General features: G+C 49.1%; 4 protein-coding genes and 1 pseudogene across 8 annotated transcripts in view; 4 read left to right on the forward strand and 1 right to left on the reverse strand.

The window, feature by feature from the left end:
- The window catches only part of NFATC4 (nuclear factor of activated T cells 4), a 15,015-nt gene extending 10,917 nt beyond the window's left edge, over nucleotides 1-4,098 (forward strand). The window contains exon 10 of the mRNA XM_045841237.1: nucleotides 1-4,098. This exon is cut by the window's left edge and continues 2,014 nt beyond it. The gene's annotated coding sequence lies outside the window, so the exon portion shown is untranslated.
- Nucleotides 4,099-12,041: 7,943 nt separating this feature from the next.
- Nucleotides 12,042-12,932, forward strand: LOC123820419 (annotated as a pseudogene).
- Nucleotides 12,933-20,600: 7,668 nt separating this feature from the next.
- NYNRIN (NYN domain and retroviral integrase containing) lies at nucleotides 20,601-40,938 on the forward strand. Of its 2 annotated transcripts, none has more exons than XM_045841281.1 (8): nucleotides 20,601-20,935; nucleotides 29,360-30,006; nucleotides 30,126-31,676; nucleotides 32,587-32,717; nucleotides 32,848-32,944; nucleotides 34,471-34,572; nucleotides 34,781-34,882; nucleotides 36,306-40,938. In XM_045841281.1, exons 1-8 carry the CDS (start codon nucleotides 20,738-20,740, stop codon nucleotides 39,181-39,183), a joined length of 5,706 nt encoding a protein of 1,901 aa, XP_045697237.1. In that variant the 5' UTR covers nucleotides 20,601-20,737; the 3' UTR covers nucleotides 39,184-40,938. The 2 variants fall into 2 exon arrangements, with proteins under 2 accessions (XP_045697237.1, XP_045697239.1); XM_045841283.1 differs by having other exon boundaries at nucleotides 29,843-30,006.
- Nucleotides 40,939-55,052: 14,114 nt separating this feature from the next.
- On the reverse strand, nucleotides 55,053-59,235 carry CBLN3 (cerebellin 3 precursor). The gene is made up of 3 exons (XM_045841178.1): nucleotides 58,550-59,235; nucleotides 58,157-58,276; nucleotides 55,053-57,829 (listed from the first exon to the last, which is right to left on the reverse strand). The coding sequence occupies exons 1-3, from the start codon at nucleotides 58,862-58,864 to the stop codon at nucleotides 57,632-57,634; spliced, it is 633 nt and encodes a 210-aa protein (XP_045697134.1). The 5' UTR covers nucleotides 58,865-59,235; the 3' UTR covers nucleotides 55,053-57,631.
- A 442-nt stretch (nucleotides 59,236-59,677) lies between these two features.
- The window catches only part of KHNYN (KH and NYN domain containing), a 9,042-nt gene continuing 232 nt past the window's right edge, over nucleotides 59,678-68,487 (forward strand). Inside the window, exons 1-8 of one of the 4 annotated variants that reach the window (XM_045841099.1) lie at nucleotides 59,678-59,908; nucleotides 60,535-60,755; nucleotides 61,517-62,628; nucleotides 62,780-62,910; nucleotides 62,997-63,093; nucleotides 65,716-65,823; nucleotides 66,030-66,131; nucleotides 66,721-68,487. The exon at nucleotides 66,721-68,487 is cut by the window's right edge and continues 232 nt beyond it. In XM_045841099.1, the coding sequence (XP_045697055.1) occupies nucleotides 60,555-60,755; nucleotides 61,517-62,628; nucleotides 62,780-62,910; nucleotides 62,997-63,093; nucleotides 65,716-65,823; nucleotides 66,030-66,131; nucleotides 66,721-66,931 (1,962 nt within the window). In that variant the 5' untranslated portion in view covers nucleotides 59,678-59,908; nucleotides 60,535-60,554 and the 3' untranslated portion in view covers nucleotides 66,932-68,487. Of the gene's footprint in view, nucleotides 59,943-60,534; nucleotides 60,756-61,516; nucleotides 62,629-62,779; nucleotides 62,911-62,996; nucleotides 63,094-65,715; nucleotides 65,824-66,029; nucleotides 66,132-66,684 lie in introns of all 4 variants that reach the window. The other 3 variants (XM_045841098.1, XM_045841097.1, XM_045841096.1) reach the window with 3 other exon arrangements.

Raw genomic sequence — 68,487 nt, forward strand, 5'->3', positions numbered from 1 at the left:
GGGGTAATCTGTCCAGCTGTGGGGGCTAGAGGGAACTTCTGAGGTGACTTCTAGATTGAGACCTGCAGCAAGATGAAACTGACCAGCCCAAGAGCAGGGGAAGGCAGGCCAGGCAGAGCTGCCAGAAGGGGCCAGGTCCTGGAGGAGGGGCAAACAGGGAAGGTTGACAGATGGAGGGCTTGCCGCACTTGAAGGCTCAAGAGAGGTTCTGTGCCATGTGGGTAGAAAAGGTTAAGTTCTGGAAGTGGGGGTCCCTGAGGAGGGACTACAAAGGAAAGCATGGGCTGGATTCTGAGGGGTCTTGTAGGCGTGCCAGGGAACTTAGAGTTATCCAGTGATGATGGGAGCTTTCCCACTAGACGGTAGGCTTTAAGCTGGGAGTGATGCAATCGATTTGCCCTGAAGTTCCCCCTGGGGGTGAGCTGACATCTGCTTGCCTGGGAAGGCTCTGTGAGGCGCTTGTGCTGCCCTTGCTTCATAGGGCTCACCCCTCTCCTCGTTAGAATCCTGACGGGGGTCAGCCTTCCAGGATACCCACAGATGTCTAGCTCCCTGAGGCTGGGGTTGGAAGAGGGGAAGGGTGCTGGATCTTCAGGTGGTGCCAGAAAAGACTTTCTTGGCCAGGGTTTTTCAAAGTGTGGTCTGAGGATTACTTGCCTTTGAATCACTAGGTGTTGGTGGTGGAGTGGGGTGGTGGTTTGCTTTGTTTTGCTTTGTTTTTTAATGTAGATTCCTAGGCAACCCCCAACCTTCTCAATTATATTCTGGTGGGGGTGAGGCAGAGGCCTAGGTAACTGCTTTTTAAAGAGTACTCTGGGTGATTCTATGGCACAGGAAAGTTTTAGAACTAGTGTCATTTGTCAAACAAGTGTAGGTCTTTCTCATCCAAACTCAGCAATAACCCCCTGCCCCTCACAGATCTTGTCTGGGCTGCTGTGGGCGGAGGGTCACCAGGAAAGTATTTGGGGAAGTGAAGGGAGCAAACATTCCTGATATTGCAACTTATCTCTTCCCTCATCTGGCTCTGTCTTGCTGCTTAGATGTATAAGACGGTGCCAGGGACAGCCTGGAAGCCTTGTGTGGGCGCTGCTTCCCCCAGAGCTGAGTCTCCTCCTCTGGTTGCAACTCTGGGTCTCCAAGATGTCTGAGGAGGGCTCGGTGGGGAGCCTTCCACTTGGATTTTGGGCTGTGCTTGGAGAGAGCTCTGAGGTGCCTTGGAGCCTGCTGCCAGACCTTCTCAGTTGCCATGAACTGCAGAGAAGCAGTATCTTTCACGCTTCCTGGAAATCCCAGATGTGGGAAGTGCATAGGGGTTTGGCTGCTTTTTTTAGGAGCTGGTTTTAGTATCCTCAGTGTCAGATTGCTCAATTAGCCAACTCTCCACAATGTCCTCCAGGGCCCTTGGTCTGTGCCAAACCCTGTGCTAGGCGTGAAGGACATGAGCATCACACTGGGGCCTTGCCCTGGAGAAACGGACAACCCACTCGCTAGTGGGAGAGACCTTTCTGCCTGGAGCTGCTGGAGTGTGTGTGTGGGAGTGGGGTTGGTCTGAGCTCTCTGAGAGGCAGAAATGATACGTTGCTATGGAAACACTGGGACAGAACACAACAGGGAGGGTCTAAGAACATTTTACAAAGGCAGGTGATTTTGAATTGAGTTTTTGAGGAGGAGAGGGAGTTTTCTGGGTAAATGAGACAGGGATGAGAGAAGGGTGGTCATGCCTGTGGGTTAAAGTGTATGAGGTCAAGACCAAACAGGTAGGAAGGAATCAGAGTTGGGATGCTTCAGCAGGCCATGCTAAGGAGTGTGAATAACAGGGAGTCACTCACTCGTTTTGTCAAAGGTCTACAGGTGTGTTTGTGCATGTGCATGCATGTGTGTGATTGAAGCTTAGAAGCTGTGTGGAGAGAAAGTGGCAGGGAGACCATAGGGAAGGGTTTTGCAGTAGTTCAGGCAACAGAAGTCTGGGCTTGACCTACTACTTAGCTCAGCTAAGTGGGACGAGCTATTCCTCACAGGGAACGGGAAGGGGCCTGGGCTGGAGTCATGGCTCAGCCAACCATCTGTGCGATCTCCAGCCCATCCGACACGCAACAGGGCCCTGGCTGCCAGCTGTAAATGTTTACTGAGCGCCTGCGATGTGCCAGCCTCTATGCTAGCTACGGGGGATGCAGCAGCGAATGAGACAAACAGGGTTTGTTCCCTCATGGAACTCAGGAATTAACGGGCAGTTACACAACAGCGTCACGGGGGAAATGCTGGAGGCTTTGGGACCTCACGGAAAGGTCACTGAACTTGTTCTCTTGCACGCTGCCTATGCATCTCTTGTAGCAACAGTGGATGTCCATATTTTGAGAAAATCTTTTGGATCCACTTCTTTTTCTGGGGGTGCAGGGTCAAGGCATTCTCTGGAAGACGGGATTATTTCCAATGTCAGTGTTATTCTAGATGAAGAGCATCCAAAGTCAGGAAATGTGGGTTTGTCACTCAGGGGCATCTCCTATGCTTTTTTCTCTTAGGCCTGAACCGTGAGGAATCTAGTTAGGCCTGAGTGTGTGCAAGTAGCCTCCAATGCCTTCCAGTGAGGCAGGGGCCTGGGAGGGCGGAATGCCAGGGGCCCAGGTGGGGAATGGGGGCAGCTCTATGACTAGGTGGCACTCTACTTTAATGTTCTTCTGATTCCTTTAGCCCTTTTCAAATGTCTTAGTTTCCTAGGGCTATCATAACAAAGTGCCACAAGCTGGGTGGCTTCAAACAATAGAAACCTACTTTCTCATGGTTTGAGAGGCCAGAAGTCTGAAATCAAGTTGTTGGCAGAGTCTGTTCCTTCTGGAGGTTTGGAGGGAAAGTCTGTTCCAGTCCCCTCTCCTAGCTTCTGATGGTTGCTGGCAACCTTTGGTGTTTTTTGGCATATAGAAGCATCACTTCAATCTCTGCCTCTGTCATTACATGGAATTCTTCCCTGTGTCTCTGTGACCAGATTTCCCTTATTAAGACACCAGTCACTGGATTTAGGGCCCTCTGTAAATCCTAAAGAATAGAGGCCGCTTCCTTTCCAGTGAGACCTGGCCGAGCTTCAAGTCTGGCTTGGCTGTGCCTTGGGGTGGGTGGTGGCCGCTCCCCCCATACTGCCCTGGGATGAACAGTGCTGAGGTTATCACCCAGGAGTGCTAGGAAGGCGACTGACACCAGAGGGCAGCAGTAACAAGGTGGAGGGTGGGGTTGGAGTGTGGGAGAAGAAAGGTTAGAAAGCGATCAGTGCCCTGCCCCGATTCCTCTGTGAACTTCACATCCAGATCCTCTCCCGCATTTCTCAGACCACCTCTGGAAGACTGGTTCTGCTTCCCAGAACCATCTGCCATTCGGCCCTTAATACTCGTAGATCTGTCATGTTAACTGCGTTTTAGGGAGACTTCTCTGTCTCCCCTACTAGATTTAAAGGTCCTAAAGAGCAGAGACAGTGTTTTTATTAGTAACTCTTTGCAGATACAATGAGAGTTAGAGTGAATAATAGAAGCTGCCATGTTTTGTGATGTGTACCTGAGGGGAATGCTTTGAGGGCCTCCACGCCCTTTGCCGCAATCCCCAACCCAAGCTCCGAGATACTTTTTAAGAACCACAGCAATGGAAGTACATAGCACTTAGGGAGAGCTCACCTCCTGGCGCTTCACCATGCCTCTTACACAGCTCGCCTCATTTGAGCTTCTCCCAACAATCCTGAGAAGTTGCTCCTGTTACTCTCCCCATTTATAGCTGAGAAAACTGAGGCACAGAGGGCTTAAGAAGTGACTAGAGTCACACAGCTTCCTGAGGACAGAGCTGCAATTCGGAGGCTATCTCCTGACACCAGGTCCAGCAATCTTCTCCGCTATACTGCAGCCAGTTCCTTACCTCATGGGTGAAATCAGAGTAAAAGTAAACATCTAGTAAAGTACAGCATGGGGAGTATAGTCAATAATATTATAATTATGTATGTTGTCAGATGGGTACTAGACTTATCTTGGTGATCACTTGGTAAGGTATATAAAATGTGTAATTGTTATGTACACCTGAAACTAATATAATATTGTATGTCAACTATGACTGAAAAATAAATTTTAGCCCTGGCTGGTGTGGCTCAGTGCATTGAGTGTTGGCCTTTGAACCAAGGGGTCACAGGCTCGATTCCCTGTCAGGGCACATGCCTGGGTTTCAGGCTGGGTCCCCAGTTGTGGGCGCATGAGAGGCAACCACACACTGGTGTTTCTCTCCCTCTCTCTTTCCCTTCCCTTCCCTTCTCTCTGAAAGTAAATACAAAAAATCTTTTTTAAAAAGTAAAGGAAAAATAAATTTTAGCACTGGCTGGTGTGGCTCAGTGGATTGAGTGCACGCCTGTGAACCAAAAAGTGTGGTTTGATTCCCAGTCTGGGCACTTGTTTCCCCAGGTGGAGGTACACAAGAGGCAACCACACATTGATGTTTCTCTCCCACTCTTTCTTCCTCCTTTCTCCTTTCTCAGGAAATGAATAAATAAAATCTTACAAGAAAAATAATTTTAAAAAAAGGAAAAAAGTAAACATCCAGGGCTGCCTTCAAATGAAGCAGCCAGACAACTCAGAGATTGAACTTCAGACTTTTTTTTTAACCCTCTCCTGAGGACATCTTTTTTCATTGTTGTTTTTAGAGAGGAAGGGAGAGAGAGAAATATCTATGCACTGGGACGGAAGATAGTACAGGTCTGGACATCAACCTTTCGGTTATTGGAAATGCTCCAACCAACAGAGCCACACTGGCCAGGGCTGAACCTCAGAGTTTTAATCAAAGGCCTTGGGCATGCTTCCATTTGGAAATGTCTTACTTCTTAAGTAGTAAAATGCTTGGTTGGGCAGGTCCAAACAGTGCCTGAGATGCTTTCCAGGTCTAACACTCCAGGAGTTTATGTCACAAATAGCAGTGTGCAGAGGAGCCTGTAGAAGGTGACCCTCCCACTCAGGGGTACTGGATAAAACACAGGATGGCCAAGTCCCACCTCTCCAGTCCCTGGCTGAACAGGTGGAGTGGGGAAGGGGTATATGGGCTGGATGTATGTGCACACGAGGAGTGGAACTGAACCCCTTTCCCCTCCCTTGTTTAGGTTCTTTAAGGAGATTGCTCAGCCTCAGAGAGAAGTCTTCTTCATTCCTTGTCCCCCTGGTGGCAGAGGACAGAGGAATAGAGTAGGCCAAGTCCTCGACCTGCCTGGTCCTGGCTGGCCCCACACGCTGGCCGTGCAGACAAAGCTATAGTACATGGATACAACCAGGTGCTGAAACGCTTTATTTCCCCTAATGTGAGTGACTATGAAGAGCACAAAAGATTTTTCCAAGGCAGGGGAGATTGTTTCAATTCCATTTCAGGTTGTTTTTGTATTATTTTCTCTATCCTGAAAATTCTAACACGTTCCTAACTTAGCACCCCACTAGCTACTGACCATAGCCTCTCCTGGTTTTGGAGTTTCCCAGTTTCAGGTGGATCTGGCTGCACTCTGCTTCCCGCCTCCATCAAGACTCCCTACTGTTGTCTTTTTTTGAGGTTGTAGTTGGACAGGGTGACCTTTTCTTGCTTTCCCAAGATGTAACACACCATCACCAAAATTCTTGTTGGCTTCATTGTTCATCAGCCATCCAAAATTCTATTCTGTTATGCAATTCACACTACTAATTCATCATTTATCAAACTTAAAAAAAAGAAATATGTAACTGCAGGGAGAACTGTTGGTCTCTGCTGGGAGGAAAAAGGCATGTAGGACAAAGACCCTCCCTCAGAGAGGCTGCAGCTGTGCAGGAGGAGTTTCTCATCCAGCCACATTCATTTGTTCACAAAGGAATTGTTGAGTAGTAAGCACCAGGCAATGGTAGGCACTGCGGATACCAAGAACAATAAGATACAATTCCTGTCCTCCAGGAGTTCACCGTGAAGAGATCACTAGCTAGTAATTTGAGGTGTTTGGTAGGCATGGTGCTTTAATAATTTCTGCCTGTTATCTATTGCTGTGTAACAAACCATCCCAATTTAGTGGCTTAAAACAACAATGATTTACTTTTCCTTACAGTTCTGTGGTTTACCCTGGTGGTTCTTTTGCTAGCCTCACCTGGGCACACACACATTGTTGCATTCAGTGGTCAGTTCACCTAGCTGGTCCTAGATGGGCTCACTCCCATCTGAGCCCTCAGCTGGGACTGCGAGAAAGGCTGGGATAATCTGGCTTCTCTCTGACCACATGGCTTCTTTCTAGGTGGGTTCTCACCCTCCTTCAGATGATACCGGGCTCTGTTACATGATGGCAGAGAATTCCAAGAGGGTGAAAAACCAAAGTCCCAAGGTCTCTTGAAGTCTTGGCTCAATGTTGCAAATGCTACCTACAGTGCATCCTATTGGTCAACCCAAGACACAAGGCCGGGCCAGACTCCACCTTCTGATGGGAGGAGTGGCAAGGTCACGTTGCAAAGGGTGTGTGTATAGACAGAGAGGAATTTGAGGTTATGTTTTGCAATCAACCGCAGTTGCCAACATAAACACAAAATTCTATTTCATGTAAAAGTTTAGGTTTACTTTTTTTTTTCTTGAAAAATGGGGAGATTTGGCAACAAGTTGCTAGAACTGAGTTACTACTGGCCTACTGAGACTGGACATTGCTTCTCCAGCTCACCAGAGTCTCCCCATCACTATCTATTGCTTATCTCAGGCTCTGCTCAGCCAGCAAACCTCCTCCTGACCACTGTCTGTGACTGCTGATTGTGACTGCTGTCTGTAGCATTTCTGGCGATAACCATGGAGGACAGTGTGTGATGAGATCAAATGTGTCCTAGAGGTTACTCAACCATTTGCTCCTGTGCGGTGACATGAGGCATTATAAAGTGGCACAGAAGTAATTTTCTATTAAAAATAGTTTAAATGCTGAAGCTAATTAGTTCTCTTGAATTGCTATCAAAATTACCACAAACTGGGTGGCTTAAAACAACAGAAATTGGTACTTTCAGAGTCTGGAGGCCAGAAGTCCAATATCAAGGTGTCAGCAGGGCCATGCTCTCTCTACAGGTTGCAGGGAAGAACACTTCCTTGCCTCTTCCAGCTTCTGATGGCTCCTGGCCATCCTTGGCTTGTCCTTCTCCTGCATCCCTGAAGTCTCTGTCTCCATCTTCACATGGTCTTCTGCTCTGTGTCTCTCTGTCTTCTCCTCTTCTAATAAGGACACTGGTCATTATTGGATTCAGAGCCCCCTCTAATACGGTATGACCTCATCTTAGTTAATTACATCCACAAAAACTCAATTTCAAAATAAGGTCACAATATGAGACTCTAGGTGGACGCGGATGTTGGGAGGACACTATTCAACCCACTGCACTAGTGAATGGTTCTTCTAGATGAAACAGGGCATCTTGAAATGTGTGCCTCTATGCCACCACACTCACTACAATCTAATATATTTTGTTGAGTGAGAGCCGAGCAGCATTATAACTAGGAATTTTGCACAACTGTGGTCATACTCAGAGAGTGTATCTGCCACGTGAATTCTCCAGGTTGGGAGGAGGAGGAACAAGAAGGGAAAGGTTGAGGACAGCTGGTAAAGATAGTGAGTACTACTTGATTGGAGAAGAGGTCAGAGCAGCCAAGAGAGGCTTCAACAGGAGGTGGGAAGTAGTGTTTGACTGAGACCTCCGACTATAGTAGGGTTTAGATGGGCAAGAGAAAGTGAAAGAACAGCCTGGACAAAAATTCAGAGATTTCGTGACACGCTGGTGCAAAGTAAGTGATCAGCATGGTCGGACGATGGCAAAGGTGAACGGTGATTTTTGGGGTGGGCAGTGTCAGTCAGGACTGCGAGGTCAGACATATATACCTGTGAGCTGGTAGAACCAGGTGTTCAAATCATATCAACTGATTTTATATCTCATATCTTGGACTCCCTTTAATATTTCCTTTGGCCCTGGCTGGTATGGCTCAGTGGATTGAGCACCACACTGTGAACCAAGGGGTTGCCGGTTTGATTCCCCATTGGGGCACATGCCTGGGTTGTGGGCAGGGTGCCCTGTGTGGGATGCATGGGGACAGCCACACACTGATGTTTCTCTCCTCTCTCTCCCTCCCCATCTCTCCAAAAATAAATGAATAAAATCTTTAAAAAATATATTTCCTTTGAACAGCAACAATAACACTAAGAACTAATGATTATAAATGTTTACTAGACATATAGTAAGCACTTTATATACTTTATCTCATTTAAGGCCCCCAATTTCCCACCTCATTGACTAGGTAGTATTATTATCCTCTTTACATGTGAGAGAGCTGGGATTCTTAGACCTGGGATATAGTCTCTGGGCTCCAGATATCAGAGCCTACCTTTTTGATCACTATGCTCAACTGCTGTCACCAAGTGGGTTCCATGGAGAATAATGTTGGAAAGCTACTGGCAGGAAGTGACTGAGGGCGTCTGAGCAAGCTTGTGCCATCAAGACAGTGGGATTCTTCAATTAACTGGGCATCTGGCTTCCAAAGCCGGGGTGGTGTCTGTGGCTTCTGAGCCAAATACATCTCAGGAGATAAGGACACATTCATGGGTAAAATAAGGAGAAGCAGTGAGTGAACTGCTTGTGTAAAACACTAATCTAAGTGGTCAGTTCCCTCTTAGATACTATAGGCTCACTACTGCTGAGAGCTGTGAGTTTTAGTGTTAATACAGTGTTATAGTAAAAAACAAAAATCAAACAACCTCCCCAAACAACAACAACAACAACAACAAAACAAGAAAGAAGAACGCTAATGTAGACTGTTGTAACAAAAGCACCACATTGGTGCTGGATGTTGATTGTGAACGAGGCTGTGCATGTGTGGAGGGGAGGGGCAGATGGGAGCCCTGTACTTTCCACACAAATTTGCTAAGAACGTGAAACTGCTCTAAAAATAAAGTCTAAGTGTACAGGAAAAAAAGAGGAAGGTAGTGGCTTCTGAGGCAAATATAGAAAACACAGGTAAATAGTTAATTTTTTTAACTGCAAGACCTACAGCATTCCTTTTCCTTCATAACACTCAATAGCATTGCATTGCTATGATTATGCCATTATGTGTTCAGCTCCAGGCATAGGCTCCATGAAAGCAAGCACCAGAATCACTGATGTATCTCCAGCACCTAGAACAGCGTTTGGCACATGGTAGGCACTCAATACTTACCCATGGAAGGAAAGAGAAATCAACCCTGTAGGTCTTGTAAGACTGGATGATTGATTAGAAGAGAGAGGTGAGGGAGCAGGAGGTGGGCCAGAGCTTTGGAGTGGCTCTAATCACTCATACACCACACTTGTTAGAGATGATCCTTCCTGAAGTTCCCCACTGCCTACCCTGTTTCGCTTGACTTGTGATGGCCTCTGACCTCTGGAGCCCCTACTGACCAGCTTTGCCCTGCTCCTCTCGGTGGCTTCCAGGCAAATCTCTGAATATGCCCCAGCACACACTGTGCTCATTGCCCCCCACCAGGCCTCTTGCCTTCCACAGCCACTGAATCGAAATGCCCTCACAGCCAGCCTCAAAGCCCCAGCTCAACACCCCTACAGCTTTGAAACATTGTCCTTGGTTTTGTGCAATAATTTCCCAAAGTGCATCAGTGTCTCAAGGCAGTAAATATGGGGTGATTAAGGGAGCCAGCAGTGTTCTTTGCTGTCCCTGGGAAGCCAGGGAGTAGATCCCCATGAGCCATACCTCAGGCTTTTTGTAGGAAGGACTAGAAATATTGACAGGACAGAGGCAAGGTAGGAACCACCGTATCTGCTGTGATGTCAGGGACAGAGGCTCTCTTTGCTAGCTCAAGCCAAGATAAAGAGTAACCCTGAAGTCCTAGGAACGACCCTTCAGAAATGAGCTCGGGAGAGGTGTGGATAGTGCCCTTCACACCAATTGGAACATTCTTAATAACCGAAGAAAGAATTTCCTCCTTAGATATTGGTATATTTGTATAAGAATAAGTCTATCTTCCTCCTGTTAATATTAAAAAGGTACAGAGGTAGTACCTGCTTATTAAAAACATTTTAAAATATAAAAAAAAAAGTAAAGCACTAAGAGGCAGAAAGGGGAAGTGGAAGTCTCGTCCTGCATTCCCTACCCACCTCTGCCTACCCTTACTTTAAATTCATGCTATGTGTCTTGTTTTGCAGCCTGTGCCCTGCAAAGTGTGTCCCCCCACTTTAAGGAATTGAGAAATCATCTACCTCATTATTTTTACTTGCCACATAATTTTTAGCAGCGTGAGTGCACCATAACTCTGGAGAACAATCTAAGCATGCACAGCCTTTAAAGCAGCAATTCTGTTTCTAGGAATTTATCCCACAGAAGCGCCAGAACAGCATGAGAGACTGACCCCCGAATGTTTGCCAACAGTGAAACAATGGAGTCAGCCTGTTAATCTGTAATATAATTGAGGAGAGACAGAGAGCAAACCACTTAGGTATGAAAAACTCTGGCTTCGGGGACTCTGTAGGGGGAACAAAGGGCCCTTATGGAATAGAGGACATGTGTTTCCCACTAACAAAAGCTTCTCCTTCGGGGGTTCAAACAGGGCAGCCAGTGTCAGGCTACCTGGACTCCCGAGGGCTAAGCCAGTTGGAGGGCCACTCCTTTTTTATTTTTCCCCTAAAGATGGAGGTTAGCAAGGTATTCTGCATTTTGCTTTTAATTTTTGGTACAAAACAGAAGAATCAAACTAAATTACACATTTTAAAGACCATAAATACCACAAACACTTTAAAATTCAGAAAAAATAGCATGGTGTTTTAACGTCCAGTTGGTGTGAGCGTCTCAGGTGAGGTGGTACAGCGCACGGTCAGTGGGAATAGTTCTGGAAGATGTGTTGGCTCAGGCATGGCAAACAATTACTTAGATCTGTATGGAAGTTATTGTGAGTCACGTAAATCTATCCCACGAAACCTGTAAGTCATGTGTCTGCAACCCACATTCCCCTTAACCAGATCCCCAAAATGCCCGTGGCGGCTCCAGTGTCACTTGAGACACGGGGAAGTGTGACAGGGAGGTCTAAAGGGAATGGCACCGTGACCTTAACCAATAGGGTTAAAATCTCTCTTGCAAATTTGATAGAAACACAGGAGCGTGCAAACAGCCGGCTTTGGCAGGGCCTCTGTCAGGGCAGCAGTGAAGGGACATGGTGAACACACCTCTGGGTGGGGGTGTGGCCAGCACACCGGGACAGCAACAGTCAGATGGTGCCCCCAGCACCCCTTCCCTTGCACTTGGCTTTATAAAGTTCACCTTGGTATGCCTGGGTATAGTTTCATTTTTGGACACATAGAGGAGCCCAGTTTTACCCCCATTTTTTAAAAATGCTGGTATTCCATTGTATGAACACCCACACTGATTATTTCAAGCTGCCATAACAAACAGTGCTGCAAAGCATAGGCTTGCTCATATTTTTCAAGCATCTGTGCGAATATATTTGTAAAATACCTTCTTATAGTGCCATTGCTGGGTCTCAGAGTATACCCAGTTGAGATTTTGATGGATATTGCCATGTGCTGTTCCTGAGGGCCAGCCAGCCCTCAGGGACATGAGAGAGTGGACAGGGTGTGAGAGTGGCCAACCCTGTGTGTTAGCAAACACCGCTGATTCTTCTTACTGTACAGGCAAAAAATGCCATCTTGCTGTAGTTTTAATTCACATTTTTCTTAGTAATGGTGAAGAGCAGCATCTTTTCATATGCTTAAGAACTGCTTATATTTCCTTTTCTATGGACTATTTATATACTTTTCCCATTTTTCTATTGAGTTAAACTTTTTCTTATTGATTTGTAAGAACTGTTTCAATATTAAGGAAATTGGCCCTTGGTTTGTGTTATAATTGGCAAATATATTTTGCTAACTTTTCATTTGTTGACTGACTGTTTATGGTGTTAATTTTCCCATAGGGAAAAATTCTTTATTTATGTGACTGAATGTTCTAAGCATTTTTTCCCATAAATAAGAAATTTACCTGTTTTTTAAAAAATCCAGCTTCTTTTCCAAGGAAACACCAAATGGTGGATGATGCCAGTGTCGGGGGGAGGCCCTGGGGACCCAGGCTGTGGCGGCTTCCATGGAGGATTTGGCAGTGGCATCTGGCACTGAGGTCTCAGCTGGGGTGGGGGTCAGGGTCAAGGTAGGGCTGAGGCAATGAAGCTTGCGAGGGCAAGGCCAAGGACAAGAAGTGGATCCCTGTCACCACATTGGGCCACCTAAGCAAGGACATGAAGATCAAGTCCTTGCCTTTCCTGGAGGAAATCTATCTCTTTTCTCTGCCCATCAGGAATCTGAAATCCTTGACTTTTCCCTGGGGGCATCCCTCAAGGATGAGGTTCTGAAGATTATGCCCATGCAAAAGCAGACACGTGCAGGCCAGAGGACCTGGTTCAAGGCATTTGTTGCCTCTGGGGACTACAATGGACACGCTAGTCTGAGTGTCAAGCGCTCAGAGGAAGTAGCCATTGCCATCTGTGGGGCCTTCTTCCTGGCCAAGCTCTCCATTGTCCCTGTGAGGCAAGGCTGCTGGGGGAACGAGATCAGTAAGCCCCACACAGTGCCTTGTAAGGTGACCGCCCCCCAGCCACCGTGGCTCCGTGTTGGTGCAGCTCACCTCCACCCTCAGGGGTACTGGCATCATCTCGGCCCCTGTGCCCAAGAGGCTGCTGCTGATGGCTGGTATTGACCACCGCTACACCTCAACCAGGGGCTACACTGCCACCTTGGGCAACTTTGCCAAGGCCACCTTCAATGCCATCTCTGAGACCTACAGCTCTCTCACCCCTGACCTCTGGCAAGAGACTGTGTTCACCAAGTCTCCCTACAGGAATTCACTGACCATCTAGTCCAGACCCTCCCCAGAGTGTCTGTGCAGAGGACCCAGGCACTGGGCAGGCTCCAGCAGTGGCCACCACATAATTTTATACAAGAAAAATAAAGTGAATTAAGGTTGTTAAAAAAAATCCAAATGCTAGCATTGTCCAAAAAAATTTAAAAGGTTTATTTATAATTGTTATAAAGTTGAACTGCTGAAACTTGTTCACTGAAACATTTTGACTTGCATTAATGCTTTCTGTCCCTACATTTATATTTTTAAAAATTTACACACAAGTGAAAAGGGGAAACTGACAATACCTGATTTCTGCATCCTATTTTCCACTTGCAATTATATACTTAGTTACCTTTTGACCCCGTGGGAAAAATATATAATGGTCAGAACTAACAATAACAGGAAGAAGATTTTTTTTAAGCATACTCTTTTTTTTAAGATTTTATTTATTTTATTTTTAGAGAGGGAAGGGAGGGAGAAAGAGAGAGAAACATCAATGTGCGGTTGCTGGGGGCCATGGCCTGCAACCCAGGCATGTGCCCTGACTGGGAATTGAACCTGCAATACTTTGGCTTGCAGCCCGCGCTCAATCCACTGAGCTACGCCAGCCAGGGCAGGAAGAAGATTTAAAAAAAAAATGGAAATGTTTTCCATCATAACAGATTCTTTTAAAAAATTCTTTATATTATATTTTATTGATTATACTATTACAGTTTTCCCAGTTTTTCTCCCTCCACACAGCCCCACCCAGCACCCTCAGGAAATCCCCACACCATTGTTCATGTGCATTAATCAAGCATAGATATTCTTTGGCTACTCTATTTCCTATGCTGTACTTTAAATCCCCATGACTATTCTGTAACTACCATTTGTACTTTTTTAAAAATACATTTTATTGATTATGCTATTACAGTTGTCCCACTTTCCCTCTTTTATTCCCCTCTGCCCTGCACACCCCCTCCCACCTGCATTCTCCCCCTTTAGTTCATGTCCATGGCTCATACATATAAGTTCTTTGGCTTCTACATTTCCTGTACTGTTCTTAACCTCCTCCATAAACCTACCATTTATGATACTTATTCTGTGTACCTTTTCCCCTTCTCTTCCCCTCCCACTCCTCTGCTAACCCTCCATGTGATCTCCATGTCTGTGATTCTGTTCCTGTTCTAGTTGTTTGCTTAGTTTGTTTTTGTTTAGGTGTGGTTGTTAATAACTGTGAATTTGCTATCATTTTACTGTTCATATTTCTGATCTTCTTTTTCTTAGATAAGTCCCTTTAACATTTCATATAATAAGGGCTTGATGATGATGAACTCCTTTAACTTGACCTTATCTGAGAAATACTTTATCTGCCCTTCCATTCTAAATGAAAGCTTTGCTGGATAGAGTAATCTTGGATGTAGGTCCTTGCCTTTCATGACTTGGAATACTTCTTTCCAGCCCCTTCTTGCCTGTAAGGTCTCTTTTGAGAAATCAGCTGACAGTCTTATGGCACTCCTTTGTAGTTAACTCTCCTTTTCTCTTGCTGCTTCTGGGATTCTCTCCTTCTGTTTAATCTTGGGTAATGTAATTATGATGTGCCTTGATGTGTTCCTCCTTGGGTCCAACTTCTTTGGGACTCTCCGAGCTTCCTGGACTTCCTGGAAGTCTATTTTCTTTGCCAGATTGGGCAAGTTCTCCTTCATTATTTGTTTGAATAAGTTTTCCATTTGTTGCTCTTCCTCTTCTTCTTCTGGTACCCCTATGATTCAGATGTTGGAGCATTTAAAGGTGCCCTGGAGGTTCCTAAGCCTCTCCTCATTTTTTTTTGAATTCTTATTTCTTCATTCTTTTCTGTTTGGTTGTTTCTTTCTTCCTTCTGGTCCACTCCATTGATGTGAGACCCAGCTTTCATTCCATCACTATTGGTTCCCTGTGCATTTTTCTTCATTTCACTTATTGTAGCCTCCATTTTTTCATCTAATTTGCGGCCAAAATCAACCAGCTCTGTGAGCATCCTGATCACCAGTGTTTTGAACTGTGCATCCGATAGGTTGGTTATCTCTTTGTCGCTTAGTTGTGTTTTTTCTGGAGCTTTGATCTGTTCTTTCATTTGGGTCTTTTTTTTTTTTTTTTTTTGGTCTCTGAGCCTGTTATGCAGTAAGGGGCGGAGCCTTAGGTGTTTACCAGGGCGGGGTAATCCAGGTCTCTGTGTTATATTTTGACACTGTATGTGGGGGAGAGATCCGAGAGGGAACGGTGCCGCTTGCTCCACTTTCTGCCAGATTTCAGTCACTTCTCTCACTACGCACAAGCAAAGTGGGCACCTTCTGGTGCTGATTCCCTTGTGGGTGGTTTTGTGTACGTTCTAGGACCTGTGGGTCTCTCCAATGAACTCTCCTGTGAAGCTGGGAGTTTCTCCTGCTGCAGCTTCAACCCCCACCAGTATTTTCAGTCAGAGATTTGAAGCTGTGTTTCCTGGTGCTGGAGCCCTGGGTTGTGCGATCTGTTACACTCCCCAGTTGTTCCTCCCAGTTGATTTGCACGCAAATGTGGGACCTCCTGGTCCACCAGCCCCTGTTTTGCCCACCAGTCGCCACCTTGCCTGTCCCAGTCCTCCAGCCACTTCCTTGCTGACAGTCCTCTCTGCCTGGCTGCCCATTTCCGCCCCTCCTATCAGTCAGGATGGATGTTTCTTCTTTAACTCCTTGGTTGTCGGACTTCCATACAGTTCGATTTTCTGTCAGTTCTGGTTGTTTTTTGTTTTTAAATTGTTGTTGTCCTTCTTTTGGTTGTGTGAGGAGGCACAGTGTGTCTACCTGTGCCTTCGTCTTGGCTGGAAGCCTGAGAAGTGCATCATAACAGATTCTTAAGCACATTCTCCTGTATGCAATGTACTAGCTGGATATCTTTTGGCATAGTTGCTATGTGTTTGCCATGGATAGCACACAGGCTGGTGTTTCAAAAAGACTAACCAGATAGGCCTCACATACCTCCTGCAAAGCACCAGTAGTTGCTCTCTGGAAGAGCAGATTTGTTTTGAAGTCTTGAGCAATTTCTCACACCAGACACTGCAAGAGAAGTTTGCAAATCGTAAGTCCAGTGGACTTCTGATAAAGTCTAACTTCATACAGTGCCATGGTACCAGGCCTGCAACGATGAGGTTTCTTCACTCCTCCAGAAGAGGGCACACCTAGCAAGAGGCTTTTGTAGCCAGTTGCTTACATGGTGCTTTACCACCCTTCCATATGAAGGATGATACCTCCTTACTTACTTACCCTCCTCCTTCGGCTGGAGCTTGGGGAGCTAGAGGTCACTCTGGTGTTTGAGAGTGATGCTGGTGCAGTGGCATCTGTGAACACCTGTTAAATGACTTCTGAATATGGTGCCATCCTTTGAAAGGCCTTTCTCTCCCAGTGTAAGAGTAAAAAATGTTCTCCCATGGTTTGTTGTAGTATTTTTATAATTTCATTTTTAAAATTTTTATTTTAATTGTTGTTCAAGTGCAGTTTTCTGCCTTTTACCCCCATCCCAGCCCACCCCCCAGCCCTCCCCACCTCCCTCCCATTTCCAACCCCCCTTGTTATTGTCCATGTGTCCTTTATACTTGTTCCTGCAAACCATTCACCCTTTTCCCCTGAAATTCCCTCCCATCTCCCCTCTGGTATAATTTCATTTTTTATATTAAAATTTTGATTTTTCAGGAATTTGTTTTGGTGTAGGGGTGAGGTGTGCATATTTTATTTTACCTCAAAGGGCTCCCCATTGTCACAAGATCATTTATGGAAAAATACACGTTGACTGAAGGGCTTTTGTCAGAATACTAAATTAAAGGGTGTGGATGTTCTGCGTTTCTAGATTTTTGGTCTCTTCCACTGAATAGTTTGTTCATGTATGCACCAGTTGCTTAGAGTAGTTTTATATGTATGGATTTTGGACTTCCAGCTTTCAGAACTGTGAGAGAATGCATTTCTGTTGTTTTAAGTCACCCACTTGTGCTAACTTGTAAAGACACCTGCAGGAAACTGATATAGTGACAGAGCTGGGATTTGAGTGCAAGCCTTTGACTGTAAGCCCTGTGTTCTGAATAGGAGCTCAGGGATAGCCAGCCTTGTTCCTGAGATAGAGTGTTTGTGGGGGAGGTGTAGGGGAAATTCGTACAATGCCAATGTCCTTGGGCCCCATCAGCCTGTGGGTGTTAAGGGCCAAAGGGGTGTGCTGAACTAAAAGGGACATTTTGTGTCCCTTTAGTTCTCCCCTTTGCTCTTCTTCAGCCTGTCCTGTGTCCTTGAGGCTGACTTCAGTGGCCTGTCTTGCCCTTTGACTTCTGATTGGTTTTGGCCAATGCTAGGCAGCAGCAAGGAATTGAAAGGTGACCCCCTCCATGCTGGGCCACAGCTTCTTAATGGCTGTGCCTTTTTACCTAAGGTCACAGTTCCTATTCTGTGGCTGCCTACAGCTCCAGCTCTGGCCCATTGGTTCCAGTGACCACTTCTTCCCTTTTCCTTTTCAGGCCTACAGCTTTCCCCATACTAGCCCTGGAGTACTGCACCCCTCTCTTACTGGTTTTCCTTAACCCTGCCCACATCCCCATAAAAGATCTATTCTTTAAAATTCCATCAGCCATCCCTTTGAGAGGACTATGTGTATCCTATCAGATCCTAACCAACAGGGGGTGCCACCACTTCCCCCAATACCTAGAGTAACTCCAGTTTCCTTGGCTGTTGCCCCCACCTGCTCATGTGGAATCACCTTAAGTCTTGACAATTCTATGTGCCATTGGGAAGCCACTTCTCTGATGGGAGGTGCTCCAGGAAGGCAAGCTGCCCAGGGACCCTGGCAAAGTTGTGGAGGAGCCTCTCTCCCCTCCCGGTTGCTCTACACAAAGATCCCAAGCAGGCTTCCTGGGTCCCGGGGCTCACCACCCCCACCCCTAGGAATTGGGCTCAGAATGGTCTGAGCTAGGTGGGAAGGTCTTCCAGTGACAGAACTGCCTGTCTCTCTGGAGCCTGGGAGGGATAAGATCTGTTACTGTCAGGATCACAGAGCAGGCCAGTCCTTTGATCACAGGGAGTTTCTCCCTGAGGCTCCTCATTCCTTATGCAAACAGGCCCATGGCAGGGTGTGCTACCTGTTGACAGACATGCCTAGACATACCTGATTCTCTTTAGTCTTGACCTGGGATCTTTCTATACAAGGTGGAAGGTAGATTTGGGTCAGGGTGAGGAAGGCCTCCAAAACAATCAAACAAGTTTTAACATAATATTGTAGTCAAGGAATGGATAGATGTATTCAAGCTGGGGAGAGACTGGGATCAAACATTGTTTAGCGCTTAGGGTGTTGCCATCTGAGAGCCTGGGCTTTTGCTCTCCCTCTAGCTGAAACATCATCCCAACCAAAGAGACTCCATTACCGCACCTCGTTTGATTTCCAGCAGAGTGTGTGCAGTACCATTTCTTGAAATCATAGCTGTTTTCTTCTTTCTTCATTTACTCTGCAAAGGCAGGCAGATACCGGTCTCAGTCAAGGCTCTATATCTAGGGCCTGGCTCATAGTAGGCACTCAATACATAGGTGTTGAATTTGTTGAATGAGTGAATGAATTTGGCCTCATTTATTTATGGCCCATCTATTCCTTAGATGAGGGAGCCTGGAGAGGTCAAGGGGTTAGCTCCCTGCATAACAGTGTACAATTCATGGCTGACAAAGCTGGGACTAGAACCAGGATATCTAACTAACTCCACTATATTCAGGGGGAGAGGCAGGAAGGGAATGGGTTAGCAGGAGAGTTAAGGAGAGCCTGATGTAAGAGCCAGGCTGGTGGCATCTACATGGCAGTGAAATTCAAAAGGATAGGAAGGAGAGAAATCTCTGGGAATGTATGGTGACATAGTGGTCAGAGCTGAGGTGGTGGAGAACTGACGAGATTTAGGGAGGAAAAATGAAAACATATTGGACGTTTACTCCTTGCCAGGCAATGTGCCGGGTGTAGTACCTCTACCTGTGTGGTCTGATTCACAACCTGTGCTGTAGGTATCATTATCCTCTGTTTTATGAGCTAAGGGAAATAAAGGCACAATAATTTAAATAAATTACCCACTTTTCGCATTTATCAAGCACTTGACTCCTAATCTTGACCTATTCCCACCCTCCACATGGGATTTGAACATAGGATTAAAGCTGAGAGTTTCCCTCTAAGATGCTTGAGGTCCACAGTTAATTGGAGGAGAGCAGCAAGAATTAAGTGTTTATTAATGGAGAGCAGGGGTACTTGGCTGTCAGCTCGCTTCAGAGGAGTAACTGAAGTACACAGTGAGTCAGGAGCTTCTTTTGATAAAAGGGAGACCATTTAGAGGCAGGAAGAGCGGAGAGGTACAAGTTCACCCTGGGAGTCTGCTTCCAGGTGTTGTAGAGGGGCAGGTTAGGGACATGACAAGTAGCAGAGCTCCAGGCCTTGGAGCCAGAGGTGATACAGATCACCTTTTTCCTTATCTGGATTCCGATCTAGGGAGAAGCAGCAGAAGTGGGTGTGGCACTGGGCTGGTTGGGCCCAGTTCCGTCCAGACTAGGAGTGGTGTGAGCCCATCTCCCCCCCCACCCCCACGCTGGGCCGCGTGCTCCTGGCAGTGGGGCAATCCTGGTCCTTGCCTGTGCACACATAGAAACACGGTGTTCCTTCAGCCCAGATGTTCCATGGCAGCTCTGGTTTAAAGCCCACTGCCCTTTGTCCCCATAGGTACACTTGTCCCTGTCAGACTGTGGTTCTCGGTTTGGGTTCGGAACATAAAGGTCACTGAGGCCCAGATGCAGACTGTGCTCTCCACAGAGCTAGGACCTGTTTGGGCCACAGGGCTGCATAAGGTGTCCTTTGTGCTGGGGATGCCTCCAGGGCCCGGTGTTGGAGGTGGCCCCCAGCCCAGGGCCAGTCCCTGACCACTGATACCCAGCAGCTGGCTGTGGGTCAAGGTCAACCCTCAGAGGCTGTGCTACCCACCAGACCCTCACTCCCATCCTAAAGCCTCAGGGCATAACTCAAACTTGCTATTTAAAAAAAAAAAAAAAAAGGCTTTCATAAACAAGGCAAGTCTGAAAACTGCGGCAGGGAGGCCCCTCCAGCCCTAGGGGCTTCAGGAGGGTCTGGGCGGCCTGCCAGCTCCTGGCTGTCCCCAGACTTGGGGGGAAGGGTGGGGCGGCTGTGCTGTTACTGTCTCCTGCCCGCCCGGTTTCCAGCCCAGAGTTTCTTTGGGCCCGGGCCTCCTGGGCTCCCCACCCTGTCCTCTCCTAACCCTTTCCTTGAGGGAGGGAGGAGGCACAGGTCCGCGTTCTCCGAGGAGGCCTGGGAGGCGGTGGGGTGAGAGGGAGGAACCGAGAGAAAGGCCGGGTCCCTGAAACCAAGCCCCTTCTCGTTCATCCGAATGCCCCTACTTCCCCTTCCTTTTCCTTCCACTGGGGAAAGGGGAACGTGGAAGGAAATTAACTTTGACCCCTAGATTCTGGCTCTGGGCCCAAAACTTGGGTGGAAGGCAGAGGTTTCCAGCACCCTTCGTCTGCCCCTCAGTTCTCACTCCCCCCCTTTAAGCTGCCCAGCAGTCGGAGAAGGAGTTCATCCCGGAGGGGCTGGCGGAGTGGTGTAGGGGGAAGGCTGGGGGCGGAGGGAAGGGCGGCGGGAGACCGACCGGTCCCACCCCCAGCTGCAACCCCTGGCAGGAAGAGATTGTCGCTGGAGCCGCCGAAAGGGACGGAGCTCGGGAGGGCGGGTGGGTCTGCGGGCCCGGAGGACCCCGGCGGAGGCTCCGGCACGCCGCAAGAGCAGGGGGCGTGGCCTGGGCTTCTCCGACCCGGGGCTGGGGAGCCTCCTGCACTGGGACCCCGGTGACACTTTGGGCTCCCTCCTTGCAGGAGCAGGCGGGGCAGCCATGCTCCTGGCTGGGGGCGACCCTCCCGCGCAGGAATGGGTCATGGTGCAGATCAAATCGAAGCCCCGGGTGCAGCGACAGCGGCTGCAAGTACAGCGCATCTTCAGGGTCAAGCTGAACGCCTTCCAGAGCCGCCCGGACAGCCCCTACTTCTGGCTGCAGCTCGAGGGGCCCAGGGAGAACATGGGCAAAGCCAAGGTAAACAGCTTCTTCCCTCTCCCACCCGTCCCTTCCCTTCAGACCCCTCTCCCACTCCGCTGCCACCCGTGGAGACAAGGGTCCCTAGAGTCCCCGGGATCTGGATTCGGCAGAATGGCGGGCAGGTACTGGACCATCCTCTCCTCTTTCCAGATCTGCAGCCTTGGTTCCTTCTCTCTGGTTTCTTCTTTCTTTTCGGCCCCACCCCTTTCTCGCGTGCCACTTCTGTCCCTAGAGTGCCCTGAGAGAGGCTCCCCAGCGTGCGAACCCCCCCGCCCCCACCAGCCTTCCCTGGCCAGGGCCCCAGCGTCCACAACTCCCCTCTTCTATCTGGGGAAAAACTTAAGGTCCTGCATTTCTATGGCCTCTGCAACACACCTCTTTGTTCTTCACCAAGAGGATCTTTCTATCTCTTTTTAAATCTCCTTAAATCCTGGGCTGTGCCATGGAGCCTCTCAGAGTGTTGGGGCTGGAGGGGCCTTAGAGATGTTAGTAAAGCAGTGCTGGCACTTTGCGGATGAGTTATCAGGGACTGGAGAGGGTCAGGGGGCCTGAGTGCTCGGGGTCAGGTAGGTGGGGGTGGTGGCGCTGGGACATGAACCCAGAGCTCTGGGTTCCCTGCTCCACCGTCTTGATGCCCTAGGCAGCCTGTTGCAGGGGCTCAGGGGTGGGGGTGCCGCTGCTCTGGAAGGCACCAGCCCTTAGGGATGGGTTGAAATCTGGAAGGAGGGCCGTGGGCTTTCAGATGAAAGGACCTGGTGTATGGCACTGGGCACTGGAGAGGCCAAGACGCAGTGCTTCTCCCTGGCTTCTCTCACAAGCTTCTCCTCCACTTGGGCGTCTCAAGCTCCCTTTGACCCCCAATCATGGCCAAGGTCTCCTTCTTCCCTAGGATTCCTTTATCTTATCTTTTCCCGGCAGGAATGCTACAGCCTCCCTCTTCCCCAGACCACCCCAGCTGGGTCCATACCAACATCCCAATTGGTCAAGGCCATGGCTGGGGGAGGTCCAGAAGGCACTGGCCAGAGGGCAGGCAGACAGACTGGAAAGTTCCTCCCTCAGCCCCTCTGTCGAGCTGCTGCATCAGCAGTTTTTCCAGTTCTGACAGAGGTGCTGGGGGAGGGGTGGGGTGCCTGCCCCTCGAACAGATGTGAAGGAGCCATGAGATGAAGACTTTTCAGTAGCTGGGATAGGGTGGGTTAATAAGAGGAGCCTTTGGGTTGTTTGGGGTTCTTAATCTTTTTGGTGCTTTCTGAGGTGCCTAGCTCCCCAGCTTCTGCTTCAGTCCTGGATCAGCTTCACCAGGCCTGTCCACTCCCACTCCCACTGCCTCCTCGGGATCGGGCCCTCACACCCCAGGCCCTGCTAATGTGACCAGTGGCTCCTCCAGCTCCCCACACCCTGTCTTCCACTGGGGAGAGGCACTGTTTAAGATGGAAATACAGCATGAGGGAGTCCGAGGTAGGGCAGGGAAGGTAGGGAGTATAAGGCTTGTCCAAGGAGTTAGGAGATCCCGGCTGAAGGTGCTGCCGCCAAGGTACACCAGGACAGGGGTGTGGTAGAGAGAGTTGGAGTTGGGGTTTGCTCCCTTCTAACTGGGTGACCTGGGTCACATCAGTTACCTTCTCTTGAGCCTGTTTTTTCATGTATAAAGTAATATAATAACACCCACATTATGGCAGGGTTGTGAGAATCAGAGGAAACCATGCATGTTCACATACGTTTGCAAAACGTGCAGAGCTGTAGAGGATAGATGTCAGTTGTTGTTCACTAGCTGTGCAACTTTGAACAAGCCCTTTCCCTCTCTCAGTCTCCTTGTTTGTAAAGTGAGAAGCTTGGATTAAATGCTTTCTAAGGTCGGTGTAAGGAGGTTTTGTGGTTTCTGTGTAGAGGTCCTGTGGCTGACCCCGATTCCAGCTGCAGGGACATAGAGTCATGCATTTTGATAATGGCCTGTGATACACAGGCCAACTGGCAGAGAGGCCTCAGTGAGACTGGAGGTTGCACGGTGTGGAAGGGTTGTGGATAAGGATGGCCTGCTGGTGAGGAGAAACAGGGTCAAGAAGGATTTGGACGTATCTGGAGAAGGGCCGGGTTACGGTCCTACATCATATGTGGCTGGTTTTCCAGGAAAAATTTCTGACAAACTCTAGAGTGTCTTTACATTGTTTTGTTGTGGTGGGATTTAAAAAATAAAAACATTGCTAGAATCACATTCCCAGGCAGCAAAGACAAACACTGGGTGGTCTGGCCACTGAGGTGAAATCAGCAAGTGGAAAGGAGGGTTTTAGTAAAGACCCGAGTTGCCAGGGACAAGCCCTTTTGTCCTCCTGGGCAGCGCTGTGAGGACGAGAGGAGAGGTGACATGTTTGCTTCTCCCTCTTTTTGGAGGCTCTTTTTGGAGATGGGAGAGGGCATTGATTGGGAGGCAGAGGCTGGGTTCAGGGAGCTGGGAGATGGGGTGTGGTTTGGCTTGGCTGTCAGATGGGAGTTCATCTATCCCGGCTTCACACTAACTGTGAGCACAGTGCCGTGGACACTGCCAGTGGCCAGGGGTATGCTGGAACTGGCTCCCATAACATTTCAGGGAGTTTGCAAACCAGTGGCCTCCCATTGGTACTTTGAAATTAGCATGGTGGGAGTCTTTACACTAGAGAAATTGGCAAATGTACCCTGGACCTGTGGCTAAGCTGGTTGGAGTGTTGTCCCTGAAACCTAAAGGCTGCAAGTTCGATTCTGGTCAGGGCACATGCCTGGTTTGCAGGTTCGGCCTCTGGTTGGGGCATATGCAAGGCCCCTCTCCCTCTTCCTCTCTCTCTAGAATCTATGGGTATGTCCTTGGGTGAGGATTTAAAAAAGGATTTCCAAAATATTTAAAAAAAATAATAAATTGGCAAATGCTACAAATCAGGGCTATCCCCTAGTTGTGTTGTGGGCACATTACCCTCTCTCTCTCTTTTTTTATTGCTTCAGCCAATGAACAGGAAACTTTATTGAGGCCCCAGGGTCACAGGGGTCGGGCAGAAGGCTGCCCATTGGCAAGGCTGTGGTGTGGAGGCCTTATTTAACCTTCTTGGTGGGCATGGGCTGTTCTTGTGATCTGCGGTCAGCATAGGAGTGCAGGCGGGTGGAACACTTGCGGCAGGTCATCTTGTCGCAGCTGCACTTCTGGGCGAGCTGGCCAGGGGGTCTCCATGATGCCACCTTGCAGACGCAGCACCCAGTGCAGGGTGGACTCTTGCTGAATGTCGCCGTCTGAGAGAGTGCGGCCACTCTCCAGCTGTTTGCCCGCAAAGATCAAAAGCTGCTGGTCAGCTGGGATGCCCTCCTTGTATTGGATTTTAGCTTTGATGGTTGCAGTGGTGTCACTGGGCTCAACCTCGAGAGTGATGGTCCTGCCAGACAGGGTCTCACAAAGATCTGCATCTCAGTGTCTGCTGGGGGGTGGGGCACTCTGTGCCCTTGTTGAGAAAAAGGAGCTTTCTTCCTTATTTGTTTGATTATTTATTTATTTATTTAGAGGGGAAGGGAAGGAGAAGGAGCAGGAGAGAAACTTTGATGCAAGAGAGAAACATCGATCAGTTGCCTTTTTTACACACCTTACCTGGACCAAACCTGAAACCCAGGCCTGTGCCCTGGTGGGGAATTGAACCTGTGACCTGTTGCTTTGTGCGCCAATGCCGAACCAAGCCAGCCACACCGGTTAGAGCCCTTCTCCTTTTTTTTAAATTTCATTTTTCTTTTATCCAGGTAATTAATAATTGAAAAGTCCAGTAATTTTGGACTCACAATAGAACATAATGAATCCCTGCCTTGTCCTTCCCAACACGACTCTCTTCCGTGCCCTTCCTTGTAGACATTTGTACATCTCCACATTCCTAAACAAAGTTGTAGGTACCGTTAGCTTTTGATGAATCCATTTTAGATATTTTTTACTTCCTATTATTGTAGGTGAGGATGTAACTTCCTTACATTGCCATCTCCTCTATATCTCCAATATAGTTAATTTTCAATTTTCTGTTAAACCTATATTTAGTATTTGCATCATTATACCTATGCAAATATCATTAACCTCTGAGCATTGAAGTGTACTATGATTGTGTTTTCTTTCTTATTTTGTTCTACTCAGGTTTAGAACCCCTTGCTTTTTAATGCTTGTTTTTCTTTGTAGTTATTGCTAATTTTACAATGTTCAGTGGCCTTGCACTATAGTTTTTACAAGGTCAATCTATCAGTTGCTCTGGCCTGCATAGCTGTCATCCTGCGATTTCTGTTTGCTGTCATTTTTGACATCTCTTTGCCTTTTTTGTTGTTGTTGTTGTTAAATGTCTTGTTTCCTGAGCTGAGTGTCTTTCACTTTCTTGGGTTGCTGTCCACACCCATCAGTAGCTCCAGCAGGTTAGAAAGATGGCGCAGCGGTAAAGGGCATGCTGATGACTGCCCTCAGCATGCTTGTCTCTGTGTCCTTCCCTCCAGTCTGAACTGGCTGTCCTCCACGCTTGCTGACATCTGTCATCCTAGAACAGTGCCTGGCACATAGTACATGCTCAGTAATGCCTTGTTGAATGGATAAACAAATTCCGTAAGTTCTCTTTATTATTATCCTGAAGACTGCCTTTGCCTTTTTCCTATGTTGGTCTCCTTTCTTGTTTTTTTTTTTTTCTTCTTCATTTGCTGGAAAACACTCTCCAATAGCTTCCTGAGAAAGACTTCATAGGGGGTAAATGTTGGAATTGCGTGTCTGAAGGTCACTTGATTGATACTTTGACATTGAATTATTGTAAGTGGAAAATTATTTTCCTGCAGAAGTGTAAAGGCATTACTCCACAGATTTTTTGCTTTTTAGTTGTTTGAGGCAATGTTGGGTCCCTGGTCCTTTGCATGTGAAATTTCTCTCTGAAAGTTTGTAGTTTCTCCCACTGTTCTGAGGTTTCCCAGTGAGATTCCCTTGTGTGGGTCTGCCTTCCTCCATTGTTTGCTACTACTGTGTTCAGTAGGTCCTTCCATCTGAACGCTCATGTTCTTCAGATCTAGGGCATTTTCTGGAAATTCTTCGTGGATGATTTTCTTCCCTGTGGCTTCTGTGTTCTCTCTTCCTGGAACTCCTATTCAGACATTGGACTTTCTGGACTGACTGGTTCACTTTTCATATTTTTTCTCCTATTTTCCAACTCTGACTTTTTGCTTTGCTTTCTGGAGAGATTTCCTTAACTTTATCTTTCAACCCTTTTCTTGGGGCTTTCATTTCTACCATCATATTTTTAATGTTTAAAAGTAATTTATGTCCTCTCTGAATTCTCTTTTTAAAAAAAACTTTCTATTTTTGTTCAGTGTGTACAATATTCTCTATTATCTCTCTGAGGAGAGTAATGATAGTAAACTTTTTGAAATTTTCTTCTCCCTGTCTACTTTCTCTTTTTTCAAGTTGCTCCCCCTTGTATATATATTTTTTTGTGTATCTATCTCACATTAGAAGTTTTCCTCATATGTCTGGTCATATTTGCATGATTAAGAGTGAAGAACAAAAAGAGTCACTTAGGAGCTGAGGCTGAGGCTTCCTGATTTTGAGCTTGACTGTACAGAGATATGGGGGCACTGTCTGTAAGGGAACCGGTTTGGTGGTCTTTGCTCTTGGGCTGGCTGGACTTCTAGAATGAATTTTTCTCTTTTCTGTCCTGGAGGGTCAGGGTCTGGCTGCTGAATCTCTAAATGGGAAGAACGAGTTTCTTTGCACTCAGTTTTCATTGTAGATATCATTATTTGGCCCTTCTCCTTTCCTCCATGTTTTCTTATATGTTACCTACACCCTCAAGTATGCTGATAAACCTCTAATCCTAGGACATGTTTTCAGCTCTCTAGAGAACAAATTTTCAGTGGGTAAGGAGGTACTTGCCCAGCTTATATATGTGTGTACGTTTAGGGGGGTTCCTGAATCTAACTGCTCCTCAAATAACTTTTCCTCAGTCCACCTTTTTTTATGTTCCCCTTCACTCCCAATTCCAAAGTTTCTTGGTGCTGCCATTTTCTGAGGCTCGTGTATTCTGCAGTATAATTTTGGGTGGTTCTGGAAAGTAGACAGTGAATGGCAACTAGCTTACGAGAAAGAAGAATCCTAAGTCAGGTGTTAAATAATAAAGCACTTTGATCAAGTGTAGAGCAGTGTTGAACTATTGATTTAATGTATAAGTTGACAAAGGATCTGCAGGACATTGGGCAATATATTTTTACAAACACACAGCTCTTTTTCTGTGCTTATTTTGTTCCTGCCACGTCTCTACTTTTTCTTCTCTTGGAGGAAAAAATTGTGGGTGGACTTTGTGTAGGAAAATTGCTCCAGGTATTTTCCGGATGTAAATGCCTGTTGTTTACTTTTCTTTCTTCCCTTCCCCTTCCTCCCTCCCTCCCTTCCTTCCTTCCTCCCTCCCTCCCTCCCTCCCTCCCTCCCTTCCTTCCTTCCTTCCTTCCTTCCTTCCTTCCTTCCTTCCTTCCTTCCTTTTTCTTTCCTTGAAAATATAGACAGCATTATGGTTAAGACCCCAGACTTTGGAGTCAGAGAGGCTAAGAGTCCCAGCCCACTACCTGTGTGACCTAGCACATGTGCCCATCCTTGCCCATCTAAAATGGGGATGATAGTACTTCCCTTACAGGGCTGAGAGAGGAATCAATCAGATAATGTGTGGCATGTAGTAAGTGTTCAATAAATATTCAGATTTATTATTTTAAAAAGTATTTCAGTCCCTATGTATCTTTTAGTTTAAAAATATTGGGCAGTTAATGGTACAATAAATATTTAAGCTCTTTGCACAAAAGAAAGAAACCAGCCACCATCTCCTTCCCCAGCATGTCTTCATGTTTGAATATTGTTTTCATGTGGTTAGAATGTGGGGTGCACGGGGTGGAGAAGTCTGTTAAGTTCTGTGAGAGCGATCCCACACCTGGTCAGACTCCCCCTTGGGTCCTGCTGAGGTTGCGGGTGGGAGGGTTTGGCTTGGGATGTCTGTTTTGAACTGGCTTTTGGACTTATTAGAAAGGGGTTAGACCTGGGCCTAAGTACCTGGGTGCATTTCGGGCCCTTTGGGGAAAGGGTTGGCAAGTATGACGTGGGCCTCTTCTGTAGATGGCAGAGGTAAGCACAGGCTGGAGCAGGGAAGGATGACGGGCTAGGCACTGAGCAGAGGGCCCGGAGTGGTCTTCAGGATGGCTGCTGGAGATCCAAAATGGAACATTTGTTTTCTAATGGAACTGTTTGGAGAGAGCAGAGTGAACGTGACTGCTATCCACACGGAGATATGGAGCTGCAGGAGGGCGAATGCAGTCAGTGAGGGCGGGGTGGGGGGACTGATGAAGAGGGAGTGCTCATGCTCCCTTGGAGCTCCTGGATTCGTGCTGGTGGGACTCAGCCATGCGGTGAAGGAAGCCAACCTCTCCCATCCCAGGGACTGCTAAAGACTGAGTGTGCAGGCCCTGCAAGCAGGGGGACTTGGTCTGCCCAGAAAGCCAGAGGCCTTTCTTCTGGTACATACATACTGTGCATATCTGTGAGGTTATCTCCTGGATGCTGGCCCAGCGATTTATCTCCTCCTTTCCTCCTTTGTCCCCTCTGGGCAACAGAGTTACCATGGTTACGGGTACAGATTGTGCTATAGACTCTCTGAAGGTGGATTAAGCCAGAATCCCACAGGATTATCCTGTTGTCATGTGTAGTCAGCCTGAGGAAGTGGAAAGAGCCTTGGTTTCAAGGTCAGACAGATGTGGGTTGTGGTCCTGGCCCAGTCACCCTCTAGCTTGAACAAGCTGCATAGCCCTCTGATCCTGCAAAATGGGAATAGGCCATGCCAGGCGCTAGGCCCAGCACTTCCTTTGTATTAACTCACTGAAGCTCTGTAATAGCCCAGTGAGGCAGAACTATCATCCCCACTTTACTGATGAGGAAATGTAGGCACAGGGAGGGTAAATAACTCGCTCCAGGTCACCTAAGTTCCTGGCATGTGGAGGGTGCAACCCTCCTCCCTCTGGCTATTTCACAATTCTGGAATGTCAGGGTAGGAATGGACCTTAGGAGCACCTTGTTTAACCTGTCATACAAGTGAAGAGGCTGAGGCCCCGAAAAGATGATAAATTTCCCACAGTTAACCTAACTTACTGAGGTCGAATTGGAAGTAGAACCAGGTCCCTTGAGTCCAAACCCAGGTGCTCCCTTCTCTCCAGGGCTCCCCCATTCTGTCAGTTTCCTGGAAAGAAATGATCGTGTGAGGAAGCAGGACCAGGAAGAGAGGGGGTGGCCATGGGGGAGTCACTGGCTTCTGGGAGGCAGGGGGAGGGCACCTGCTTGGTGAGGTTGGGCTTTCTGCATGGGGAAGTGTGAGCCAGTGGCCACCTCCCGAAGGGATGACTGCCGTTGTGTTCTCCTCACTGTGGCTGCAGGAGTACCTGAAGGGCCTGTGCAACCCAGAGCTGTGGAAGGAGGTTCGCTACCCACCAGCCCTGCACTGCACCTTCCTTGGGGCCCAGGGCCTTTTCCTCGACTGCCTCTGCTGGAGTACCCTGGCCTACCTGGTGCCCGGCCCCCCTGGCTCCCTAATGGTGGGCGGGCTGACCGAGTCTTTCATCATGACCCAGAACTGGCTGGAGGAGCTGGTGGGGCGACTGCGCTGGGGCCCTGCCCCTCTGTTTACCCCCCGGGGGATCTGGGAGGCTGAGGTGACCCGGGCCTTTGGGGCTTTGATCTGGATCCGTGGCGACCAGCATGCAGGGGAACTGCTGCAGCTGCCCCCCGCGGTCCAGGAGCTGCTGCTGAGTCTGGTGCAGGATGCTGCGGGCAAGGAGGACATCATCGAGTGGCTCAGTCGCATCAGCACCTCCAACGCCCGCTCCAACCCAGAGGTCCTGATCTGCCTTCCCCACCAGCAGAAGGAAGGCTTGTCCATGACGTCTGTGGGAGATGGTCCTGGGCCCTTGCTGGAGATGAGGGCCATCCAGAACGGGAGCACAGAAAACTCAAAGAGATTAACCAGCCTGGGAGCTACCTCAGGACAGAACACACAGCAGGAGACAGCAAACCAGCTGGTGCGGTAAGTTCTGGGGAGTCAGTCTGGCATCTCTGTCCCTGCCCCTGCTTCCCCACCCCAGGGAAAGAGTTTGGGACCTAATTGGTCTCTTCACCTTTCCAACAAACTTGGGCTTCCTCCAGGGTCGGTTCCAACCACCAAAGTGAATCGGACAGTGCTTGTAAGGAAGGGCCGGTGCCAGCCGCCAGCAGCCAGGATCCTGCGATCCACTCACAAGCCTTGTTGCAGCAGAGGCAGGTCCAGAGGGTGGATGACAAACTCCCCTTCCAGCCTCCAGTGTCGGCCCTGGGTGTGTGTCCATCTTGGAAGGCCTGGGCCCCAGGGCCAGCCTTTGGGCCCTTGTGGCCAGGGACTATTGCTGCAACCTTCTGGAGGATCAACGAACTGCATTCTCTCCACCTGGCCTGGCTCCTGTCCCAGGCGTGCTTCAGTCTCCCCTTCTGGCACAGGCCGCTGGGCCCCATTCAGTTCAAGCTGCCAGGGCAGAGTCCCTTGCCCTTAAACCTGGAGTGGAAGCAGAAGGAGCTTGTTCCTTTGCCCAGTGTGGAAAGCCCAGATTGTAGAACGGAAGTGGGGCCAGGAGGAGAGGCAGCCCTACAGGACTGCTCAAGGGCAGAGACCTCCCCAAAAGTCATGAGTTTATTGGTGGTCTCAGGGAGCTCGGCTGTAAAGGACAAAGCTAGCCCAGGACTTCCACAGGTAGGGCCACCTTTGACCTCTACACCCCAACTCGAAGCTGGAAGTGAGCTGGGGGACCAAGAAAGGGTACAGTGGAATTGTAAGGGGCCAGAAGGAGGGCCCGTTCCAGTGCTGCTGACAGGGCAAGGGGTGCCTGCAACTCAAGGGGAACCTGTGGATCAAGGGAGGCTGACAGCTCAGTCAGTACCTGACGCTCAGACAGTGCCTGATACTCTTGAAGTGCCCGTGACTGCCCCAGCGCTCACAGCACAAACTGCACCCACAAACCCAGTGCTGCCTCCAGCCCCCAAAGTGCCTACAGCCCAGATGATGCCGGCAGTGCACTCAGAATCTGCAGCCCCCAAAGTGCCTTTGGCTCCCACAAAGCCAGCAGCTCACAGGGGGCCCACAGCTCAAAAGGCAGCCGTGGGTCAACTGGCATTGGCAGCTCAAGTGGTACCTGCAGCTCAGAAAATGCCTGCAGCCAAAACATCACCTGCGGGTCCCAAAACATCGAAAGCTCAAAGTGGGCCTGCAGCTAAAACAGGGTCCACAGCTCCCAAAGCACCTGCGGCCCCCAAAGCACCTGCGGCTCCCAAAGCCTCCAGAGCTCCGAAAATGCCTGCAGCTCAGAAGGCGCTCACAAATCCAGGGCCGGCCTTGGATGCAGCCAAGCTCCTGAGAGAGGTCCAGCCTTCCTCAAGGGGCAGTGCTTCCTTCCCAAAGGGCAAGGGGGAGGCCAGGAGGCAGGGCCTCCAATCCAGCAGCACTTTGGCTCCCAGTAGTAAGCAGCCCTCTCAGGTGGGTGGGCTCCTGGGGGCTTGGGAGGGGGCCCCGAGGCAGCCACCTCGACAACCGCAGGCAAATAGCACAGTGACCAGCTTTCAGAGGTACCACGAGGCCCTGAATACACCCTTCGAGCTGAACCTGTCGGGAGAGCCTGGGAACCAGGGGTTGCGGCGAGTGGTCATTGATGGCAGCAGCGTGGCCATGGTGTGAGTAGCATGGGGCAGGCTGGGCATGCTGGGGAGCTGGGGCAGGGCATCCTTGGGTGCACAGTGTGGGCATTCCTTTAGACCCCTGTATATGAATGACGTGGGGTTCACATGGGGAAAAGTGGAAGGGAAGTGGCCCATGCTGAGTGGCTACTGCTTGCGAAGCCGTGTGCGTGGAATTGTCACAGCAGCTCTGCAAGTGCAGATTCCTGTTTTCCCTCCTTGACAAAAGCAGAAATGGGCTCAGAGATATAGTGGCTCTTGCCCAAGGTCCCAGAGCCAGTAAGGGGTCCAGCTGGCCTGTGAGTTCAGATTGCCCACTGCTGAGGCCCAGGCTCTTGCCACTGCAGCCTGCCTCGTGTACCATGGCACCAGTCCACCCCGGGGCCAGCTTTCAAATGTGTAGCCGGAGCTTTAGGGCCCAGCGCAGGCCTCCTCTATGAAGTCTTTCCTGACCGACCCTTAGAGATGGCCCTCTTTGCACAGCACCTACTGTGTGTGTGTGTGTTAGCACAAATATATGCAAAACCACTTAATGTACCAACACAGTAGAGTTATCTGTGCTGAGCACACTCCCAGCACACAGTAGGTCGTCCGAGAATGTTTGCTTCCAGCTCTAACCTAAACTCTGTGAGTGTAGAGGTTGCCTTCTTCCCCTTGCCCTGGAGACCCCTACACACATGTGCCCATGCACACACATGCATACCCACACAGTAGGTGAGGGTACCCAGTAGGTGCTCATGGAATGTTTAATGATGGAGGGAAGGGAGAAAGGCGTTGTCAGTGCCTGTGGTGCTGATGCTGGTGCCCTGGCATTGCCCGCTATGCTGCCCAGGCCCTGAGGGAAGGGGAGAGGCAGGGCCATTCCTAGGTCAGGAAGTGGCTCCCTCACGTCCCGCCATGCCCGCAGGCACGGCCTTCAGCACTTCTTCTCCTGCCGTGGCATTGCCATGGCCGTGCAGTATTTCTGGAACCGGGGACACCGAGAGGTCACTGTGTTTGTACCCACCTGGCAACTGAAGAAGAACCGGAGGGTGAGAGGTGAGTTGTCCCTTCCCCCTGCTCCTGCGGCAGCCCCCGGCTTTTCCTTCCCTGCCTCTCTGTCTCTGCCATGGCCTTTTCCATGCAGCCCTTCCTCTGACGATCTCTGTCTTCTGCCTTTCACTTCCAGAGAGCCACTTTCTGACGAAGCTCCATTCCCTCAAGATGCTTTCCATCACCCCCTCCCAGCTGGAGAATGGCAAGAAGATCACCACCTATGATTACAGGTGTGCCAGTCCCCAGGCCTGTGTGGGGCTCTGGGAACTGGGCTGGCGTGTCAGGTGGGGTCCTGCCTCGTCCGATCTCCGGAGATGGAGGCAACATGTCTGAGCGGGTCATTTCAGAGAGGAGGGCACGTGACCCTCTGTAGGCAGAGAAAGGGACACAGCGAGAGAGGGCTCCAGTGTCGGCTGTGCCCGAGGCCAAGGGGCATTCCTGACTTTGGGGCTCTGCAGCTCCATTGCCCTTAGTTAACAGGCTTCCTTCCCCCTTGACCTATGAACTAAGGCCCGCTGCCCTGGATGGGGTTAGCCCAGGTGACTCCTGGTGTGTCGAGTGAATTGCTCCCCCAAGCAGCTGATTTTGAGTTGAAGTTCATGTCCCAAGGACCTGCTTCAGTCTTTCCCTTCCCCAGCCCTGAAACCGGGAGGAGGTATGTGTGTGGCTATGTGGGGTCGGAGCTCTGGCTGGGCTCTGATCATGGTTAGACTGGCCCCTATCTCCTAGCTAAAGCCCAAATGCCTCCCTACTTGTCAGTCTTAAGCACCTAGTCCCCAACATGGCTGCACAACCAGTGTGCCCACGGGGGCGTCTGTGATGCAGCTTCTGTGGGGCAGGAAGGCCCTGCTGGAGTCCCTGGGCCAGGGCTGGAGTCCATGCTGGGCAGACATGGGTCTTGGCTTCACCAAGGCACCTCCTAAGCTGGACAGGGAGAAATTCTGTTTCTCTCCACTTTCCCCCAAACCTGGCACCTGCTCAGCGTTCAGGCCTGGGAAGGGCTGGGAGGGCAGCTCAGGCATCTCTCCTTCAAGATCGAGGCCCCTGTGTGAGGTGTTTAAGTACCTATAGATTCTGGCCTGGGTTCTGGGGAAGATGGCTTTTCTGCAGAAGGCCCTCTGCTGGGCACTAGTGGAATAGCATGTTTGGGGCGGCCCTAAAGGCAATCTTCAGAGAAGGCCTGAGGAGGTGGCCTTCGCTTTCTTTCCTGGTAAAAGGGATTAAGGAGCAGTGATCCTTGGGAAATGGGTTTCTTTATTCAGATGTGTGTTTTTATGTGTGTACTACATGAATGTTATGTGTTGGTGAAGGATAATAATGGAAAATTTGTGCGTATGCTGTGGGGCAAGCACCGAGCTAGATACTTTGATATGCTGTCATTCAGTTAACCCTCATAGCAATACATGGGAGGCATTTCATGCTTTACGGATGCAGAAACTGAAGCAGTAAAATGCGCGTCTGGATGTGAACAAGTGTGTGGTTTGTGTGGGTGTCTGTGAATGCCTATGTGTGAAATGAGGGTTTGTGTTTGTATATACATTTGGGAGGCATCCATCTCAGTTCCCCTCCCAGGGGCTAGTGGTGATCCCAAATGGTATCGCACAGATGGGGGGCGGGTGGGCTCCTGAGCCCTGGCTTCCCACTACCAAGGGCGGCCTTGGTCCAACACAAAGTGAAGCTGCAAATTCATTTTCCCAGAGGCCCAGGAAGGGACGGGCTGGTCACTGGTCATCAGTGACTCCCTCTCTCCTTGCAGGTTCATGGTGAAGCTGGCAGAGGAGACAGATGGCGTCATTGTCACCAACGAGCAGCTTCACATCCTGATGAATAATTCCAAGAAACTGATGGTCAAAGATCGGTGAGGGGGTTGGGCTGTTCCTTCCCTTTGATTGTCGGGCAGCCCCGGCAGCAGGGTGTTGGGGCAGGGAGAGGGTCCTTGGGACAGTGTCCACCAGCACCTGCTGAGAAGAGGTGTGGGTCTCTGCTCCATGGAGATGCCCAGGCAGCAGTGGGGTGTGGGCGGGTCAAGGGCTCCCCTGCAACTGTCTCCTCTCTTCCCTGTCCAGCCTGCTGCCCTTCACCTTTGCGGGAAATCTCTTCATGGTGCCCGATGACCCCCTGGGCCGTGATGGCCCCACCCTGGATGAGTTTCTGAGGAAGCCAAACAGGTAATGGGCCTCCCCTGCGTCCTAGCCCATCCTGCGACTGACTAGAATCTTCCCCTAAGTGCCAGCCAGCATTTATGTAGTGATTTGACTTTTTCACGTCTTTGTACTTCTCCCACTAATTGGTGCATCCATAAACCACTTCCAGTATGGTTTTGTGGTTTTACAGGTTTGCACATGTGCTTGAAGATTATGTGTACCCTTGCACAACTGGCATTTGTATTCAATTCTTATTGTTTTTGCCAGAGGTTAATTCACGTGGCTCACTTTAGTGGCTGCATGGTACTCCATCACCGGGGCACCCACCGGTATGGGATCTCCTGTGGAGGGCTGTCGATGGTTTCCTAGTACTTTGGTTTTGGAACTGGTGCTGCGGCCTCGTTCTTGTTCCATTGTTTGCAAGAGCACCTGTGTCTAGAGTCTATGCCAAGTAGAATTTTTTCCCACATTTATTATCTCCTTTGGTCCTTACAACTTAAGTTTGACATGCATGACCACTACCACAGTCTAAGACTCAAATACTTTCCCAAGGTTCCTTTGCTGGTGCCAGCAGAACTAGTTTGCTGTAACTCAGATGCTCTGGCCTTTGCCTCCTCTGAGGCACCTTGCTGTCCCTCTCCCAGTTCCCTGGGCTCACAAGAGACTGTGGTGGATTGTCTGGGCAGGGCACTGCTTCCTGGGCCAGTGTCCCCCAGACTCATGCTCCCAGTTTGGGGAAAAAATGATGTGGTTGAAGTTTGTCTGCTGGATAAGCTCCCAAATCCATAGTCAGGCCTCCCTCCCTCTCTTGACCTCTTCCTGGCTCGTTCATCCTGGCATCAGGTTGGAACTAGCAGTCATCCAATTCCCACCAAACCACTGACTTAAAACTGGTTGAAAATATCACTTGGTTGTCCTGGCCGGTGTGGCTCAGTTGGTTGGAGCGTCACCCCATATCTGAAAGGTCGCTGGTTCAATTTCCAGTCAGGACACATACTGGGGTTGTGCGTTCGGTCCCTGGTCTAGCCGCATGTGATCCCCTCTCTGGGTGTGTGTGGGAGGCATACAATCAATGCTGCTCTCTCACATTGATATTTTTCTCTTTCCTTTCCTTTCTCTCTAAAAAGTGATACAAAAATGTCCTCAGGTGAGGCTAAACAAAGAAAATGTCACTTGGCCACTGAGGTTTTTGACTGGATAAGCTTTTAGAGAACACTGGAGTCTCATATTTCGGCCTGGCACATGGTGGAGGTAGAGGGAGTGCCTGTGAGCAGGGTCCTGCCTGAGGGTCTGCTCAGTCGCAGGCTGGCACTCTGCCCAACCTGAGCACTAGGGTGGGGCCCTGCAGGGCTTCCACAGGTGTGGTTTTCCCTTTGGCGGACCTCCTGGGGCCGGCTGTCCCTCTCCCCACTCCATGGGGCCCCTCCGCTCTGCTGTTTCGGTACAGGTTGGACACCGACATCGGCAACTTCCTGAAGGTGTGGAAGGCTCTTCCTCCCAGCTCAGCCAGCATCTCTGAGCTGAGTGACACCGCTGATCCAAGGCCCCTGGAGAGTCCTCAGAAAGTGGAAGAAGTCAGGGAGGAGAAGAAGGAGGGGCAGGATGAAGAGCCGAAAGAGAGGCAGGACGAGGACGAGGAGCCCAGGGAGGGCCAGGGCACGCAGAGGCCAGCTGAGGTAGAGGACCTGGACTCCTCGCTGGTGTCGGTGTTCAGGGCTGAGTGCCCTTCCCTCTCAGAGGAAATCCTCCGGTGCCTCAGCCTCCATGACCCAACTGATGGAGCCCTTGACATTGATCTCCTTCCCGCGGTGGCTTCTCCCTCCCTAGGCATCCCCTGGGATGGGCAGGCTCCCTGCCAGCAGGTTCTTGCCCACTTGGCCCAGTTGACCATCCCCAGCAACTTCACCGCACTCTCCTTCTTCGTGGGATTCATGGACTCCCACCGGGATGTCATCCCTGACTACGAAGCCCTTGTGGGCCCCCTACACAGCCTCCTCAAGCAGAAGCCAGACTGGCAGTGGGACCAGGAGCATGAGAAGGCCTTCCTGGCCCTGAAGCGAGCCCTGGTGTCTGCCCTCTGCCTGACGGCCCCCAACCCCCAGCTACCCTTCCACCTGGAGGTGACAGTGAGCCAGGTGGCCCTGACGGCCACTGTCTATCAGGAGCACTCAGGGAGGAAGCACCCCATTGCCTATACCTCAAAACCCCTCCTCCCTGACGAGGAGAGTGAGGGCCCCCAATCGGGGGGAGACAGCCCCTACGCTGTGGCCTGGGCGCTCAAGCATTTTTCCCGCTGCATTGGAGACACCCCAGTGGTCCTGGACCTTTCCTATGCTGCTCGCTCCACAGTGGACCCTGAGGCGTGGGAGGGCCGCAGGGTGTCGAAAGCGTGGTTGATCCGATGGTCCCTCTTGGTACAGGACAAAGGCAAGAGGGCCCTGGAACTGGCCCTTCTCCAGGGCCTGCTGGGGGAAAACCGGCTGCTGACTCCCGTATCCTCCATGCCTCGTTTCTTCCAGGTTCTGCCTCCTTTTTCTGACCTGTCCACGTTTGTCTGCATCCACATGTCAGGCTACTGCTTTTACCGTGAGGACGAGTGGTGTGCTGGCTTTGGTCTCTATGTCCTGTCTCCCACCAGCCCGCCTGTCTCCCTTTCCTTCTCTTGCTCGCCTTATACACCAACCTATGCCCACCTGGCTGCAGTGGCCTGTGGCCTGGAGCGCTTTGGCCAGTCCCACCTCCCTGTGGTTTTCCTCACACACTGCAACTGGGTCTTCAGCCTCCTCTGGGAACTCCTGCCCCTGTGGAGGGCCCGGGGCTTCCTGTCCTCCGATGGGGCCCCACTACCTCACCCGAGCCTGCTCTCCTATATCATATCCCTCACCTCTGGCCTCCCATCCCTTCCGTTCATCTACCGAACCTCCTACCGTGGCTCCCTGTTTGCTGTGACGGTGGACACCCTGGCCAAGCAGGGTGCACAGGGGGGCGGGCAGTTTTGGAATTTGCCAACGGATGTGCCAGTTCCCATGGTGTCTCCCCTTACTGTGGGCAAGAGGCCTAACTTGCTGGCATTACAACTAAGTGACGGCACCCTGGCAGATATCATTGCCAAGCTGCAGGCTGGGCAGAAATTGTCTGGCTCCTCACCCTTCAGTTCTGCCTTTAACTCACTCAGCCTGGACAAGGAGAGTGGCCTGCTTCTGTTCAAGGGAGATAAGAAGCCCAAGGTCTGGGTAGTCCCGAGGCAGCTCCGGAGGGATCTGATTTTCTCCGTGCATGACCTCCCCGTGGGGTCCCACCAGAGGCCGGAGGAGACCTACAAGAAGTTGCGGTTGTTGGGGTGGTGGCCTGGGATGCAGGAGCATGTTAGAGATTATTGCAGGAGCTGCTTGTTCTGCATCCCCCGAAATCTTGGCAGTGAGTTGAAGGTTATTGAGTCCTTGTGGCCCCTCAGGTCGACTGCCCCCTGGTCGAACCTGCAGATTGAGGTGGTGGGCCCGATCACTGTGAGTGAGGAGGGCCACAAACACGTTCTGATTGTGGCTGACCCCAACACCAGGTGGGTGGAAGCATTCCCGCTGAAGCCCTACACGCACATGGCCGTGGCCCAAGTGCTGCTGCAGCATGTGTTTGCAAGGTGGGGTGTTCCCGTGAGGCTGGAGGCTGCCCAGGGTCCCCAGTTTGCCCGGCATGTTCTGGTGAGCTGTGGGCTGGCCCTGGGAGCCCAGGCTGCCTCGCTGTGTAGAGACCTCCAGTTCCCTTGCCTGACGAGCTCAGGGGCCTACTGGGAATTCAAGAGGGCTCTCAAGGAGTTTATCTTCTTGCATGGCAAGAAGTGGGCAGCTTCCCTGCCCTTGCTGCACCTGGCCTTCAGGGCCTCCTCCCTCCAGGCCACACCATTCCAAATCCTGACTGGGGGTCCAGAGAGGCTGATGGAACCCCTGTGGTGGGAGATGAGTTCTGCAAATATTGAAGGGCTCAAGATGGATGTCTTCCTGCTGCAGCTGGTGGGGGAGCTGCTGGAGCTCCACTGGAGGGTGGCCGACACAGCCAGCGAAAAGGCAGAGAACAGGCGTTTCAAGCGGGAGAGCCAGGAGAAAGAGTGGAATGTGGGCGACCAGGTCCTCTTGCTGTCCCTCCCCAGGAATGGCAGCAGTGCCAAATGGGTGGGTCCCTTCTATATTGGGGACCGGCTGAGCCTGTCTCTCTACAGGGTCTGGGGCTTCCCAACCCCGGAGAAGCTTGGGTGCATCTACCCCAGCAGTCTGATGAAGTCCTTTGCCAAGACCGGCACCCCCCTGTCCTTCAAGGTCTTGGAGCAGTGAGTCGAATCAGTGAAGGGGGGGCCATACCCCCAGGGTCCTGGGCTGCTGCTGCTAGGCCTCCCCCTCCCCCCACCAGTACTCCTTTCAAAGCCACCCTGGGGGCCTCCATTGTGCCTTTTGTGAAGTTACTTCATAAAGCTTTGCTGAATTGCCTTGAACTGGGAACTAGTGTCCCTGTGGGAGAATCTGCTGTCAGATATGGGCCTCTGGCAGTTTCACCTGGGGGACTGCAAAGTCCCCTTACTGAGGTAGGCCAGGCTCAGCGTCTTTCCCCAAGCATCCCCTTCACCCTGTCACACACGTGCAGGTGTACACTCATAGACACGCACATGCACACCCAGAGCCTGACTTCTGGCTACCAAGTCAAGAAACAGTGTGGTTCAGGACCTCAGGCCTGGAACCACACTCTCCTCTCTTAAACAGAAACCTCAAATGTAGACTCCTCTCCCCCAGTCTTCAAGTGGGGACCCTTTGCCCTTGAAGTTGTCACAGTTGACGCAAGTCCATGCAGGCTATGGAGAGGCAGCCTGTTCCCAGTCTCATGGTCAGTTTTCTCAGGCCAGGTGAGGCCTACCCAGCTGTCAAGGAAGGGCTGGCAGTCGGGCCCCCCTAGACTCAGAGCTGGGGTAGGAGGGTGGCCAGCCATGGATGAGTTTGTCAGCACAAAAAGGCAAGGGGGAGACCGAGTCAGCCTACCTCATTGAACTCCAGCCAATGGAGACAACCCTGACCCCTGCTGTGATGGTATCAACCGCACAGGAATCAAGGATCTCGATGCCAAGTGTGGCGTCTCTACCTGAAGAGCTGCTTCAATGAGGCCAAAGGGCCCAGGCCTCTCTTTGAAGAGGGGAGGGTGTCTGAGATGAGCAGCGTGGCAGACAATGAGGTGCTGATGTGGCTCTACCTCCCAGCCCCACTCCAAAGCCCACACAGCCCTCCTCCCACCTCCACTGTACCTTACATCCCCCCCCCCATAGTGTGTGACTGCTGTGGTTGGATCACTCTCCCCTGCCCCCATTCCCTGGACCTGCTTTCTACGTAGAGCAAAATCTGGGTCTGCCAGAGAACTCTGCAACGATCATGCTTACAGCAAGAGTGAGTTCTCATAAGTGTGTGTGCTTACACTCACTCTGATTTGCTGCTGCTGCTAACAAAATAAACTCCAGTGAAGGCCAGCACTGTATCCCTCTGGCTGGGCCTCTCTTATTTCTCCAAAGCTGAGCCAGTCTCCTGGCCTAGCTCAGGCTGTCAACACACTTGGCATTGCAAGAGCCAGAATAGAATCTGCCATAGAGTCTAATGTGATATTTTACAGCCAAAGAAATGCCCAGAGAGGAGAAGTGACTTACCTAAAGTCACACAGCTAGTTTGCAGTTGAGCTGGGACTGGGATTAAGTTTCCTGACCCTCAGTTCACCATGGACAGGGTTCTGGTGACAGGTGCAAGTGAGAGAATCCCTCCAAATCCCACATTCATATTCCCGCCAGCTCCTCATCTCCCATATCTTATAGATAAACTACTAGATGTTGCCCTGAAACCATTTCCAGCTGCTCTGTCCAGGAAAGAATGGGAGACATGAGAAATTGAAAGGTGAGCTGTAGGAGCTTTAGCAGAGACCTTCCTTTCTTCCCCTCCCCACTTTTCCTCCCGCTCCCTCTATGGTATGGCCAACCTCATTCTCCCTCCCCAGTGCTATACCCATTCCCCATGCTAACCACATTTATGATCTTACACCTTTTTATTTTTCATTTGATTTATCAATAAAAAGGTCAATATGGAGCCAATGTCCAGTTCTTTTTTAACTTCGGTTCAATTATGGGAGTGAGGAGGGTGGGGGGCAGCCATGGGGCATGACTGCTGTATGTTTCCCAGGCCGACTTGCAGATCTGAAGACCTGGTGGCACCTTTTCAAGTTCATCTGACCCCAGCTCTTATTTTGTAGATGAGACCAGCACTCAGGTAAGTGATCTGAAGGCCCCCCGCTAGCTCATGGCAGGGCCAGCAGGAAAGCCCAGGCTGTGGCTTCCAAGCTAGGGCTCTTTCCAGTTTGTGTCTTGAAGATGGGCAGGGTGGGAAGATGAATGAAGACTGGCGTCAGGGCATGGTGTCGACACCGAGCAGCTTAGTTGTATTGGAAACATGCCAGATTTAGGTTTGAATACTGACTCTATTATCTGCTACTTATGTGGCCTGTTTCCTGAGGTCTTGGTTTCCTCATCTATCAAAGGCACGGTAACAATTCCTAAATTATGGATGGTGCAAGGACTGTATGAAATAATCTGTGCAGAGAGGTTTCTGTGGTGCCGGGTATGTAGTAAGCATTTGTCAGCCGTGGATTGCATGTTTGCGTTTCCCCAAATTCATATGTTGAAACCCTAACCCTGAGGGGAATGGTATTAGGAAGTGGGGGGGCTTGGGAGGTAATTAGGTTTAGATGAGGTCACGAGGGTAGAGCCCCCACGATGGGATTAGTATTCTTATTGGATGAGAAAACAAAACAAAGAGAATAGAACGAGAGCTTGCTCTCAGTGTCAACCCTGTGAAGACATTGTGAGGAGATGGCTGTCTGCAAGTGAGGAAGCGAGCGCTCCCTAGCCACTTCACTTGCTGGCGCCTTGGTCTGGAATGTCCAGCTTGCAGAACTGTGAGAAGTACATCTTCTGCCGTTTAAGCCACCCAGTCTATGGTGTTTTGGTTAGAGCGGCCCGAACTGACTACGAGGATCACACAGTAGCTAACATTTCTCTCTGTCCTGCCTCTAAAACTCCTGCTGTGACCGCCCCTCAGGCTCAGAGACCTTCCTAAACCTGGCCACACTTCCCAACTTCAGGCCTCTGCTTCTTGCTGCCTTTCTTTCTGAGCTGGGGGCCGACAACTCCCAGTTCACGCATACACTGCCATTCAGTATTTACAGAGCATCTACTGTGTGCCAGGCCTTGATTAGGTGTGGAGTGGATAGTAGGTTATATGGGTTAACATAGGTCTCTGCCTCTTTGGAGTCCATGGTCAGGTGAGGGAGACAGTCCAGATACAGTTCCGAATACAGTTCCAGGTGGCACGGGAAAGAGTGTGGCATAGGGGCCTGTGGCACAGGTGCCTACAGTCTCAGCTCTCCCATTACTCAGACAGGTCTGGTCTTCCCTGACTCCCTGCTCCAAGCATAATGCACAGGTTATTGGTACAGGTCAGCGAGTGAAAGGTTCAGAATGCCTATGTGGAAGACTGGTCAGAGAGGTGGCTCAGCAGCATCTCTTCATTTTTACTGAAGATGACTTTAAGCAATATTAGATTTTGCCCACATTGGCCTCTTGAGCCTTCTGATGGTGAGATGTCTCTTCTTCACCATTGGACAATTTGCAAGGTCTGAGCAGGGACTGGAGATTCTTCCTGTTTTTGAAGGAGTGAATAAAAAAGGTTTGTCTACAGCTGAGCACCTCGGGTACCAAAGACTACCAGTCACTACTTCTCTTATTTATACTCATCACCATCTTCCCTTCTCCTTGGGGGCACTGGCCAGTGGGTTTAGCCAAGTCTCTAACTGAGAAATTACAAAGTCATCAGCATGCAGACAGTCCATGACATAAGCAAACTATAGAGAGCATCCCACACTGCATCCTATTCCCATGTTAAAATGTACATAAACTATTTGGTGAGATCAGGACCCCCACTGCCACCTCGCATGCCTCGCTGAGCCAGGTTTTCTTAGTGACCGTCTGCTAAGTCCTGTGTTCGTGGGTAAAGGTGAGCATGCCTGAGAGAAAGAAGCATTGGAACAGATAAATGGCCACAGTGAAACAAAATAAAAATTCTGCCTGCTTTTTAAAGATTGTCCAAGAATCCTTGGGACGTGTATGAATTTTGACTTGTTTACTAATTCATACAATAACAGTAACTTACACACATTGAGCACTTTCTCTGGGCCAGGCACGGATCTGTTTTCCAACCCTGTCAGGTAGATACAGTTGTCTCCATGCAGAGACAAAGAAAATGAGGCACAGTGAACTGACTTGCTCAAGGTCCTGTGCGGCTGCTAAGTGAGAGGCTCCTGTGCTCACTGTCTTAACCACTGTGCCCACTGCCTCTCATGCCAGTGCATTAACTGTGTTCCTGGAGCTACCTTCCCTCCACAGTCTATGGCCTTCCCATCTTTTATTAATATGTTATATAGTCTCAGCTAAGATCTCTCCATTTCAGTTTGGCCCCGATTAATGTGATGTGTAGACTAAAACAGGTTCTGGTTGACCTCAGTTGGGTCCGAGAATGATTCCTTCGGCCCTGGTAAATTTTGACTCAAATGTCATACCCTCCTTTTCCAATAAGTGCCATTTTCCCTCAGCTAATAAAGGGTGTTATTCCACAAGTTTTCCCATTCTTGTAGATGGTAAAAAAAAATGAAGCAGGGAGATTGCAGCAGCTGGATTGTAAGAGACCTTAGAAATCCATGTTAAGAAATAATGGATTTCACTCTGAGACCCACTCCCCTCCTGGGGATTCCCCTGAGAAGCTCTTAGCAGTGAAGTTCATTCAGATAGATCACTACAGCAATTCCAGTGCAGAGAATGGACTAAGGGAGGCCAAGAGGCCAGTGAGGAAGCTTTTGTAGAACTCTGAGAGGTGGGTGGTTTGAGCCAGGGTGGATGGAAGACAATGGATAGAGTCCATGGATGTGAGTGATTGGATACGAGGGTTATGGGAGAGGGAAGAATTGAAGAGAAGAGCTGGTGTTCATTGGGGGAACAGGGAAGTTTCATTTGGAGACACAGGGAACAAGGGAGGGAGAACAGATTTAGGGAGGAAAGACTAATTTCAGTAGGTTGACTTCAAGCTGGGACATACAATGTATAAGTCTGAGATTTAGGAGGGAGATTCTGGACAGAGATAAAAAGTGCAGATGTTGCGAGCACATGGAGGGAAATTTCTGCTTTTGAGAGTGCATCAGATAGAAGGAATCCTAGGGCAGAACCTTGAAGAAAACCAACAGTTAAGAGATGGGCAGAGGTAGAGGAGCCTGGAGAAAAATGGGGCTTGGACAGAGAGGTGGAGGGAGAGCCCAGAGAGTACACAGTCAGGGAAGTCAGGTCAGATATTGCTTCTAGAAGGAGGATGTGGCCAACAGGGTCAGGTGTTAAGGAGAGCCTGAGTAACAGAAGGACTAGGAAGTGTCTGTTGACTTCAGTAACATGGAAGTAGTGGCCAGCTGAGCACAATTTAGGTGGAGTTGTGGAGGCCAGAGCTGACTTAAGAGGTGAGTGACAGGTGAGCACAGATATTTGGCTCTAAAAGGGAGGAGAACGATGCCATTTAGCTGTGGGGACATATAGAGCCCAGAATAACTGTATATCTACAACCATTTCCACACCCATTTTTTCTCTTTCAGGTTTAGGAGACTTGAGTTTATTTAACTGCTGAAGAGAAGGAGTAGGTAGAAAGGGACAAGTTGGACATATCAGAGAGATAAGAGAAAAGAAGAGGGTGTGTTTGGAAGAAATGGGATCCATGGCTGGAGGATGAGGATAGCTGCATTGGCAAGAGGAAAGACACATCCACTGAGCCAGGTAGGAAGAAACCCAGATGAGGAGGACAGTGAGTTTCTACATATGGTGATGGAAAGGGTTCCTGCCTGGTGTTTCTGCTTTTTCAGTGAAGTAAGATGTGAAGCCATCTATTGCTGACAAGTGGGGGCAAAGTTGGTGGGGTAGAGGTTTAAGGAGAAAATGGAAGGCTTCACTTGGATTTTGTGGAGGGTGAGGAAAGAGTCTGGCAAAGGAAACCACAGAAGAATTGCCTGGAGCAGGGGTCCCCAACTCCAGGGTCACAGACTGGTACCAGTGTGTGGCCTGTTAGGAACCAGGCTGAACAGAAGGAGGCGAGTGGCAGACAAGCGAGTGAAGCTTCATCTGTATTTACAGCTGCTCCCCATCGCCTGCATTAGTGCCTGAGCTCTTCCTTCTGTCAGATCAGCAGCGGCATTAGATTCTCATAAGAGTGGGGACCTTAAAGGGATCTAGGTTGCATGCTCCTTATGAGAATCTAATGCCTGATGATCTGAGGTGGAGCTGAGGCGGTGATGCTAGTGCTGGGGAGCAGCTGCAAATACAGATTATCATTAGCAGAGAGGTTTGACTGCACAGGGACCAAAATAAATCAATTTCTTGCAGACCCATACCAAAACCCTATCAGTGAGTGGCAGGTGACAATTAAGCTGCATCTGGTGGCAGGCTTTACAATGGCAAGTGAGTTGATGTACTTCAGTTGTACAGCTGCACCTGGTGGCAGTCTTTAAGTCAGAATCTGACACTTATTTTAGTCTACATATGGCCTGCCCATTATTTTATTTACCACTTCTGTCCATGCCTCTTTCCTGCACTGCTTACTAGTCTCAGTCACTGTTTTGGTAAGGCCACAAACTACCCTAGCCAAAAGGAGTAAAAAACAAACATCTCTGGAGAGCTTCTTTGAAAAGGGGGAAAGACCCAATGATGAGACAGCAGAAGACTCTGAGACTGCCAACAAAAAGAAAGCTGCATTTTAAAAGAAAATACCAAGAGTCCTGCTTAAAGGGACCTACTTACTGTGTGTTTATTACAACAGATGATTCACATTCTTCAAGCCTGCTTTGTGTATGTGGTGACTGGATATCCAATATAGCCATGAAACCTTCAAAACTGCTTTACTACATGGACACCGAACACCCTGCATTAAGAACAAGCCTTTGAAGTTTTTCAAAAGTAAAAAATGTGAACACAAAGAACATATGCAATTATTGAAGGTCACCACTTCATCAAATGTGTCTGCATTGAGAGCATCATTCTTAGTAGCTAACCGTATATTGCTAAAGCTAAAAAATCTTTTACTACTGGTGAACAGTTGATCCTGCCTGCTGCTAAGGACATTTGACATGAACTTTTAGGAGAGGCTGCAGTTCAAAAGGTGGTACATGGTTCCAGCCAAGATAGAGGCACGTGTAGATATGCTTTGCTTCCTCACACAACTAAAAGAAGGACAACAACCAATTTAAAAACAAAATCAACTAAAGAACTGCAAGAAAATTGAACTGTATGGAAATATGACAACTAAGGAGTTAAAGGAGAAACATTCACCCAGACTGGTAGGAGGGGCAGAGACAGGCAGCTGGGGTGGAGAGGATGCAAGGCAAGGCAGTGGTGGGCAAGGTGGTGGCTAACAGACTGAGCACTCCCACACTAGCATGTGGATAAACCAGGAGGAACAACTGGGGAGCAAGACAGGCCACACAACCCATTCCAGCATGGGTAATTAAAGCCTCAAAGCCTCTGGATTTGTGGGGGTTGTGGCAGTGGGAGAAACTCCAAGTCTCATAAAAGAGATCGTTAGAGGGACCCATGGAGTTCTAGAAGGTGCACAAACTTAACCACCTGGGAATCAGAAGGGCCCAATTCACTTGTGGGTAATGGGGGAAGTGACTGAAAGTGGGACAAGAGTCGAGCAAGAGGTCTTGTTCTCTCCTGATCCCTCCCCAACATATAGCACCACAAGGCAGCTAAGTGGGTTGCCCCGCCCTGGTAAATACCTAAGGCTCTGCACCTTACAATGTAACAGGTATGCTGAGGCAAAGAAATATGGCCCAGATGAAAGAACAGATTAAAACTCCAGAAAAAGAACTAAGTGATGAAGAGATAGCCAACTTATCAGATGCAGAGTTCAAAACACTGGTAATCAGGATGCTCACTGAAATGACTGAGTGTGGATGCAAAATAAAGGAAGAAGTGAAGGCTATGAGAAGTGAAATAAAGAAAAATATACAGGGAACCAATAGTGAAGGGGAGGAAATCCAGACTCCAATCAATGATTCAGAATAGAAGGAAGAAATAAAAAAGAATTAAGAAAAAAAAAGGGGGTGGAGAGGCTTAGGAACCTCTGGGACAACTTTAAATGTTCCAGCATCTGAATCATAGGGGTCCCAGAAGGAGAAAAGGAAGAGCAATAAATTGAACACTTATTTGAAAAAATAATGAAGGAAAAATCTCCCAATCTGGCAAAGGAAATAGACATGCAAGTCCGGGAAGCACAGAGAGTCCCAAAGAAGTTGGACCCAAGGAAGAACACGCCAAGGCACATCATAATTACATTACCCAAGATTAAAGATAAGGAAGGAATCCTTTCTTTTATTAAAAATATTTTATTTATTTATTTTTAATAAATAAATAGAGAGAAGGGAAAGGAGAGAGACAGAGAGGCAGAGTAACACCAATGTGTAGTGGCCTCTCACATGCCCCCTACTGGGGACCTGGTTTGCAGTCCAGGCATGTGCCCTGACTGGGAATCAAACTGGTGACCCTTTGGTTCAAAGGCCAGCACTCAATCCACTGAGTCACACCAGCCAGGGTAAGATAAGGAGAGAATCTTAAAAGCAGCTAGAGAAAAGAGACAGTTACCTACAAAGGAGTTCCCATGAGACTCAGCTGATTTCTCAAAAGAAACCTTACAGGCAAGAAGGGGCTGGAAAAAAGTATTCCAAGTCATAAAACGCAAGGACCTACATCTGAGATTACTTTATCCAGGAAAGCTAATATTTAGAATGGAAGGCAGATAAAGTGCTTCCCAGGTAAGGTAAAGTGAAATGAGTTCATCATCACCAAGTCCTCATTGTATGAAATGCTAAAGGGACTTATCTAAGAAAAAGAAGATAAAAAATAAACAGTAAAGTGACAACAAACTCACAGCTATCAACAACTTAACCTAAAAAACAAAAACAAAAGCACTAAGCAAACAACTAGGATAGGAATAGAATCACGGAAACAAAGACCAAATGGAGGATTACCAGCGGGGAGGTGGAGGGGTTAGAATGGGAGAAGAGGTACAGGGAATAATAATCATAATTGGTAGGTACCAAATAGACAGTGGTAGGTTAAGAATAGTGTAGGAAATGGAGAATCAAAGAACTTATGTATACGACCCATGGACATGAACTAAGAGGGGGGTAATGCTGGAGGGAAGGGCGGTGCAGGGTGGAGAGGCACAAAGGGTAGAGAAAAAGGGGACAATTATAATAGCATAATCAATAAAATATACTTAAAAAAACAAACAACCCCCCCCCCCCAAAGGTGGTATGTGTTCCTCTTTTGGCTAGCACCATAAATAGACGAACTGAGGAAATAGCAGAGGATATTGAGGCACAATTGTTAGAGAGAATTAATGAGTCACCCTGGTGTGCAATCCAGATTCATGAGTGTACTGATGTTGACAACAAGGCAACAATGCTTATTTTTGTGTGATATATTTTTCGGAGGATGTGCATGAGGATATGTTTTTGTGACTTTTTGTTGCCAACAGACACCACAGGTGCAGAACTATTCAAGTCTTTGAATGCTTACATATCAGGAAAACTGAATAGGTCATTTTGTGTCAGTATGTGCATGGATGGAGTGGCTGCCATGGCTGGATGGCTTTCTAGTTTCACTCCTTGGGTCAAAGAGGTCACTTCTGAATGTGAGTCTACCCACTGTGTCTGTCATCCATTGAGAAATTCTGGCTAGCTGAAAAATGTCACCTGAACTAAATAGTGTTTTGCAGGATGTAATTAAAATTATCAACCACATTAAAGTACACACCCTTAACTCACATCTGTTCACACAGCTCTGTGACGATATGGATGCAGTGCACACCCATCTTCTCTTATAGACAGAAGTGTGATGGCTTTCTAAAGGTAGATCACTGGCCAGAGTTTTTGAGTTACGAGAATTGCTCCAAAGATTTCTTTTAGAAAAACAGGAACTTCTGGCCAAGATGGAGGCATAGATAGAACACACTGTGCCTCCTTGCACAACCAAAAGAAGGACAACAACAATTTAAAAACAAAAAACAACCAGAACTGACAGAAAATTGAACTGTATGGAAGTCCGACAACCAAGGAGTCAAAGAAGAAACATTCATCCAGACCGGTAGTGGGGCAGAGACGGGCAGCTGGGCAGAGAGGACTCTTGGCAAGGCAGTGGCTGGAGGACCAGGGTGGGCAAGGTGGTGGCTGGCGGGCAAGACAGGGGCTGGTGGACTAGGTGGTCCCACATTTGCTTGCAGATCATCTGGGAGGAATAACTGGGGAGCGAGACAGACTGAACAACCCAGGGTTCCAGCGCAGGGAAATAAAGCCTCAAACTTCTGATTGAAAACACCTGTGGGGGTTGAGGCGGCAGAGGGAGAAACTACCAGTCTCACAGGAGATTTAGTTTATTGGAGAGACCCACAGGGTCCTAGAATGTATACAAACCCACCCACCAGAATCAGCACCAGAAGGGCCCAATTTAATTGTGGGTAGTGACTGAAAACCCGTAGAGAGCAGAGCAAGCAGCATTGTTCCCTCTCAGACCCCTCCCCCACATACAGCGTCACAATGCAGTGACGTGAGTTGCCCTGCCCTGGTGAACACCTAAGGCTCCGCCCCTTACTATGTAACAGGGTCAGAGATTAAAAAAAAAAAAAAAAAGGCCCAAATGAAAGAACAGATCAAAGCTCCAGAAAAAACACGACTAAGTGACAAAGAAATAACCAACCTATCAGATGCACAGTTCAAAACACTGGTAATTAGGATGCTCACAGGATTGGTTGAATATGGTCACAAATTAGATGAAAAAATGAAGGCTATGCTAAGTAAAATAAAGGAAAATATACAGGGAACCAACAGTGATGGGAAGGAAACCGGGACTCAAATCAATAGTTTGGACCAGGAGGAAGAAAGAAACAATTCAACCAGAACAGAATGAAGAAACAAGAATTCAAAAAAAATGAGGAGAGGCTTAGGAACCTCCAGGACATCTTTAAATGTTCTAACATCTGGATCATAAGGGTACCAGGAGGAGAAGAGGAAGAGCAACAAATGGAAAACTTATTTGAACAAGTAATGAAGAAGCACTTCCCCAATCTGGCAAAGGAAATAGACTTCCAGGAAGTCCAGGAAGCTCAGAGAGCCCCAAAGAAGTTGGATCCAAGAGGAACACACCAAGGCACATCATAATTACGTTACCCAAGATTAAACAGAAGGAGAGAATCCTAGAAGCAGCAAGAGAAAAAGAGACAGTTACCTACAAAGGAGTTCCCATGAGACTCAGCTGATTTCTCAAAAGAGACCTTACAGGCAAGAAGGGGCTGGAAAGAAGTATTCCAAGTCATGAAAGGCAAGGACCAACATCCAAGATTACTCTATCCAGCAAAGCTTTCATTTTAGAATGGAAGGGCAGATAAAGTGCTTCCTAGATAAGATCAAGTTAAAGGAGTTCATCATTGCCAAGCCCTTATTATATGAAATGTTAAAGGGACTTATCTAAGAAAAAGAAGATAAAAAATATGAATAGTGAAATGATAGCAAACTCATGGTTATTGACTCCCAACCACACCTAAAACAAAAACAAAAACAAAAACAAACTAAGCAAACAACTAGAACAGGAACAGAACCACAGAAATGGAGATCACATGGAGGGTTATCAGTGGGGGAGTGGGAGGGGGAGAGAGGGGGCAAAGGTACAGAGAATAAGTAGCATAGATGGTAGGCAGAAGATAGACAGGGGGAGGTTAAGAGTAGTATAGGAAATGTAGAAGCCAAAGAACTTACATGTATGACTCATGGACATGAACTAAAACGGGGGAAATGTGGGTGGGAGGGGGTGTTCAGGGTGAAGGGGAATAAAGGGGGGGAATGGGACACCTGTAATAGAATAATCAATAAAATATATTAAAAAAAGAAAAATGGTCACCACTAGCAGTGTATTTCAGTGACACGGAATAGCTTGCAAAACTTGCTTACTTGTGTGATGTATTCATCCTGTTCAATGAACTTAATCTGTCACTTCAGGGGAGAATGACAACTGTGTTCAAGTTGGCAGATACAGTGGCTGCATTCAAAGCCAAACTGAAATTACAGGGGTGATGAGTGAACATTGGGATTTTTGACACATTTCAAACATTAGCAGAGATTTTGAAAGAGTCTGACCCAGGGTTTTCTTTCTTCCAGCTGGTGCATGATCACCTGTCTAAGCTTTCAAAAGGGTTTGAGCATTACTGCCCAATCTCAAAAGACCCCCGAACTGGGAAGGAATGGATCCGAGACCCATTTGTGAATAAGCCAGGTGATTCAACTTTGTCCATGCTAGAAGAGGATCAACTGCTTGAAATCACAAATGACAGTGACCTTACAAGTATGTTTGAGACAACTTCAAATCTCCATACATTCTGGATTAAAGTCAAGGTGGAATATCCTGAGACTGCCACAAAAGCACTGAAAAGCCTGCTTCCATTTCCAACATCTTATCTTTATGAGGCAGGGTTTTCTGCAGTGACAGTTACCAAAACGAGATTACAGAGTAGACTGGACGTAAGCAACACACTTCGGGTGTCACTGTCTCCTGTCACCCCCGGATGGGACCGTCTAGTTGTGGCCAAACAAGCCCAGGGCTCCCACTGATTCTGCATTATGATGAGTTGTATAATTATTTCACTATATATTACAATGTAATAATAATAGAAATGAAGTACACAATAAATGTAATGTGCTTGAATCATCCCAAAACCACCCCCCAACCCCGGTCTGTGGAAACATTGTCTTCCATGAAACCAAGCCCTTTTGGTGCCAAAAAGGTTGGGGACCACTGGCCCGGAGGATTGAGGACAGTGTGGCTACAGACCATGGATTTAGGTCTACAGAGAATCTTCCAGTGTGGGACTTTTCTCTGTAATGATCAGCTGCCAGGGCTTGTCTGTAGGGAGAGCAGGGCAATTGGATTCTATTTTTAGGATCCTTAAAGTCTGAGGAGCTTCTTGTACCTGAAGCAAAATGTTCACCACCATCTGTCCTTTATTTATTGTTTAATGTATTTACTTATAAATTCATTTTAGCAAAATTGTCTCAACATTTAAACATGATTTATATAACCAACAAATCAAAGTCAACATGTTTTATAAATCAAATTATTTAAACATTAACTGCAAACTTAAATCCTCTTCCACAATTTGACAGAATCACCAGTATAATAGGTTGGCTTCTCTAAAAGCATTGAACATTTGGTAAAGAACATATATCCTACAAGGATTGTGAAATTTATCACACCAACATTTAAACTCATTATAAAAGTCGGTTTGTAGACCCAAGAGACAGACACTATATCATTTGAGACCAAGTTTTGAATTTGGATATCCAAAAGAATATTATTTCAGCACAGATCAAGTTTTGGATTATCATTAAATACATTCTTATTCCAAATGTATAAAGGAAACTGCAAAACTGTCTTTCTCTGGAGCATTTGAGATCTTGCTTTCCAGCTTTTCATTAGTTTGGCTCAAATAAACTCATATGAAAATAATAAAAAAAAAGGATGAATTCTGGGTTGGGACCTAGGAACTGGCTTACCTTTAAAACCCAAGTGTATTTTGTATTTCATGGGACTCTTTCAAGCTTACACCTTTTCCATGCATTCAGTGTATTGTAACAATGCCTTTTCTTTAAATGATGTCATCTTTGAGTTTATTGACCATGATATGCAGCTGCCCATGCCACATCCCTGGGATCACTGAATATGTTATATTTCATGGCAAAAGAAACTTTTGAATATATAATTCAGGTCATGGGACTTAAAATAGCTTACTGTACCCTGGGTTATCTGGGAAGGGCCGATCTAATCACAGGAGTCCTTAAAATCAGAGAACTTTCTCTACTGAAGTCAGGCAGGTGGCAGAAGGGTAGGTCAGGGAGATTCAAACTGTGAGAAGGACTTGGCTTGATGTGGCTGGCTCAGAGATGGAGGGGGCCCGGGCCTCAGTCCTACAGCCGTGCTGGGGAGAAATTATCCTGTACCGTAAGGTTCTTCTCGCTGTATTAATAATGAAATTAACATGACACAGATTAGCAGGAGAAAATCAAATTGAAGTTTATTAATGTGTATACCTTCTGTATACATGGGAGAGCCCCAGGAACACTGAGTTAACTCACCAACAGAGTAGATGCCATTGCCTTGTCATACCACCGTCAGCAATGTTGGCCAGGGAGAGTCAGTTAGGGGAGGTTACCAGGAAAAGCACAGTAAACGAAAGTAAGGTTGTCATGCAGAGTTCAGTCCAGGGCCTTCTCCACTGGTAGTGAAAGCAAGCCTGGTATAGTGAGATAAACACCCTTAAAGATGGAGACTTCCCTTGTAAATGTAAATGTCCTTTACAGAGAGCACCTTACTCTTGGCATCCAGAGCTTCTCCCAAGTTGTCTGGCTCTTCAAATTGGTCAGCCTAAAATAATCAATATTCTAAACATGCATATGTTGGGATTGCAAACTGCTCCCCTTCAACCATCAAAGCTGAGTTCTGAATGAGCGTGGAAGTAGACTCTCACACTTCAGTACGAAGGGCTGTCCTGCCCACACCTTGTGTTTGGTGTTGGGAACTCTGAGTGGAGAATCCTGTCATGCCCTGCTGGATTTCTGACCCGCAGAAACTGTGAGACAAATGGGTGTTGTGTTAAACTACTATTCCAGCCAATGAGATGCAGTCAGAAATGTGAGGTGCACTTTCAGAAAGTGTCCTTAAAGAAAAGAGGTGTGGCTTTTTTTTTTCACTCCTTCCTGGGGCTGTAAGGCTCATCATGTAAAGGCTGAACTCAAGGAGCCATCCTGTCAGGAGGTGATGTGCTACAGATGGTAAACACAGGGAAGAGAAACTGGGCTGCGATGCTCATAAAACTACTGCAATATTATGACTTATAAGAAGATGTACTTGGCCATTCAGATGGCCAAAATATATTTCTCAGATATATTTGGTCTTCCTCCACAATTTTTGGCTCATAGCTCCTGAAACCTGTAGAATTTCCTAAGTGTTGAGACCGAAAAAGGCGTCTTCTGTTATTTAATGAAATGACTTTGGAAAGCACTTATGGGGGCTGGTTGCTGATGGAGTCAACTAAAGGATGGCTGGAACTTTCAGTCACATCATGCACTCATTCTACCCTTGGGGAGGGGAGCGGGACTAAAGTTGAATCAATTGTCAGTGACCCAATTAAACATGCCTCTGTAATGAAGCTTTCAAAAATCCCCAAAGGACAGGGTTCAGAGGGCTTCCGGGTTGGTGAGCACATGATCTGGGGGAGTGGCACCTGGAGAGGGCTTGGAATCTCCGTGCCCTTTCCCTGTGCCTTGCCCTGTGCATCTCTTCCATCTGGCTGTTCCTGAGTCTTTTGATAATAAACTGGTGATGCAGCAAGTAAGTAACATGCTTCTCTGAGTTCTAGGAGCCTCTCTAGCAAAGTAATTGAACCCAAGGAGGGGGTAGCTGGTGACCAGGGAAAAATTCTGAGACAGTCTAAATTAAAGCTACAGTGCCAGAGAGTGAAAGAGACAGTGCAATTCCTGTTAGTTGCTGTGTGACAAAAGACTGGTCACATTCTTGTACATCTGTTGGAATTTAGGATTAATTTCCAGGTAGCTATTTCTGTGATTATCCAAGAGAGAATAGCAGGGTACCATCAAACCCCAGGAGACTTTGCTTCTTCTTTGCACTTGAGCTTTACAGACTCTTGCACCCCTCCAAGAACTAGCCCCACCTCACCTTCTCCAAGTCCTTTGTGCATAGAGAATGTAAATTCTTTCAGAATGGGCTTACAGCTTTCTCCCCCATACCTGATGTAAAAAACACTTGCAAAACTCCTGGACGTCAGACACGTTAACTTTTGTACTTAGCCATGCAGTGGTTTAGATTCCATGCCCCAAGACCAGTTGTAGTCTTCTTCTTCTCCTCCCTTCCCTCTCTCACCCCTCCCCCTTCTCCTCCCCCTCCCCCTTCTTCTTCTTCCTCTTCCTCTTCCTCCTCCCCTTCTTCTTCTCCTCCTCCTTCTTCTTCTCCTCCTCCTCCCCCTCCCCCTTGTCCTTCTAGCAACAGCCTAATAAACCCTTTCTTTTAGAAAACCCAGCTATGGAAGTTAAAATTTTTTATTTAACACTGGAACCCAGCCAGTCAATCAGAGGCTCGGGGAACAGCCTAGACTTGAAACTGGTGTTTGAACTGAGTTGCTGAGGAGTGGGGTCGCTGGAACCTCTAATCTATAGGCAGTTGATCAGAAGTATATTTAACAGCCTGGGTTTTCCACTGGGGTCTGAAGCGAAGAGGGTTGGGGTGTAGGACAAATCCTTAACCTGTAGAATCTGATGCAAAATCCAGGCAGGTAGTGTCAGAATTGTGTTGAACTGAGTCAAAATCTTGGATATCCTGCTGGTGTCTGAGCATTGCTTGGCATTTTGTGAAAAGTACCCCCTCCCCTCCACACACAGTAGAATTGAATACAGGAACCCAAAAGAACTGCCATCCATCCCTGGACTCTGTCTGCAGATTCTTCTATGTGAGGCAGAAATAATCTACCTTATGTAAGCCATTCTTATTTTGGGCTTTACTGTTACTGTAATCTCATTTTAATTAGTTGGTAATATAGAGGTTCCCTTTCCCAAGAGATGAAGGATCAAGTCTGAGCAGCGAGCAGTTATCTGTTGGGCTTTCTTTCTTCCTAGCTGTAATATATGGCCAGATGGTGCCAATCAGTCTCTTTCACTCTTGGTACAGTTCCAACGTTTTTCTGGAATTACTCACAGCTCTCTATATCCACCCCTCCCTGCTTATACAGATGAGGAAAAGTAAGTGTAACTTATGAATAGTTAAAATACCTACTATATTTATATTCTTCTATTTGTCAAAATTAACTAAAAATATCCAATATATTCGTTCTTCTTCACTCAGCATATGAACTGCCTTTTTGCATGCTTCATAGTGACTTTTTCCTTTTGGAGTATCACTAGAGTCATACATTTAAAAAAATCACCTTCTTCCAATTAAGTACATTATTTTTGCTTTTGATTGCCAAATTGCCACAGAATGTCAGATGGGAGTCTTTTAAAATTGGTCCCTTTGTCTTTTCACTCTCCCCTATACATTTAGAAAAGTATCCTTGCTTATTGTCATCAACAACATGTTCCAGGCCTAGAATTATCTGGGACATGGAGATATTCTCCTAGGAAACCCGAGTCCTTCTAAAGGTGAATAATGTTTGAGGTAAAGATCCAGGTGCTAAGAATACCTATCAGAATTTTTCCTAATGTTGTATCTATGCTACTTTAGTGATAGTTTGAAAAATTGTTTCTTTTGCAAACCACAAATTTACATTGGTATTTCCTACTTAACTCAAGCATTACTAAATCCTTTTTTATTTGACTCTAATGTACAGTTTTATAGTCTCTCTGACATACCTGGTGGTATCCTGACCCAAATTCTAATGGTATCTTCTGTCTTGAGTGATCTGATAATGTCTCATCAACGATAATTCTCTGGTTGCTTTATTGATTGAGTCACCCATGCTGGGCCAATGGGACAGGGAGGTAAGGCAGTTTATAATACTTGCAGGAGATTGGTTGAAGGGATGAATTATTGAATTCAAGGTAATAGCAAGTTTAAGACAGCACAGATCAGGGGAAAGAAGAGAGGCAGTGGGACAGTCTAGAACAGGTTCACTGCAGGTAACTGAGAACTGGGGGAAGGAGGCGATGGTCAGAGCAGGGAGTGATCGAAGTGAAGACTGCAAAGGTGGAACTCTTAGAAGGTGGCTGTGGGCATTGATGTGTTCCATGCCTGGAGATCTACACTTGCTCACATGTGATCTTCTACCTACAGCTGCCCAAGGAAGTGCTGTACACCTGTTCTCAGCTGGTACAAACAAACATACACACCCCATGTCTCAGCTGGGGAAGTGAGAGCCAGAGTCCATTTGGGACCTGGTACAGATGAACACCCAGGTTCACTGCCTGCTGGTTGCCCCAGTGTACATGAAAAATGTGTACCTTGCTCAGGCTGGTCACATGTTCCCTTCCTATCCTATCAGCTATAGGCTCTGGGCTGCTCAGTGGCCCTCCCCACACTTCTACTGGTGGCTGAGCCTCCTGCCATAGTCCATATGGGCTGGCTCAACTCCTGACTGTGCTGGCCGAGATCCACAATGCTGGCACTCCTCACAGGAAGGAGCCTGCAGGGCATGCTGAGCCTGGTCCATCTGGGCCCTTGTGGGGGCCTGTCAAGCTCACCTGCCCACCTGTTTCCAAGTAGCTCTGAGCCAGAAGCTGGGGGTGGGGTAGAAGAAGGAAGAACAAAGTCTGCAAAGTATGGCAGGACTCTTTACCTGCCAAATCCTGCCCTCATCCTAGGGCTGCAGACAAAGAGATGCAGTGAGAGACTGTGAGGGCATTTGGGATGGGGGAGGGGTTAAGAGGGGCCAGGTCCTGGGATGCCACAGCTCTGCTCATCACCTTAGGTGTTTGGCACATGGTCCCATGCAAGAAGCTGAAATACAAACAGCCAGAGGGAACCTCTCTCCGACCTCAAAGATGTTGCTTTTGGGGCAGGAGGGGAGAGGGCATAGGCCAGACGTCAGGGGCTAGATTCCTGTCTTTGAAAGGCATGAGCCCTCAGAGTGGAAAGATGAGGAAGCCAGAGAAGCTTGAATATTTCCAGCCACCCAGCAGGTTCCCCCGACGTAGGCGCAGAGACACCCTGTCCCCAGGGTCCAGGGGTAGTAGCACTGAGCTGGTGGCTGCCTCTCGGGTCACGTCAGGGTCATTGGCAAAGGCTGAGATGACGGGCCATGTGTTCAGCATCAAGCTTACCTGGGAAGGGAACCTAGTTAGCATTTCTCCCCAGACCTTGTCCTAGGACCCCATGTTTCTGAGGATTGCCCTACTTCTCCCCAGCCCCAGAGGGATACCCTGTAATCTGGGAACCTGGAGCTCATGCACTCTCCTGGGATAGCTGAGGGGTGGCCAGTGTTGGACTCTGCAGGTCCTTCACATTCTGCTAAGCAGGCCCTTTCCTTCCTCGCTCCTGGGTCCCCAGGACACAGGCCAATGAAGGGTCTGCCCAGGATTTAGCTGGGCTTCGCTTATTCCTCCCTCCACCCAACCTGGGACAGGGACAGGGCCTAGCGCTCAGATCACCTGGACGGTTTGGCGGTTGTACACCTTCACCACATGGAACCGGAAGCTGTAGACACCCCGGACAGGGGCCACGAAGGAGCCCGAGGCCCGATCAAAGCCACCGCCCTCATTCACCAAGACCTAGGGGAAGCAGACCCTGCTGAGTGGGCTGGGGATACCTGGGGCTCAGGGAAACTGCTGGGTTAGGAGATGGGACAGTGAGTAAGGAAAATAAGGGGTAGCAAGTAGCTGCCAACAGGAGGAATGCACAGATTCAAAAGAAGTACTGAGAAAGGGCAAGGAGGAGTATGGGTAGGAGTGAAGGGAAAGGAGATGGGCAGGGAGATTGGGGGCAACTGGCCACAGCACAGTGGGCTCAGATTTACCCCAGGCCCTTGCAGTGCAGGGGGTTACCTGGTCAAAGTAGATGGCCCCATTGGTGCCGTTGCTGATCTCCCCTGCAGGCTCATGGTGGTGGCTTCGGACTGCAGCAAATGCCACTCTTCCAGGAGGTGCTTCTCCCAGAGCTGCTCCCCCGGCTCCCCCTGCAGCAGCTCTGCCAGGCTCACAGACCACCAGGCACTCACCCTCCAGGAGGACAGGCTCTGCTCCCTCCTGGGCCCATCCGGTCCCCAGGGCCAGAATCATCAGGGCCATGGGCAATCTGGAGTTGAGTGTGAGACCTGGTAGCCAGAGACGTGGTAGCCAGTGCTGCGTTGCTCCCAGCATGGCTGAGTGGCTCTGACTCACAAGTCTTCCTGTCTTCTTGTCCACCTTTCTGCTTCTTTCAGTTTCTGCCCTCCCTCAGACGCTCAACTCCCCTCACCCTGCTTCTCAGCCCTCTCTCGGTGTCTCACTGTCACCTGGTCTCAGCGTCTCCCTCTCCATACCTCTCTGTGCACCACAACTCTGTCCTGCTTCTCACTCCTGCTGTCACTGCAGTTCCCTCCTCTTTGGCAGGGCACAAAATGACAGCAGTTGGGCTCTGGGAGGGAGAGGAGAGATGAAGCAGCCCAGTAGGAAGGCTACAGCCAGAATCCCAGGACAGCCCCTGGAGAGAGTACTGAAGGCTGGAACTGGGACCTCGGAGATAGGGTGTGTGTGTGTGTATGTGCACAAGACAGCGCCTATAGCCCTTCGTCTCATCCTTCCCCTCTTCAAAGGCCCTCACACGTCCACAGCACTCTGAGTGGCATCTTTTTTCATTGTTAGAAAGGAAAGCCCTTGTCTTTTTACAACAATTCTTTTTGGTAGGAAAGTGCTTGGATCAGTCACTTTTCCTCCTTGGCCTTCCAATAGCTTCATTCAAAGGGACTGGATTAGTCCCTTTAAGGCTTTCTTCACTTCTGACTCTTATGAGTGGTCCCTGTTTTCCAGGTACTACGGAGAATGGGCAAGAACCTAGAGGAATCCGAAGCGACCGTAGGGAAACCCAGTGAACTGCGGGCAAGTGGGCGGGGTCGAGGCCGGGGGAGGGGCCGAGAGCTGGGAGGAGACTGGCGGGCGTGGGGAGCGCTCCGCGGGGCGCCGTGCGGCCCCAGTCCGGGGGAGGAGCTCGGTTGACTCCGCCCCCGGCCAGGAAGTGACTCCAAAAACAGTTCGAGATGTGAAGAGAGGTCCCTGTTGGGTGAGAAATCCGGGAAGGCCCGCCCAGATTCGAGCCCCTCCAGCCCCCAGTCTTACTCCGCTGGGCCCGGGCCGGGGGCGCAGGCGAAGTTGGGGCCGACGTACACCTAGAGACACCGGCTGAAGAGGACCCAACGGGTGGCCGAGGCGGGTAGAGGTGGAAGTCGGAGGCCTCAGCGCAGTGCGTGGCTGGGGGCGGCGGCCGCCAGAGGCTGTAGGCAGGGCTCAGTCAGGCCCCTGGGCCCCGGGTGGGGCGCGTGGCGCAACCTAGGGGGTGGCAGCGGACGCGGAGGGAAGGGGGGGGGGATGAGAGTGGCTAGAACCTTGGAACTGGCAGGCGAGGGACTCCAGAGTACAGCGCAGTTCAAGCCTTGGTGAGGATCCATTTTAAAGAGGACGTCTTGGACCCGGTGATTGCAGAGTCCCCCCCGAGGAGAGGGACTCTTTCGTCACCCGTCCACCCTTTTTGGACCAGGCCAAGCTGGAGCCGCCCCCGCCCCCACCCCAGGGCTGTGGTCATTCTTTTACAAAGCCCAGACGCCCATCCCAGAGAGACAGCCTTGTTTATCCATGACGTCCTCTTTGGAGAGAAGGCCCATGCCCTGACATTAATCTGACATTCTCTTTCTACCTCCAAGATGGCCCTAGATCTCCTGGGTTGTTTTTGTCAGATTTGTAACTAGGTGCAACCTGTTGGTTGCTGATGTAGCCCGAGAGACCAAGATTTGGGTTGAGGGGACGGCGAGGCTTTGAGCTGTCTTTCCTACTTCCAGGTCTGGGTGGCCAAGCAGCCATGCCTACCTGGGGGGCTGGCTCCCCGTCCCCTGACCGCTTTGCTGTGTCTTCGGTGGCGGAGGACAAGGTACGGGAGCAGCAACCCCATGTGGAGCGCATCTTCCGCGTGGAGATGAGCGTCCTCCCGAAGGACTGCCCTGAGAACCCTCACATCTGGCTGCAGCTGGAGGGCCCCAAGGAAAACGCTAGCAGAGCCAAGGTGAACGCTCCCTTCCTGACCCTTCTGGGAACAATGACTCCCTCCCTCTCTCAGAGGCCTGGGAGAAGAGGGGCTGGGAAGGATCTCTACCATTGTTGGTCTCATGGCAACCTCAGTGGCCCTGGGCTGTGAGACACTCTCCAACTTTTTGTTGGTTTGGAGTTTTGGTTTTATTTCTGCTGTGATGACCTAGGTTCTGCCAGGGCTTGGAGACAAGCGATTCATTTCAAACGAGTGAGTGCTCTTTGGGACAGTAGAGAAAATCCAGTTGGGCAAGCAGGCCCCACCAAGGAATTCACTGTATAGAGGCTCGGCCTGGGTTCCAGTACAGCTCTATCGCCTACTAGTGCTGTGACCTGAGTTTCAGTTCCCTTATCTATAAAATGTGAATAGTAGCAGTGCCTGCCTCTTTGGGCTTATTGTGAATCAGATAAAGCATGAGTTCAGTCAAAGTGGGCAGTAGTGATAATTATGATGGGAATATACCACACACACATATAAATATTTAGAGAGACAATCCTGTTAACTAATTAATTATGATTGTATCTTAACGTCAGTCAAGTTCTAAATGGAAATACTAGCCATGGCTGGCAGCTACAAAGGGAAGGAAGTGAGATTCTTGATCCCTGTTTAACCCCCACCTTTGTCAGGATCTGTGGGGTTCCATTGTCTGCTGAGGCATCCTAGAGCTTAGGGGAGAGCACTGAGCCTGAAGATTCCAGCAGCCTCCTTTTTCTTACCTTTCCCCTTTTTTCCCCTAGGAGTACCTGAAGGGTCTCTGCAGCCCGGAGTTGCAGGATGAAATCCACTACCCACCGAAACTGCACTGCATCTTCCTGGGGGCCCAAGGCCTCTTTCTTGATTGCTTGGCTTGGAGCACCTCAGCCCACCTGGTACCTGGGGCGCCTGGCTCACTGATGGTCAGTGGCCTGACGGAGGCCTTCGTCATGGCTCAGAGCCGAGTGGAGGAGCTGGTAGAGCGGCTGAGCTGGGACTTGCAGCCAGGGTCATCTGCTGGAGCCTCTCAGTGTGCTGGAGTGCTGAGAGACTTCTGTGCCCTGCTGCAGCCCCCAGGGGATGTCCACCGAGAGGCCCTACTGCAGCTGCCCCTAGCCGTCCAGGAGGAACTGCTGAGCCTGGTGCAGGAGGCATCCAGGGGGCAGGGGCCCCAAGGGCTTCCTTCCTGGGAGGGGGGGAACCCAGGCCTGCTGGGTGCTCCACACCAGGGAGTCAGAGCTCCCCTGAGTGAAGGCAGGGGGTCCTTAGACACTGGGCCTACAGGGTGGCAAGAGTCAAGGGGAGAGGGACATGCTATGGAGAAGCAGGGAGGGAAGCAGGGTGGTCCCAGGGAGATGGATTTGGGATGGAAGGAGCTGCCTGGGGCAGAGGCCTGGGAGAAAGAAGTGACCTTCAGGTCACAGTTAGGGGGAGGAGAGGCAGGGCAGGAAGGGCTCCTGAAGGGGAAGGCCCTGGGGAAGGAGGAGATGCCTCAGGAAAGAGGAAGGTTCTGTATACAGGGCGAGCCTCCTGGTGCCCAGGGTCCCTGTCAGAGGGCAGCTCAGCTCCGGGGAGCCTCTCTCCTCCAGCGGCTCCATAACGGGGAAGCCTCACCTCCCAGGGTGCCTAGCCCCCCGCCTGCACCTGAACCCCCGTGGTACTGTGGAGACCGAGGAGACAGGGGAGACAGGCAGCAGGTTGTGGCTCGAGGTCGCGGGTCTCCATGGAAACGAGGCACCCGGGGGGGCAACTTGGTGACTGGCACACAGCGTTTCCAGGAGGCCCTACAGGACCCTTTTACCCTGTGCCTTGCCAATGTACCTGGCCAGCCAGACCTCCGCCACATTGTCATTGATGGCAGCAACGTGGCCATGGTGTGAGTACCAGGTGGGGCTGAGGGTCCTGGGGAGGGGGATGAGATGGGCAGTATTGTTCACCTTGGGGACATGTGCTGAGGGGTGAGCATTCCAGCCAGGCTGCCAGGCCCTCTGCTGGGGCCCCAGAGTGCCGACCCCTTCCCACTGCAGGCATGGCCTCCAGCACTACTTCTCCAGCCGGGGCATTGCCATTGCTGTGCAGTACTTCTGGGACCGTGGCCATCGGGACATCACTGTCTTTGTGCCTCAGTGGCGCTTCAGCAAGGATGCCAAGGTCAGAGGTGAGTTGGGCCTTGTCTTTTTTGTGTCCTGGGATAGACCCTGCTTCTGCATTGAGAATAACCACGTTGTGCTCCTCTGTTTCTAGAGGGTCACTTCCTGCAAAAGCTCTACTCCCTCAGTCTGCTCTCCCTCACTCCCTCCCGAGTCATGGATGGCAAGAGGATCTCCTCCTATGATGACAGGTACTTGCTTCTTTCCTGGACCCTTCAAGGAGCTCAATGAGAGACAGAAGGAGAGCCAGAAGCTTCTGAACCTTTGTACTGTTTCTAAGCCTGGGAAATGAGCAAAGGGCCAGTTAGTCCACTGTGTGCCTCTGGCTCTATGAGATGAGATGGATGGTAGACAACCGTGTTTACCCATTCATCATTCATTTTCTATTCACCAAACTAAATAATGCTTTGCATTTATATAGCACCTTACTGTCTAGCACATACTAATTTAATGGGAAGATGGGAAAGCTGATGACATGAATAACAAATGCCTTCTTACAACCTAAATTTCCAAACAAGTGGAGAAATTTCTCAGCATTCTGGAAAAACCAGAGTCAGTGTTCCAAATACCAAGTCAAGTGAAGAAATACAATCCATGCATAATAACATAAAACAAAATGTAAATAAAACATGGTATAATAGAGAGATCACTGGAGCTGGAATTGGATGATCTGACTTGGGGCCCCAAGTTGCACTGCTCATAGACTCTGACTGTGGACCAGTCTGTTGCTGAAGTAACCTCTTGTCTCAGGGTCCTCTTCCATTCATTCATGCGCCCTGTGACTCTCTAAAAAAACATAAGTCATGTGCTTTTTTCACTCAAGGTGCTAGGCAGAATACAGGATAGTGTTTAACTGTTTATGAACCCACTCAGGTGTGGCAGAGGGTTTTGTCTCTGTGGTACAGAAATGGAGCTGAGGGTAAGGGTGGTTAACTCTCTTGGGTGAAGTCTATTAAGTGCCAGAGGAAAAATGAGAATTTAAAGCTGTGTCCTGGGATAGACCCCGCTCTACTGTACCTTGCAGGCAACTGCATTGTGCTCCTGTTTCTAGAGGATCACTTCCTCTGGAAACAGGGTGGGAAATGAGCAGATTTTAAAAGCCACTTAAACAGTTAAAAATGTTTACAATGAAAGTTCTTGATTCTCTTAGTATTTTCAGTTTCAAATAAAAAACTAGTTTCCATACCACAGTGATTATATATTTCATCTTTTCAAGTACTGAACTTTTTCTCCCTAACAAGTAAATGGTATTCTACAAAAAGGCAGTTCCCTGTGTCCCAATGCTATTGTTTTATATCTAGATTTCACAGATTATCTAAGATGTGGAAGCTTCTTTTGTACCAGCATTTACATAGAACTGAAGCTGAAGGTTGAGTCATTTGCTATGAATTTTAAAGGTGTGTGTGTGTACAGCTGTGTAGGTCCTGATAGGCTGACAGCACAACATGAACTTGGAGTTTTGCCTAGTTACAGTGACTAACAGTCGTGCACAGCACAGGTGTACTGGGTGAATACTGTCGAACACCGTGTGATGTAACTCAGTAATGGTGAATGTGCTTAGCCTGAAAAGTTTGTATTCTACATGACACCATAAGCAATTGTACATCATCTCCTTAATTTGTTTCCCAGACAGAAACTCAGAACCCGATATCTGTCACCTCAAATCCTAATTGCTAGTCCCCTCAACACCACACTGTCTTCCAAATACTTACTGCCCACTTTTTGCTAGGTGTGTTGCTTTCAGAAAGAGATGGAAATGTTGGGAATTTTATTTCAAAGAGCCAAAAGAAACTATAAACCAAACACTTCAGTAACCTGGAGGAAGGGGAAACTGCTTCTGGCTGGGGTTTGTGGGAAGGGAGAGATTTGTGTTTTTCGATGCTAGAGAAGGATGATGGGATGGGCTGGATCTCCGGGTTTCTAAATGTGTTTAAAAAGATCCTCACCCACCTCTTCATGAACCCTCCTCCAGTTCCATGGAGTCTGGATTACTCGGGTGGAGCCCAGGCATCTCTTTTTTAAAGTTATTCTGGTGAATCTGTTCATCAGTAGAGTTTGGGATCACTTTGCAGAAGGAGGGAATAGTTTGAGAAACATGAAGTCAGAGAGCATGTTTGAAGAACAGGATATAATGTGATCATTGATTTGGCAGTAGCTGAGAGTACCTTTGGGAATACCGGGAGAGATAAGGCCATGAAGGGGACTGGATCAAGGTTCCAGATGGGTTGGCTGCCAGGCCTGGGCATGTGGACTTTCTTCGGGAAGTAAAGGGCAAGTATAGAAGAATGTTGTGTGGCTGCGGAGCATGTCCCCCTTTTGGGGGAGGGCAGGAGAAACTGGAAGGTGGTAAATGGCGGGGGGCAGGGACCCCCTTATCAGTATCTCAGCTGCAGTGTCTGAATAGCTGAGGTGGTAGTGGTGGAACTGGAAAGGAAGGGGACAGAATGGAAGGCTTTTCAGAGGAAAAACATGATGGATTTGTGACCAATTGCTGATGGATTTGTAGGGTGCTGTAGAGGGAAAAATACAGAACCAGGGCTAGATCTTACTGTCTTCCTAACGAAGCACTAAGTATTGGGTGGAGGATTGTGGTGAGTGGAGGGCATGTCCTTGGGATTCCACACTGGATTCATCTTTGTTTTCTCTCTAACCCATGACACTTGTATCCAGTCCGTCTCCTGGTGGCTGGTCAAGATGAGGGGGGCAGGGAGGGGTAGATCTCCATCACCAGAAGTAGGTCATGGGAGTTGATAGCACTCTTTGGGGTTGAGGCTTTGGAGAATTCCAGAATGTTGTCGTGGTTTCCGAGACAGGTTCATGGTGAAGCTGGCTGAAGAGACTGATGGGATCATTGTCTCTAACGACCAGTTCCGGGACCTGGCGGAGGAGTCGGAGAAGTGGATGGCAATCATCAGAGAGCGGTGAGGGGCATCCCCTGAGAAAAGGGCTTGGACTCAGACCTTTCTCTAAAAGCAGTTCTGCACTGCCACCGGGTGAGGACTCTGGAAATGGCCGTGACACTGGCTTGAAGGATGGTAGCTTACAGCTGCTGGTGGGCTTAGTCTCAGCTGTTTGGGAGATGAGCAGGGGCCCCTCTGTGACCATTACATTTTCTGTCCCCATCCAGCCTGCTGCCCTTCACTTTCGTGGGAAACCTCTTCATGGTCCCTGACGACCCACTGGGGCGAAATGGCCCCATGCTGGATGAGTTCCTGAAGAAGCCAGTCAGGTAATGCCCCAGTCTGTCCTAGGCAGGCCCCAGCCCTCGCCCCCTTTCTGCAGGGGCCTTGCAGACCTGGAGACTTGGTAGAAGTGTGACCTCAGTCTGGGCCAGCTTAATTCTGTAGTGGTTTAGGTTGCCTTGGGCCAGGCCCTAACGGCTTCCCTGGAAACCCTGACACAGACCCTCCAATCTGGGAGGGAAGCTCCTGTTTCCTGTTTCCCCTAGTCAGTTTTTGCTGGAGTTATTTGGAACATGGTTGCTTTTACTTATAGCCACTTGTATTCAGCACTCCCTCTGCTGGGCCATTAAGTAAGTGAGTAATGTATTAGACACGAACTAGATTATAATAGTGGCAAGATTCCCTTTCCTGGTTTCAAAGGAACTTCCCTTCTCCCCTTCAGGAGTGGGTTGATACTGCCGCTTAGTGGTCAGCTTGGGGAACTTCAGAGCCAGGAACAGGCAGGGCAGTTAAGAGCTGTGGAATGCTGGGAGGCCCCCTGAGTTCTAACTTCTCTCCAGGACGCACATCAGCTCCTCTCTTCGCTCTGCTTCTTCCCAGGGCACAGGGGTCTTCTAAGGCTCAGCTTCCTTCCAGGGGCTTCACAGAACACGGTAATCAGCAGCAGGGGAGAGAAGAGGAGGAGAAAGGCAGTATTCGGAAGACCCGGGAGACAGAGAGGCTCCGGCGCCAGCTGCTGGAAGTGTTTTGGGGCCAGGATCACAAGGTGGACTTCATCCTGCAGCGGGAGCCCTATTGCCGGGACATCAACCAGCTCTCTGAGGCCCTGCTCAGTCTCAACTTCTGAGCCTCGCCAGCCCGAGTGGCTGTCTCCCCATCAGCATCAGCCTTGCCCAGCTTAGCCTCTTCTGTGAAGATCCCCGTGATGCTCAGACCCTGACCTAGACCCACTCTGAGTTGGTGCCTTAAGTCAGGGAAGGACTGAGAAAGAGCATTCCAATGTTCTTGCCTGGGGCACTTTGGGGACAGGTCCATAAAGTGACCTGATCTCCTCTTGAGGCAGGACCTCAACCAGCTCTCAAGAGGTTCTGTTCAGCTCCAGCTCCTCAACTGTAGCACAGGGTTTCTGTTGGGAGTGGGGGCTGCCAGAAAGAGTAGGTCCTGGAGATTGGGACTGCCAGCTCCTCCTTGAAGCTGAGTTGGGGATGGAAGCTGGAGTGCGCAGGAGGGGAATGAAACAGGTGGCAAGAAAGCTGAGCCTTTCCTACCCCTGGCTGCTGCTCTGGATAGCCAGAGGACAGGATGCTTCCCAGGCCTGGCAGGGCTCCTGGGAGCCTTGAAGGGAGTGCTGGGCCCTGGAAAGGCTAGTGTGACGGGGTCTGGGTCACAGTGGTGCAGCAGGGAGCTGGTGGGAAAGGTAGAGGAAGACTTGGCTTCTGGTCTCAGCTGTGCCTGTCTGTGACCTTGAATGAGCTACTTGGCCTTTACTTCTGCCTTTAAATCAGATGTAAAAATGCCTGTTGGGAGAAATGAGAACATGGAGGAGGGCTCTTTGGAGGAAAAGTACTTGGACCAAGTCTCAGGTGTGTCTGTCTGTGACTGCACAGGCTTCCAAACCAAAACCTCACTTTCAGAGAACTGAGGGTCCTCTGTCCCCAGGGCCTGTGCCCTAGATTTTAGCATTGCACCCTCATGATGTGCCCTATAATGGCTGCGTCCCTTTTGGGCAATCCCCAAATCCACATTTACAAAACAGTTAGTTAGGGGTGACTGTTTGCATTACCAGAATACTCTCAGGGTTCCTCTAAATGGCAGCTCTCCTGTTGCATTCGTGTTGTTTACAGATTGACGAATGTGTCAGAAAGTCCCCTGTTCAGTGCACGCGTGGTGTTGTGAACTCAATGGAAGCCATGCTCTGCAATGACAATGTGATCTAACCCTAGTGTTTTCTCTACAGAACACATGTTGCATAAAGCGAGGCCCACTTATGCTTTGTGTGAGTATATATATATATATATATATATATATATATAGGGGGTTATACAGGTTGTATATAGATGAGCTAATTATCTGGAAAATGAAAACTGAAGAATTATTAGAATACGGAGATTCAGACCAACTGCCATCCTGTTGGAACATTCTGCCCTGATTCCTACAGGTCATTGTCCTGTATCGGCTTGAAGTCCTCTCGTGCCAGGGACTGACTGCTTCCAAGTAGTGCTTCCTCTAGTGCAGCCCTGATTCATGCTTCTGTCTTTGAGGCTGGTCATTCCTCCAGGAACAATACTAGGCTGGCCAACTTCCTAGAGTCCAAGACTGGATAAAGAGGAGGGACAGGGACCGCAGGGTTCTGTGTTGTCTGGGCCCTTGGGTAAGCCCCTGGACAGGATCCTTTTCGGGCTC

This window comes from Phyllostomus hastatus, unplaced genomic scaffold (assembly GCF_019186645.2).
Source record: "Phyllostomus hastatus isolate PE091 unplaced genomic scaffold, TTU_PhHast_1.1 phas_contig_348, whole genome shotgun sequence".
In the NCBI taxonomy this organism is placed as follows: Eukaryota; Metazoa; Chordata; class Mammalia; order Chiroptera; family Phyllostomidae; genus Phyllostomus; species Phyllostomus hastatus.

Coding starts and splice junctions, on each gene's coding strand:
- NYNRIN (XM_045841281.1), top strand. CDS start 20,738: ATGCTCCTGGCTGGGGGCGACCCTCCCGCGCAGGAATGGGTCATGGTG. Junction 32,945..34,470: donor ATCACCACCTATGATTACAG/GTGTGCCAGTCC, acceptor CTCTCCTTGCAG/GTTCATGGTGAAGCTGGCAG. Junction 34,573..34,780: donor AAACTGATGGTCAAAGATCG/GTGAGGGGGTTG, acceptor TTCCCTGTCCAG/CCTGCTGCCCTTCACCTTTG.
- CBLN3 (XM_045841178.1), bottom strand. CDS start 58,864: ATGCTGGGAGCAACGCAGCACTGGCTACCACGTCTCTGGCTACCAGGT. Junction 58,277..58,549: donor GGGCCATCTACTTTGACCAG/GTAACCCCCTGC, acceptor TGCTTCCCCTAG/GTCTTGGTGAATGAGGGCGG. Junction 57,830..58,156: donor ACAACCGCCAAACCGTCCAG/GTGATCTGAGCG, acceptor TTCCCTTCCCAG/GTAAGCTTGATGCTGAACAC.